We start from the raw sequence: 72089 nt of genomic DNA, 5'->3' as shown, positions 1-72089 counted from the left end.
CTTGCTTCGCCGAAGCAGTAATGTCGGCCAAGGAAGCCGCGGAGAGGGAGCGGGAGGTAAATGCTCTAGCCGCTTCCATCCGGCGTAGACGTACGGGTCGGAGGAGACGGGTGAACCCGTAAACGCCTTTCTTCGACGACCTGGAGGTTCGACCAGCCTGCGTCAAATGGCACTGACGCAGGCATTGCACTTGGTCACCACGTTTGGGGATTATCTCGGCTTTCCCGGGTAGTTCCCCATCGGCGCGGTAGTCCGGCACAGTAGCCGGGCGGCCCGGGGGTGAATTGGTGAATTGCTACAGCAGGTCCCAAATCACCCTAAATACGGGCAGGAAGGGAAGCCGGGGAGTTTTAGTGGGTATTCCCAGTGCCAATACCATCAGGCGCTGGGCGACCCCCACACAAAACTCACTGTCGAGCCAGGGCAGTGAGCAGTCTGTAAGAGGATTTCTCCCCGAAAAAAAAAAAAAAAAAAAAAAAAAAAAAAAAGGTGATATTGTAAAGTGTATATAATTTTTTTATTCATCGTGTTATTATTTAATTTTTAGCGTATAATGAAGCTGTATTCGTATATTTATTAATTATAAATCTCTTACACAAAGAAACCTTTATATCATTAGATTTTGTTAATATGAACATGTTTGTTACTACATTACTTACAAGAACAAATAAAAGCGTAATATATAATTAAGAGATGGCAAAACACGGTTCAATCCAGCGTAAATTGTACGCTATAGCAGTTTTTTTTACTTATTTTCCCCTAGAGTTTAACCCTAGAGATTTTCAGAAACTGTAATTAATTATCTTATTGTTTACCGTTTGGTTATAATTTTTATTTTTCTATATATGTATATTATAGAGAAAATTAAACTTCATAAAAATATAACCTTACAATAATTGGCATTAGTACAATGTATTTTTAGGTTCATGAAAGAAAATTGTGTATTTTTTTTGTATCAGAATATTTTTTTCAAAAAATACTGGATTCATTTATATCATTTTACAGTCTTGAATAAAAAGTCGAAAGTAACAATATATTTAATTACTTCTTCGTATAATATATAAATAATACTGGTGAATTAAATACTATCCGTATTGTTTCTAAAACTTTTAAACGGTTATTTTCTTGAACCGTCCTGAAACAGCTTTAGGTACTTTAAAAGAGTTCTACATTACATTTTCTATTTTTTACATAAAGTAAGAGATAATATGTTTTTTTTATTTTTATTTTAAAAGCTAATAGTAGCGTTTTTTATAACTCGTTAGTAATAGATATCGCATAGGTTTCTTCTCTCGCTTATCTATTCAATCATTGCATTTCCTGTTCTATCGCAGAGCGGCAGAGGAATGTATCTCTGTATGCGTGGAGCTATATGTGGACAACATATGTGGTAACATATATGTGAACGAATACTGATAAACAAAAACTCAAATCGGTGGCACAATAACCGTACATTTCAATTTGGTAATTTTATAGTAATTAATGATTGACAGAATCCAAAAAGTTAAATGACAGCGACAATGTAATTAATGAATTGGAGTTTGGAAACACTTTGGAATTGGCAAGAGAATAAACTTAATAAATATTTTTTATGAAATTCTTAGAAAATAAAGACTTGTAAGGAGTCAGTCTAGCTAGAGAACAAAAAGTCGAAAAGTGTAGAGTCATACACGACGTAGTCAAAAACAAAACGGAAAGATCGTTGGGTTTTAATAGTGTATATTTTTATACAAGTTCTTTTAAGTCCGATTAGAAAAGTATTTTAACTCAAAATAAAGCAACCTAAAACAAAACTTCAGAAGTAAAATAAATAAATGAAAATGAAAATTTATCGTAATTATATTATACGAGGTAAAAATTAAAATCAAAATGATAACAATTTCAGATAACCTTAATGATTTACTGTAAAAATTATTTTACTTTTTTTGGAAACACGTTATATTTGCAATTTAAAATATTCAGAAACGATTGATTGATTACTCTCCATAATTGCAATCAACATAAATATAGACAACGTTTATATTTTATTTATTGACTAAATTTTATCTGCTTATTATTAGAAATATAAAAATATCTTAGGCAACTAAAGTAAATTGTAGTATATAGTGAAAATTATGTTACATGTTATTAAAATATGATCTTTTTGATCATTATATTTAATCGCTGGTATAATAACAAAACTTTTATAATGATTATTCCAAGCTTTTGTTACATCACGTAAATATTTACGGAGCGATGTTTTAATGGAGCTTAAATCTTGTAACTTCAAACGGGAGTGTACCATAAAATGTCAAAGTGCAAACACATTCCGCAACATTAAGTTAAAACTCAATTTCAGCGGTGTCATTAAATCGCATAGAAAGATTTTACTTATAGTTAAACATTACTTTAATAACTGTAGTGTTTTTTCTATAATATGTTTAAAGCTTAATATATAACTTTGATAAAACAATATCTCCATGGCTAAAACAACCTTACATATTTTTATACATTATGGAGTTTTGTTTCAAGTGAAATCAATTTTAGAATTTAGAAATAAAATTGATAGAGAGATTTTATATCCATCTAAAGAAGAGAATATTACTCGCAAAAACAAACATTTAGAATAAAAAAAATTGACTACTGACGATGACAAAGGTTTACTTGGGAATGTAAGTTTTTGTTTTTAGGTAATACAGTACAGTAATCACAGAACTTAATAAAACGACTTCAAATAGGAAAGAGTTTGACATACCTGCTGGTTAAGATTGAGCCATCATCCTTACGTATGATCATCACATCTAAGAAGGCAATTGATTATTTTTTTCATTTTCTATGGAACATTGTATCTTCTTGTTGATGCTATTAAAAAAGTTCAACACTGTGTTCATTTTTATTCTTTGGTATTGCCGTGATCGTATTATCAACATACACCTTCAGAAAAGGCACTGGAAATGGTAGAACTTCCATTATTCTTTTCAATATGTGGTTCGTCACTATGTTTTCTAATATGGGGCCCGGTGGATATCCCATATTTGAGCCATTAAAGTTGTTGATAAAATGACCCATTAAACTTAAAGTAGGATACAAAGCAAAATTGTATTACCTCCAACAAAATGTTCTTCGGAATTTTTATTAATCTTGAAAGATGATGCCAGTCATCAATAATTATACCCCGTACAAGTACCTTTGGTATGTTGGTAAACAACAATACCACATCCAGGGATACTAAGATATAATCACCTTTTATTTTTATTTTATTAATGAACTTCACAAACTCAAAAGAGTTTGTATAGAGAACATAAATCTTGCTGATAACCATGTCATCAATACATGATGTAAAAACTTCGCTAGTTTGTAACACGGAGATTGAATAGAGTTAACGACTGGTCTCAAAACACAACCAGGTCTGTGTGTTGTTCTTAGCCCATACAGTGTTGGAGAAACAGTATTATAGCATTTGAAATCTTGCTCTTGATCTTCTGAGATGATTAAATTAGTTTTTAACTTTTTAATTAGATCATTAGTAATTTTTCATACTTACTTGTCGGATCTTTATCTCGTTGCAAATATGTGTTTTTATCATTCACTAATTTATACATTTCCATTAGGTATTCATCTTTATATATTATCACTGTATTACCACCTACATCAGACTTTGTTACAATGAGATCCTGGTGTTCTTTTAAGAAATGCTTTGTGGCCCTGAAATCAGCCTTGATACCTGTTTTTAATGGTTTATGGTTCTTCCTATAAAAAATTGAGACAAGATATACCGCTTTCGATCCTATATTTAAATTTTTTCGATATTTATTTCTAATTTTCGCAGATCATTGGTTTAAAAGAAACATTAGTGAAATGATTCATATAAAAAGAAATAATTCGATTAACATGGAATAGATACAAATAATTTAAGTAACATTTATAATGACGTTTTAAAAATGACAGTTAGAATTTAAAGGACAAATAGTAATTAGATATCCTAGATGGCGCGGTGGTAGTACTATATCATGGCCATTACGCACCAACTGGGTGGTTAGTATTGCAGCTGATGTCATTGTGGATGTACTTTACTATTCTGTGATAATTTGTAGAAAGTTAAATCGTTATAAATATTTTTTTGTTAATTTCATAATATGTGTACTAATAATTAGTAAAATCGGGCAAAAGTACCGAAAAAATTTGCTATATTTGTGGAAAGGCAATTGGAACTCTTAATTGGAACTGCTAAGAACTGCTAATTGGAACTGCTAATTTTCTGGTGGAATGTAAGGTATTTCTGAATAGCAGTTAATACTCCCATCGTCACGATAGGGTTCTAGAAATCATACGTGAAGCGGTTAGATTCTCGATAGCTAGAGCGCAAAGGGAAATAATCACAAACGAGCGATCAGTAGGTTTTGTGAGAGAAGGCACTAGGGTTATAAAATCAAACGTCAAGCCTTATCTATCCTTAAAGCAGCTTCGGATTGGATTATAATGATGGATACGTATGAGAAACAATACAAGATCTCAGTGGATATTTGTGCGTCTTCCTCCAGACCAGATATTCTTATGTATTTGCGAATTTTAAAGCCCGTTGTGTTAATAGAGCTTACGGTTCCTTGGGAAACCAACATCCCCAAAGACCATACCATCAAGATCAATAAACATTACAAGCAAACTAATAAACTCACTAGAAATAGGTTCGTCGTGGATTTGGATTCGGTAGAAGTGGGAGCCAGAGGTATAACGGCTAAATCTCTCTACAACCTACTAAAAGACTTGGGCCTGTCCAGAATTAATACCAATTCATTCTTGGAACGTACTTCGAAGGCAGCCCTAGTAGGATCTTTTCAAATTTGGTTAGGTAGAGAGAGGAGCTTGGACTTTGGAGGTGAGCGTTTAACGTGCGTAAACCTACACCTGGGTCGCAAGTCCATGGCTTTGTTGATGCTCCTCTCCCTACAACGCGATGTATCCGGTATTTGCACGGTGAATCCATTGAATGCTAAGAGGTTTCGTCTTTATGTTTCAAACATATATTTTAAACTGTGAACTAGTATGATTGAGGTATGATTGTACTATTTTTTTTGACATATATTGTTATATACAAAGGTTATAATTATTATGTTTATTTGTAGTTGCTGAGGAAGTCCTAATAAAAGGACGAAACTTTGAACTTAAATCAACACGTAGTTTGAAATTATTTGTCCTGAATTTCTGTGATCAATTTTAGTTGTTTATTATTAAACTGAACGTGAGCAAGAAATTAAAATATAATTATTAATTTAAATGAAACTAATATTCTTCGGATTGCTACGCATATTTTATTATTTTAAAAACTACATACTCCCGAAGTTTCGGTCACTTTGCAGCAACCGTGATCATGGGTAAAAATATTAGTTTCGTTTAAATGAATACTTGCGAAAGTCTTAGATCTCATGATTCATGAGATCTAAGACTTTCATACTTATTCAATTATTAATGTTCACGCAATATTATTAGATAAGTCAAAACGGTTACCAACTAATTTCAGTATTATATAAATATAAAAAATATAACCTAGTGCTGTCAATATTAACAAAACCTTGAATAAATTAATAATTGCGCTAATGTTTTGCAGATGAAACATGTGGTATTTGTAATAATTTTATTTATTTACAACAAGATATTAATGTACCTACGGCAGAACATCACTTAAATTTACCTGTAAAATTTGTCATAGTTAATAAGAAAGTGATTTTATCAATGCTCAAATACTAATAAAAAATCATTTCAAACCTCTCAGGTCTATACAAGGTAAAAATTTAATTAAATTAAAAAATCGTTACTACCAGCGGGACCCGAATGTGCAATATCCGCAACATCATTAATAGTTGCTTTTCCGTAGTTTGCAGAACTGAATCGTGGTTGTGTCGATGACTTTTTCATTCTATGTTTTCTATTTTAAAACTTATATAATAGAAAAAAAATATTGCGAAATATTAGATTTACATTGCTGTTATTCAATCTCAAAAACTTGCAAGGCCCTGTCTGGGTACAATATTAAAAAATATTAGCTAGACCAAATACGAAAGAAGCTTCTTAGAAATAATAAAATGACGAAATTTAGACATAAATTTTAATTTCCTAAAAGGTATTTGAATAGAAATCCACGATTCCTGAGTGTAAAAAAGTAACAATGGAAGGTATACCTTCCTGCATGTATTTGTAAAATTTCAAACACATTATTTTGGTTTAACTATTTAGTTAGTTTAATTAAACTGTCAAAAAGGCAATTTATTATTTCGACTTGTACACATATAAATACTGTTAGGACATATGTCACGGGAACATAAATAAAAAATGAAGGCGGAGATTGAGACCATAAAGTGACCTTCTATTGACCACACAGCAGGACGCCATTCGTTGGTTAGCCAAAAAACAAAATTCTTGTACAAATGTTTACCTACATAAATTACTTACAACGAGAAACAACTACAAGTTCATTGACGATGTAATGAATTAACAGCTAACGGGAAGTAAAATTATTATTTTTCACATTTAAATGAGGCAGAAATGGATTTTGTAAATTAACCTACAATATATATATTTATCAGAGACTGAAACCATTCATAGCAGTATTAAACTTTGAACCCTTATCGGGTGAGTTAACAAGAATTGTGGCTACTGAAATTATGACTGTTTAACATTAACATTTTAACCACCTATTTGATCTTCGATGTATGTCTAATTTACTACAATAAAGATTATAATATCTCGAGAACACTGTTCAATACACATTCTCTCAAGCAAACTAAACGTAAATCTAACTTGCTAATTGAGTCACTGACATGTCCTTTGTTTTATCTTATGATTCTAACAAAGGAAAGATACCAAGCAATTATAGAACTTAATAATCAAATTTATATGTATGTCACGTCATGTAATATATATGAATGTGTATATATATATATATATATATAAAGTAAGAGAAACATGTCCAATCTTGTCCATAAAAAGAAAGTTCCGTCTAAGTGAGAACCTCCTCCTCTCTTGAAGTCGGTAAATAACAAGATGACAAAATCTGTCTTCCGAAGGTCTCACTTAATACACGTTAAGTAATAACTTAATGTGTATAATGTATGCCTACACATTTTAAGCATTTTCATCAATTTTCTCAGGGTTTTAAAAACAGGTCTTATTGTAATCCTCATGAGACCAGTTGTGAATTCGACCCTCATAAATAAAAAAAATCGAAATCAGTTGGCATTTAAGTTACTCGTTCATTTATCGCACACATACTTAATGCAAATTTTAGACTTCTATAGTTTTGTCATAGTTATTACTGTCAGAACTAGGCCAAATTGATATAGAACTACACGGAAAGCACCAGCTTTCAAATAAAAAAAATCATTAAAATCGCTTCACCCTGTCCAGTACTTAGATACTAAACTAAAGTTAGTTAGATAACGATCGAGTTATTAGATAACGAACAAAAAAAATTGAGAAAGTCTTCCTTTTTTGGAGTAGTTTGATAAATAAATGACATTGTCTTTTACTTTCTGTTTTATAAAGGAATAAATATATTACAACTTATACAAGTAAAATTTTAAAAATTTAAATTGTGAGGTAGAAGCGTCAATGGCTGATGCGCGATAAGTCAGAAAACCATGCGTCAGATTTAATCATTCAAAATAACGGTAGCTAAAATCGGCGCATAAAAGAGGTAGAGGCTATGAACGTCATTTTTTATATTCATTATACAGGAACCACATGGAGAATATAACAAATTTGATGCACCACAAATAACTAATATATGAAATTTATTGTCTATTGCCACTAATACCCCTCTTTAATTCTTTTCTTTAACAAAAAACAAGTATGTTTTGGATCATAATACTGAGGTTAAATTTATTTAACTACATATACAAGTATTTATTTATATGTGTGGATATATTTATGTATACATACATAAGTTACATTTATTCATTTTGGTATTTAAATTAATTGAGAGTACTGCAATCAACTTTTAAATATTTTGTATGAGTAATAAGCTTTGACTGAAAAAGAGAAAGAAAATGGGCACTGCTCTCTTCCCCTTATAGTTATATATATATATATATGTATATTATACAAATTAATTAATACATAGCTCCATATATATTAAAGAACTGTATGAATTTAAAAAAAAATAAATGACAAAATTTACAAATTGATATTTATAATACTGAACTTAATATGCAAATTCTTCAAATTAAATGGAGTATAGATTAATATTATTAAATGAATGCTTGAGCTTATTACTAGAATTTAATTTGCGAGTAATTTATGAGTATATATGAAATGATATTATCTTCTTCGGATATATCCAAGATATTCTGATTATTTTATTTTAAAATTTTCGTAACGTTTTGATAACTTTACAGAAATCGTGATTCGTGACCACAGGCATACGATATGAAAGTGTTACTTTAATCTTGTAAATGTAAAAATGATATAATAAAAATCGCGTAGTTTTATATCCGAAAAATATTACACTATCGTCAATATTTTAAGTACTAACATATGAAACAGGCGCTTTGAAGGGGGGGGGGGGGGGGTAGCCTAAAGTCTTTTTTTTCAAAATATAATATATTGTTTAATCAAAGTATACCATTGCTATTTATATAGTTTTGCCATCTCATAAGTTGTTAATTGTTTCCTTTACTAAGAAAACTATTCAGACGGGAATCAATAAAATCTTTGAAGGTGCTGTAGACCCTCCGTCGGAATTTAATTTTTTCCCTTGCAAGAAGTTATCCAAATTTCGAAAAAAATGATAACTTCTTGGAGCAAAGTTCGGGGAGTGCGGTTAATATCACCAAGGTAGCCATTTAGCCAGGTAGCCATTTAGCTTGTACGCCAGGGTTCAACCAATGAGATGAGCATGTCCGACTATCGTACAAGATCCACTTTTTATCACAGATGATGATTCAATTTAAAATCACTTCATTATTATGCCCGTTGAGTAATATAACGAAGCAGTTTAAGTGCGCTTGTCGATTTTCCCCACTCAATTAATGAAGGCCCCCCTTTCAAGCTCTTTTACCTTCTTAATTTGCTTCATTTGGATTAAAACATTTTTTTCACTAACACCGTAGACTGCAGCTAACTCGGACGTAGTTCACGAAGGATCAGCTTCCACAATAGCCTTCAATTCTTCATTAGCAATTCCGAACTCCGGCCGCACAAGCGGCTTTTTTTTGCAGGTCAAAAACCTACTTTGTTTGTTTTGCAACACCGCCGCCACATATCATTAATCCTTCGAGCCTTTTCTGCAACAGTGGTGCCCAGACTTGTACTCGTAAATAACACGATATTTTAAGTTTTTCATGTTGTAAACAGAGTGATGCAAAGAAAAAACCAATGCTGGAAAAAAGATATGGATTACAGTTTCCTCACAAAAATGCATGACTAAATAGCTGTATAAATTTTAAATTAGGATCTCTTACCAAAAACAGTTATTTGAGAACAAAGTGGCCTACCAGTATTTTTTTTATAGCATGTAATACCAATATTATTTTTATAACAGGTTCTCATATATCGTACTCTAGACAAACGTACGTAAATATATCGGTCCAATAAACACTTTCGAAGATCATTAGGAGAGGTAGACATGACTTAGTTGGATCTATATATTTCTCGCTGATGAAATATACTGAACTTCCAGACCCTACTAGAATACTAATGTTCGATATCTTGATATTTATGTTGGTAAATTGGAGCAGTTGGGTTTCAAACGTGCGAATTGATTTCATAAATCATAACACTAAGTTTTTTTGATACTATAAGGTTATAGATGTTATTTTCAACATGTAAAGAATTTAGGATGCAGCCTTATAAATCATTGCAAGAAAAAATATTTTGCTATCTTAAAATGATGTCTAGCCAGAGTTTACTGTTTATAATTTGATTTACTATTTAATTACTTATTTTAACAGGTATATAGAAAAATAATGTACATATAATAGTTCTGTTTTCAGAAAACATTTGTTTCTTAACTTATTATGTTTATACATTTTAACTATGAATTATAAATATTAAGAAAGTATGGTTCATTTCGCCTGGAATATAAGTGCAGTTTCTAGAATTAATCACTAATAAATTTCGATATTTTGAATAATATTATTAGCTATTGAAAAAAAAAAATATATAAAAAATTCTAAAATATAGGTGTGTGAAGTATTCATTTGAAATTGCTTACAATATTTCCTAAAACATAAGGAAAAGAACAGGCCTCAGAATATAAGTAAAGTGAGTACAATTTTTACTTAACTGTAGCACCTGAGGATTGGCCTTCGCTATAAGCTAGCAAGTATGTTTACCTTTACTGTAGATACTAATACTAACCTGTAATATATGTTTGTCTATCAGAAAATAAGGAAGGTCTGGCGACCCTGGGATCTTGGACTATAGAATTGCAAAACATAGCCGGAAATTGTCTAGTTACTTACACATAACAAATATATCTGTGACTGCTTTAAAATGATAAGTGTTTGAAATACTTTATTAACAGGCACTGTCAAATGTCCCTTAAAACATTTAATATATAAGAGACTAAAGTTCGGCTACAGAACTGATAACATACTCATAATAGTAGATTAATTACTACAGTTTAAAAAGTTGTCCTGTAAACATTAAATATTTAGCAAATATTGCTTTATGTAGGCAACGGTTAAAATTGCCAACGACACTGAACGCAATTTATTATTTATATTCAAGATTAAGAAATATATTTTTTTTGTTCCTTTTTTTTCTTTTATATCGGTAATGGCAGTGTTCCGATTCACAACAGCAGTTCCCTCATTTACGATCCTAACGACCAAAGTTTTAAGTATAAATATTAATGGTCTTTACACGAGTAATATAATATAAGCATTTTATTACCAGAAGAGAGTTTGTTAAAACGACCGCAAGATTATTGTCAATAAAATATTCAATATTATATTCATGATACGGCAATATCAATAGAAATAATATGTAATATATATATTGTTTTATACATATTAAAATCAATTATAAATGTGTTAATACACATAAAAATATTAAGTTTGTTTCCTTTTTCTTGTTATTTTTTAATATCGTCTTATTATATAGTAAGTAGGTCTACAACACAGATTAGCTAAGTACAAGGATGCTATGCTTGACCATACTGCCACAGATTACTACATCCCGTAAGATCTTAAAATAATAACAAATTTCTGACAAAATATATGAAATAATACTACAGTATATTCCTTCATATTTAAAATATACATTTTAAATTTTATTTTGTGTCATGACAGACTCACGAACAATTTATTACTTCAAACTTCTCTTCATTTATCTGGATTTTTATACGACTCGTTTGTTGTAGCTATTCGGCTCTTGAACGATTTACTAAGATCTATACGTAAAGTTTGTAAAGCTTTGAAATACAAAGTAAAGCAGCAATTACTTTTGAAACTTTAATCTTAAATTTTATTATCTACTACTTATCTCAGTCATTTCATATAGTAATATAAATACTATCATTTATTACGTAGCCCCATAAATTTTCTTATCTTCCATACCTCTCTTCTCTACTTCCTTAATAAGTATTCTGCCAGTAGGACCTAGTTCTTTCTCTGTAAAGCCAACTTGCTCAAACTACTACGAAATAACATTACTTACTTAGTATTTTTGAATCTATTTGTAACAAAGGCATAATTTACTTTCAAACAAATTAACCGACTTGAGGTCATTATATGGGTAAAAATAATTTATATTTTATGGTGATAGAGCCTAGCTATGGTCAAGTTACTACAGCTCGAACAATCGCTGGTTTGACCTGGGTAGTACCACCCTCTCACAGAAGATCGCCGTGAAGTAGTCTTTAATAGCTGCCTTTCGTCGTATCATTGAGAGAGCTGGTTGCCCTTTCCCTATTCCCACCATTGCTTTTTATGCTTCCTCAAAAGTCAAGTTTGACAACGCATTGGCAACACCTATTATGTTGCAGATGTCCAGGTGCGACGATGACTACTGCCCATCTAGTAAGGCCATCTGCTTGTTTGCCACCTTTTTCATATAAAAAAATATGTATATCGTCTAACGTCCTTAGCTTTTATAAAAATGTTAAAGTTGAGACTATAAACTGATATGAATAAATATACCCTAAATGTTTTTTTTGATAACCAAAAAAGTCTAAATTTCATGGTAAATATTCGGAAAAAAAATCTAATTACAATATATGGTATGGTCTTTGGGGATGTTACGGTTCCTTGGGAAACCAACATCCCCAAAGACCATACCATCAAGGTCAACAAATATTACGAGCTCACAAACGAACTCACTCGAAATAGGTTCGTCGTGGATTTGTATGCGGTAGAAGTAGGAGCGAGAGGTATAACGGCTAAATCTCTCTACAACCTACTAAAAGACTTGGGCCTGTCCAGAACTTACATCAATTCGTTCTTGGAACGTACTTCGAAGGCAGCCCTAGTAGGTTCTTTTCAAATATGGTTGGGTAGGGAGAGGAGCTTGGACAGTGGAGGTGAGCGTTTAACGCGCGTTAGTTAGGGGCCCCTTAAACCTACACCTGGGTCGCAAGTCCCAGGCACTGTTGAAGCTCCACTCCCTGCAACGCAATGGACACGGCACCCGCACGGTGAATCCACTGAATGCTAAGAGGTTTCGTCTCGTCTGTCTTTTTATATATATAATTTAAATATATTGCCAAAATCCAACAATTGGTCTTATAAAAAATTTAAACGTGTTAAAAAATAAGAACAAAAAAATATTTAAAAAACCAGTTTTGTTTAATTTTCCTTCATAATTTTAAAGAAACGTAAATTTAAAATATTCATCGAAAGCATAACATATTTATTAAATGGTCAATCATTATCAAACAATCTATAGCTTTCCACTGTTCGAACGCTGAATGTATTTTTAGTTTGCTTCACCTAATTTAACCGAAGTCGGATGCGGAAGTTGCTTTTGTTATATTTGCAAGTAGTATTATTAGAAACTTTCTGTGTATTTTATAAGGTTAGCTGGTTTGTTTTGTTTATATTGAATATTTTCAAGCTGTAGCTTGTTAACCAACAACAACCATTATCATGATTTTTGATGTTTGAAAAATAAATAAGTATTTTATATTAGAAAATTTAGAATCAAAATTGCATGGACAACGGCAGGATTGAAACTTGTAACCTCTGGAATATCGCTTTCCAATTAAGTTGCCTTGCCCTGACTTTAGCATTATTTAAGTGCTAGCTCAATGTTGTTAAAATGAAAGTAACGCAACAATAATATGCACTTTATATATGCAACAGATTATGCATTGCTCAAATTCAATTCAATTACTCGGTTGGGTTTAAATAATTACTCACTCTGGGTTGCGATATAATAAATCTAGTATATATATATAAACTCTACTTAGTTCTATGCAACCATTATGTTAGAATCTAAAACAAAGGATATAAAAGATTAGAATAATACAGTAATAAGCGTATATTTTTACAATAATTAAGAAAAAAATACAATTTTAACTACTCGAAGTACAATTTCATTAAATTGACCAAAAGAAAGTCGATTTTTGGAAACATTTTTTCAATTTGCCACTTAAAAATTACAGCTCAATAATGTTAACATCTTATGCTATCGACAAACTTTCAACCATTATTTACGGAATCAATTCGCACGTTCACAACTCCAGGGTACAAAGTTAATAATATACCGAGCCAATTATGTTACGTTAGTATTCAGTGGGTGTTTGAGATTTGGATATATTTCAATAGTAACAAGAAAGAATCAACCTAAATAATACCCAATTCACAATAACATATTGGGAATTGGGTATATTTTGTAAGTAATAGCAATAAATCAAATGAAATAACTTCCAATCCACAATAACATGTTGTGGTATTTTTTGGACATTGGCACAACACTATTTGCTTCTGAAAATTATCACTTTGCTAACATTTTACTTCAAGACTTGACACATGGGTATGTGAATTTTGAAAGCGTCATATTTGACACATAAAATTATATTAACATACGGTTTAGTTAAATGAAGCGGTAGCATAAAAAAACATAAGATTATTTAGAATTTTTTTTAGATATATTTAGTAGAAGTTGTCAATTACTTTTTTTATATCTTGACATAATACTATGGACACGTGTATGTTTCATCTAACAGTGGCAATCATACTAATTGTGTAATGTATGGAATGTTTTACGTAAAAGATGATTATTATAAAAATATATATAACGGAGGTAATTATGTACCTATATTTAATCGCAATTAGAAACTCATGCATTACTTGTCAAAAACTTAGTTAAAGAGCAGGAAATTTAAAATAAAAATGTAAAAGTCGTTCCTATGCTTATTACCTAACAGAGTTTAGAATGTTCGCGAAATTTTCTCACTTCATTGAAAATTATAACAGTTAACACTTCGAACTCGCAGTAAACTTTGTAATATAATCACCATATAAGAGCAAACCTTTTAACGTTAAAATTGAATTATAGCTTAAATAATAACCTTGTGTTGTAATGGGCGACTAAATTGATATTGTAGATGGTAGAAATATTTAATATTGTGTACATTTTCATAAATTATAGGTAATATTGACCGTATGACACGTGTATATAATACGGTTATGTGAAAGGAAGTTCCATGACACGATTTGTACAAGCTAAGGCAGCATTGTTGCGATTAAAAAACAGACGTTTATTTTCGAGCCACGCTGGTAGCTAGTATGACTCTGTCGTGAACTGAGATATATTGTATTTTAGAGGCTATATTCATACGGAAATGAGGTGTTCTTACATATTATTGCAATGATTATCTTACTATTCGATCACATGATATCGAAAAAAACCCCATATACTAATAATAAACAAAAAACATTGAATTTTGAAATTTCAAAGATATTATACATTTAAATGGTCAAAAAATGAAAACCATAACAGGTTTCATATAATTATTATAATAACAGCACTTGAAAGACGCAAATTGTTATTGAATTTCGCAAACACCGGCACTTGCCAATTTTAAAAACCCTCTCAGCACACACAGCACACTGACAGCTAAGCAAACAGAAGTATTCCGACATTAAACTAACAATAAATTCCTTACTAATTCCACTTTAGTTATTCGGTTTTTATATTTATAGCATAAGATTTACAATAATTGTAATTTATTTCAACGGTGAAAATAAATAACCATGTTTATAAGGATAGTTATAATGTCTACTATTCCTACAGAAAATAAGTAATAGACATAGTTTTATTTCCTTTATAAATTTAAGCGACATAATTAAGAAATTTCACTAGGACTTTAAAATATTTATATTAATTATCTTTTTATTTTTTTGTTTTCTTAAACTCGAGTTCATTTTAACGACTTGTGGTGAGATCAGCTTTGCATACCATTTCTTTATCCTTTAATATATGTTTACGAGTACATTCTTGTATCAAATAAAGTTGTAATAAATTAATAAAATTCATTTTTTCCATTAGAAAAAATAAACCATAGACATTATTGAATTATATTCTAAAATACACTGAATTTCATAAATTGAATAAATGATTAAAATAAATTATATCTAGCAATCATATATGTATTTATTTAAAAAACTAAAAGAAAATAATAAGCCACGAATTCAACCTCAATAGTGTATTTATAAATTTCAATTCAATTTCATAATTGCAGTCCTATATATACCTACCTACTGGTATGTATATTTTATTAAATTATGTAAGTAAAATGATTTAGCTAAGATCGGAAAAGACTGTCGTGAGAAATGATAAAATCATACCCATAACCTTCAAATATCGTAAATTCTATTATTATAATACTAAACATTATTGCTACATAATGATATTGCCTTTATATATAGCCAGTATATACAAGAAATTGCCTTTTTCAATAGAAGTTCGTTTGAAAATAGATTTATTCGATTGTCAAAAGAATCAAGATCCAAATTCAATCGTGAAGTTTTGTATTTGAAGCGGTTCTATAAATAATCAAGTATTCAAAGTCCACTTAGTTTTCTTGCTATCTTTGAATTTCCATTATTATAATAATATGAAAGGTACATTTCTGGAATTTTAATTCAAGTCATTTTTTTATTAAGGCTTCGCCGTATAAAAGTAAGAGAGGTCAAGCAATTATACCAATGACAAGATTAGTATGATTTGAGACAAACTCTACGCACACACGTATGAATTAATTTTAGTCTACATGGCACTCGTAGTTAAACGTACGTGATCAGAAAAGAAATTGGAAATCTCAGCAATTCTGTGGATTTCAAATTAAGTATTCATGAAATAAAAATAAGGCCAGCTGGTTGAATAGGCTTAATCACACCAAACCAAACGCTTCACAGTTACATCGTTATGTCTGTTTCTTCAATTGTGTATAAATACTTTGTTTAAAAAAAATATATGTCCACGGTAGATGTGGTCCTCAGTTTTTGCTTCTTTCATGAGGAAAAAAACGGTTGGCTAACAAATTTCAAGTCTTATCGTTTTCTTGTCTTTAAACCTTTCCATTGAAGTAACTGTATAACGTTTTATATAAATTTATATTTTAAGTGAAATACGGTTTTTTACATGAAGCCTTTGTTTAATTATAAACAATTAACGAAGAAAATCTAAAGACTTATCTTAAAGAAATAGCTGTGAAACTTAACATCTTGCGGAGCTAATGCAGTAGGCTAAATTTGCAGATAAGCGTTTGGATCAATAAATTTACATCTGTCAAATTTTTTGAACAATATTTAATAGTTATTATTATCAATTAGTAAAGAGCAACCACAACTAAAAAATCTGCTAACATCTGGCCTACTTATAATATGCCGCAATGCTTCATTTTTCCTGAGGGGCACTGCAAAGCATTGAAAGAAAATGCCGGCATCTGTGTTAAGTAGAAACTTGCAATTTGGATGTCTTCAAGGCAGAAGACAAGTGGCATCTAATATTTTTGAGAGAACACATTTAATTAAAACTATTTTTTTGGGATTTATCATGTTCTTTTTATGAAAAAGGTGGAAAACGTCATAGACATCGTCGCCCATGGATATCCGCAACACCTCTGTTGCGGATGCCTTGTCAACCTTGGTTTTTTAGGAATAGGGAAGGGTAGGAATAAGGGAATGACAGGAAAAGGTGGACTAGGGAAAGGGCAACTGGCTCACTCACTCATAGGACGACACGCAGCCATTAAAGGCTACTTCGCGATCTTCTGTAAGAGGGTGGTACTTCCCCGGTTAAGCCAGCCCATGTTCGATCTGTATTTACATAACTACAGCTAGGCTCTATCACCTACAGAATTGATGATTGAATGATTTATCATAGGACACTTTATGCGACGTTTCGAATACTTTGTAGGAACCATAATCACAGACAGATGAGATGAATGTGTTTATCTGTCAGTGTTTTATTTAAAAAGCGAATAAGATAGGTTTTCCTTCTGCGTTCACTGCCTAAGTATTTCTTAATTTATTCCTTCAAACAGATCAAATAATACACAATTCTGTTCCTTCTGTAATATCAAAATAAATAACAATAATCATAGTCCATGTGGGTATGTTCTATATATATATATATATATATATATTCTTGTATATATATTTTATTGTATAAAAGTAAAAACTTCACACATTTCTACAACGGACTGGTTGAAAATATATAAAATGTCATATTCATATTGTAAAACGTTCAATATTCCATAAAATTTAAACTAACAGGAACTGGAAAATAGCTCGAAAGAATAATTTTCCTGAAAAAATTATCCTAAATATTAAATGTTTGTGAACTATTCTACTTCAAATCTACCAATCTTATTGTGGTCGTTTTGAGACCACAGGAACTGTTTTACCGATTTTTTTTAGGTTTCAAGAAATGTTCAAAATTCATAGTTCAATGTATTAAAAGTTTACTAGAGTTAAGTAACAATAATATTTTGATTTGAGTGGACTCGCGTCGGGATCGGTAGAAATCAAACAATAAAAGTATTTAAAAGCAGACATTTGCACTAACGTAATTGTGAAAAGAATTAGTAACGTCAAACTTTTTAGTTTTGTTACGGCGTTTTGAACGTGGTCATTACTCGAACAACTGTAACATTCTTAAATTGTTTTCGGCTATTTTAAAACTAATTATAAAAAAAAATGCTTCTTTAAAATAATAAGTAGGTACTCCATGAATATATAATTTAAAAAATCCCCATATTTATTGTATTTGATTGTATGGGACAAAAGATGATCGGGAGTTAGTTTTCTTTTATTAAAATTGGTATCTTATAATGAGAATATCGTTTTATTAGTAAACTTATTATTATAAAATTTATTATTTTATATTTATTTATTGAAAGCTTCAGAAGATTTGCTCCTGAAATATTGCTAAAATTAAAACAATAATTTTCCACAATGATTACTCTCTCTTCGGACACTCATCAACTATTCAAACACTGAATCTGTTTCTTAGTGTTTGTTTAAGTTAATTACACCGAAGAGATTGAGATTGCATTTCACTTCACTTGTAGTTTTAACTAAAAATTTGAAATGAGCTTTTATTCAGTTTGTATTATTTCATGCATAAATATTCGAACGAAAACTGTTTTAAGTTCAGTTACAGTAGCAAAAAGCTAAGTTGTTAGTATAAATTTAAGTGGAATGAAGTAATAACAAGATAAAGAACAGTTTGAAATGAATAAAATTTAAAATTATTCCGAATAAACTTTTAATAAATGATAAATATCTTAGAAGCTTTTATTTCAAAGCAAAAATAACAATAATTGTAATGCAAACACATATCATATAAAAGGGATTGTGTTTAGAGGTGAATTTATTAGAAAAAAATTGAAGTCTTTAATCTTTCAGTATTCATTGCATAAATAATAATATTCATTCATTCATTCAGTATTCATTGCTTTATAATATTCTCGACTACAAGCCAGTACTTAATTTTTTGGCTGCAATATATGCATACCAAGATATTGCCACTGGACACTGAAAAATTATATGTTGATTAAAACGAGCGCCAATTTGTTGCGATTAAAAGACTCCTTTAACTTTAATTTTAAATTAAACTATCTCATTATATATTTTCCTGATTACTCAAAACCGTATTCATACTTTGGTTTATTGAGTGATGCACAAAATAACTTAATAATTGTCAAATTAATTACTCAGATCATTTCGCATACTTTTCTACTTTCGTATCCTTGTTAGATAAAAACGATATTTTTACCATTAATTTTTTAACTCTTAAATATCCCCCGTAATTTAATTTATTCCTAATGAAAGTAAAAGTAAATCAACCCGCTAGAAGTGTCACTAAATAACTGTTTTAAAAATGTTACCTCACTTGATTCTTAGTATTTTATCATTAGAGAGTAGGAAGAATAACTATTTCTATAAAATCAATTTTAGTTTTGTTACAGTTCTCTCTATATTATTAATAACTGCTCTTCAGGAGAATATTTTATATCAAATTATTTTACGTGCCAATAAGATCATTAAATTTAAGCATATTTTTTTTTAAACGTTTTTCACCTTCTTTCAACTTCACACACTTCTTAGTTTTGCTATTGTTTTTAGCTTTGAACATTTTTGCAGGCAAGATAAGAGTTGTAAAAGGGATTTTGCTTTTCAAGATTTAATATAACTATCATAGAAATTGAAATTCTCAAAACCAAATAAAAATTATTTAGCCCCCTAAATTTTATTAGATTTGGATAGTTTGAAAAAGATGCAGCACTTAAAAATAGATTGGTCTATTATATGTAAGTTAAATAATTGATTAGCAAGTATTTATATTTAACGTAACTTACGTTTGTTAAAATTATGCATTAATTCCTATTTTGTCTATTCACGCGATAGCTTTTTAACGGTTTTAATAATTTCATTTTTTTACACGAAAAAGGACCAAGATGAAAGCACTGTAGTGAACCATAGTTTGAAAGGACAAAAGTAGAGGTATATCTTTAAATCGCAGATGCTTGCGTTCTATCACGGAGTTATAATGTTATCTAAGTGAATAAGTCGGCGTTTATATTGATATATTACTCTAAATAAGCCATTATATAGTAAGTTATATATTACACATGAACGTTACGTTATGGGTAATCAGTATATTCAACAGCAGCCCTATTCGTTCACCCATCCCTTACTTTTAAATATTAATTTTATTAAAACCTAGGATGAATATTTTTTCATTTAGTTTTGCTGTGATAAATAATTTATTAATTTCACGAAAATTTTCACCCTTCTTAAAAATAGGAAACACTAAATAATAAAAAAATATATTTGTATGGGTACAAATACAGCATTAATAATTAATAGGTAGTAATTTTACAGAAAAGACGAAGCCTGTCAAGCCATAGGTTATTATCATGGTATAAATTTGCATAACTTCCCACCTTAAATTATATATGTTATTTTAAAGGACTACCAATCGTCCTATTCAAATTTCTACCAGGCCATACTGGCGTTGTGCCATGTGGTCAGTGGAGAGACAAGGCTACGTCTAGTACGTCGATTGACAGCAGAGAAGCGCTCTTGAATGTGCTTAACCACTATGCTCTCTTTCCGGAGGCAGTGAAAGCCGAAACTGTGATATATCGCCGCTTGGTGTGAAAATATATCTGTTCTGAGTAAGCCACACTTGATGAGTGGACTAAACGGTACAGAGAGCGAGACCGCAGAAACCACCAACTTTTATTTATCGTGCTTGGCTGATTCGCACAAGATCGTTTACAAAACAGATTTCTAGTATTACGTCCCTTCTACTAAGCGGGCATGATGGATTTAGCGTATAGCTAACACTTTTTAAATGTCAGAGGAATCCATCTTTCATCTACAAACTTACGAGATCTCTAGGGACGAGCGGTTTTATTCATAAAATAAACAAACAGGACCTAGATGACAATACAATATCAAAGTTATTTTACAAAATCCGCCTATGCTCCTTCAGTGGCGCGGAAACTAATATCTTGCTATATTGCTCATGAAATTATTAACATTCATATATACAGCTGTTAATTTTATAACCGATTTCTACAGCATCTCCGATGATAGTAAGCATTATTTTATGTTATCACAGGATTTCATTAGGTATCAGAAATATTATAAAAATAATATGGAATAATTAATATGGGAGGAGTGTGGAATTGGTACTGGAGTGTAAATATAATGTAATAGACACGTTAATTTACGCTCATCGTTGGTATTAAAAATATATTGTCAGTTATGGATAAATGTGAAAACTGAGGAACAAGGATGAAAATATTAAGGAGACATATGGTTTTTATACCACAGATAATATATAAAGCAATATCAAGCAAAAGCAAGTTAGAATAAAAAAGTTAGTTGCGTTATGTAAGTAAGCTATTGTAAAACTTCTATTTAAATATTTATTCCGTTGTGCCTATTTTTTTAAAGGATTTTTATATAAACAAGTCGTGGTGACCTGGAGGTTAAAGGCCCGCCTCTCATACGCGAGGACGCGGGTTCGAAACCTGGACGAAACCTGGCAAGTACCAATGTGATATTTTCCGAGTCATATGTACTTTCTAAGAGTATTTAGACACCTCTGACGGACGGTGAAGGAAAACATCGTGAGGAAACCTGGTCTTATAATTTCAAATTAAAAGATTGAAATCGCCAACCCGTCTTGAGCAACCGTGGTGATTAATTCTCTAACCTTCTCCGTGTGAGAAGAGGCCTTTGCTCAGCAGTAGGCTCCGATAGGATGATGATGATGACGCTGATGATGATGATGATGATATATAAATACCCTATTTCAAATCTCGTGCATTCGTTTTCTGTTTAGTCTAAGAAGACATAACCATATGAAAACGTTTACTTCCGCAGAATTTCCTACATTTTTGTTTTCTTTATTCTCTTTAATTGTAAAATTAATAAATTTCTTGGTCTCTCTCTATAAAAAGCCCCTTCGTTTCTTCCAAGAAAATTCTTGTCATTCTTCGTTATATCGTAAAAACCTCTTTACCATTGAAAGTTTTAAATATAAAACTAACTAAATACTTTTGTTTCATATCTCCAGAATTTTTCGTAAACAAGTTTTTTCTTAAGTATAAACACTCGTCTCTAAAATTCAAAGTAAAAGAATAACAAGTTTTATAAATTGAAGAAAAAACTGTGTTTATAGTAAATAAATATAAATTTAAGTCGGTTGTATTTTTTTGTATTATATTTTATGAGAAAAAATTTAAATAACTAGTTATAACAAGTAAAGAATTTAAAAAGTTATATTTTTAATATACATATAAGTATAAAGGAAGCACTACATACTCTTAATAGAAGCTCAGCAAATTATATAATATATATGAATTATTAATTACAGGAAGTCCGTTATTAAGTTCTGTAATCCCAAAACTGTTTATTATACACGTGGGATTAATCCAATCTTCATGTTATTATTCCTTAAAATATTCCAAACATAAGTTATGGAAAGGATAGCAATTAAGACCAGACATTACAATTATCAATAGAAAAATCTTATCACATTTATGAACTACTGCGTAAATATACGATCATCGTTTAACACTTTTATTATACGCCATACTTGCAATGATAACAATTCAATTGCTTACTCTCATTAATTTGCATCAATTTTTGTTACAAGAATATTGAATATTAATTTCATTATTATATATTGATGATTGACATGTTATTATTTTATCGATATCCTGGAAACGAATAAATGCCTTACCAGCAACTAAAGGAAATACACGTGTTAATAAGATCTGAAATCTCATGACTAATTTAGTGCTCACTGGACGTAAGCCAGTGAGCTTGAGATTTGAAATGATTCATAAGTGACATGTTCTATGTGCCTTATCTTGTGATGCTCAACACTCGTAATACGTATAGGATTTATTACTTATTCTGATTTATGAATTGCTTGTTAAATTTTAATTAGTTATGTCATTACATAGATTATTATAGGCAAACACATGTTCGTTTATAACTATATTTTTCTCTCTTTTTAGCATTCATATCCATAAATATTAATATATATTTTCTAATATCGATTAAATTTTTATAAAATGCATACACTTTTGTAAAAATCGTGTAATTTATATACGAGTATGTTGTTGAATGACCAGTTCAAGAAACAAAACACTAGTTTCTCCCCATACGTACATTTATTAATAGTTCTTAAAGATCTCATTCGTTCGGTTTTCACCTTGTAGAACTTATTTCAGTGTGACTGAAAGTTCCGAATCTTTTACTATTACTCCACTAGTTACTCTTCTGAAGGACCGTAGTCACAAATATTGATCACTGTCGCCACCGCCTTTTTGTTACCGTATGTTGACGCAACGAGGAGGCAGTCGGCCGGAAATTATTATAAACAACAGACTTAGTTTATACTTTTTCAAAAATGATGCACTTTTATAAATATATTATAATAATCAATTCTTTTTAATTAAATTTTATCACCATTAATCATATTAAGTCTCAATTAAAATTGCAATAAAATTTCGTCTCAACTATTAAAGACAACAATGTTTCTTGAAGCTACCATCGTCGAATATTTCTCATTCAAACAAAATCAATACAATAGATCTCATTCAATCAAGATACATACAATATATAAATACATGTTAAATACGTATAACAGTTCTGGCTCTGATGCTAGTCATCTAGAGAGATAAGTGAGCGGTGAAACGGGGAAGGAAGTGACTTGTCAGTGACTTGACACACATGGGATATTTGACGACAAACAATATAACCTATCTTAATAAATTTAAAAGCTGGATTAATTATTAAACTACCCCAGTTTACATACAGTTACAGTATACAGTATACAGTTTACATTTTTACATACCCATGTAACAAAAAATATTGACTCTATTATTAACTTTATACGACAGGATAAAAAATACTTTATTAAAACTACTTAAATACAAAATGCATTGTTTCTTAACTCTTGATATTGAAATATAAAACAGTTCAGAGATAAAAGAATGTTCGATTAAAGAGCGAAAAATAAGAAGGAATGTAAAAAACACTAACTATTTTGTATCGCTATGAAGTCTTTGAATAAAATAGTAAGTATGTTTTATAAAAATATGGTTCGATTATATATTTGAAATAATTTTCAGTCTTTTGATCTCTACTATTCTATTGTCATAATATATGTGTGTTTCATATGGTTTGTGGACCAGAGTACAATACAATATTTGTATTATGAAAATTATTATTAATTTATCACATAAATTTTTGTTTATCGTGGTGTTGTCGGTGTTATGTTTTAGGAACAATCTATCAGTAACAGTTGAAGTATGTAATCATTGTGATGGTTGAAGGTAGCTGAGTTAGATTGACTTATGTTTACCCGTCCTGCCGCTAACATACCTCATGAGGAGACTAGCATTCATTCAAACAAAGTAGGTGTTCCAACCATAACTTATACACTTAACGCTATTGTTGTATATATCACTAATTGTTAGCTAACCTGTAAAGTTTTATAACACAAATATAACTGTAAACTTAATCAGCTAAGTTCCAGTTTGAAGTTTACTTAAGTCCCCTGATGATATAACCATCTCCAATACTATTACAATAGTTACTTAAAATATTTTAGATTAGTTCTGCAAACATAAAAAATATTATATACATATTTTCTATAAATAAAAATTCAAGTTACGATTACAGTTTGAATCAAACCGTTATTATAATCATTATTAAAGTTTTTTAATGGCGTTGTAATGAAAGAATATTGAATATATGTTTTTTGAATTAGGATTAAACACAGCTTTCATGTGTTTAAAAAAATAAAACCAAAAATGTATAAATAAAATTCTGTAAATAAAAAAAGTAAATGGCTCGTTTCAAATTTTATATTTACACACAAAAACAACAAATTATTATTATTTCTAATATTTTATAAACTTATAATAAACATATTATATCTGAAAGACCATTTTAGTTCCCTTTCCATTTTCCAATATTCCGAGAGCTTAAAGACCTCCTTGTCCTAATTTAAATATTTAAGGGTACTATTTAACTGTACTGGTTTTCGGACAAATTGGTGCAATCGGTGCTAGAAATCGGCAACAGAATTAATTTTCTCGAAACAGTTTTGGGCACAATTGATGTGGGTCGCTTAGAATGTCCGGAAAGGGTTGATAAGAATATGGTTGGTTTTATGTAATTTCACTGTATATGTATCACCATGAATATTATAAGATTCGACGAACCAACGTTGCTAATAAACCAGTGACATATTTCTAAATGGCTTAAAACAAACTATGTTTAGTTTAATGGACTGTAAATAATGTCTAGCTCCATATTGTATTTTAAAAGTATTTTTCAATTTGTTTTTAAAAATAAATACTGTAAGTTATTTAATAAAAGTGCCCTGAAAATATTTAAGTTTTTAAAGTTAAAGTTCATTGTAATAGTTGATTTTTAACAAAAAAAAAAAGTGTATTTCTTCATCAATATGTTTCCAAAATATGATGCATCTTGCAGATACCATTTAAATTACAATACTTACTTTACGTAGAATTAGAAAGAGGTCTTAATATTGCTTGTTATGCCTGTTGTAAATTAAAACCAAACAAGTGTTTTTGTTATTTTACACTAATGTACGTATAAATGTAACAGAAACAAATTGAAATATATATATGTACATTATTATTTAAGAACAAAATCAAAGAGTTCAGGCGTAGAAAGAAAATGAGTCATTTAAATATAACTGGCAAAAAAGACAAACTACCCACACATGCATATCATTTCTTGTTAATACAACCGATATTTATGTGGGTAAGTTTGACAAGCTTTTTCCGGAATTTGGATCGGAACGTGCTGATTACTGTCGTAAATCACGTTGAAAACTTTTGGCTCATATAGAGCTGGAAAAAGGGGTAAGATTAGATTAAATACATTTTGTATTATTTGGACTCTATCCTGACCTATATCATATAATAGTTTAATTAATATATTTTTTATAATGTTAATGAAAAAAGTCTTTTAACTTTTTTATATTAAATGAGACAAAATCTAAATAGAGAGTAATGTTTTAACCTAATTAAAAGCTATTGATAGTAAGTAAATATTATGAAACTTTTATATTCTCTTAAATATACTTCATTCCAGTTCAAATCATCTAATATAAGGTTATCAGACTCACTTACAAAGGTTATATTTTAAAATGTATGCAATAGATTTCATAAAAATGCTTGATGTTAAATAAAACAAAAACTATAATATCCGAACCGAAGTATCTAAATTTTAAAGTTTTTCGTTTAAATCATTGAAAAATCCAAATGCACTGGTAATTTTTTTTTTTAAATATATACATATATTTTAACGTTATAATAATTTCTGTATATTATAAAATTATATAAACATCGGATTAAATGTTGCTTTCGTTTATTCGTTAAACGGAAAACTTCGCTACTTTCGTATGAAGTAAAAAGTTTCAATAATTCCTGAAAGAAAATGAAAAGTATTCTCATCTCAAGTAAAAACTTACTGCTAATGAGGCTAACGAGGCAGCTTATGGCTAACGATGTAAATTTCAACAAAGTTAATCTGATTTCGATGGTATCGCTACGTTATATTACAAATTATAAATTGTCTGTATATAAGTGATCTATCTTTATAATTGAAACTAGCTTTATGTTCCAAATATTACGTAAACAAAAAATTTCCCAACTCATTACAGCAGTTCTTAAATTCAAGAGGTTAACTTTCGTAACATATATCATGATTGGATAGCCAAGATTTCCGCATGTATACATTTAAATAAAACCAAGATTTTCGGATATATTACGTGTTTTTTTTTTATTATTCTAAAACAACATACTCCCGACGTTTCGGTTCCTTTGCAGCAACCGTGATCATGGACAGACGAGTGTGTAGTTTAGTAATAATCAAAAATGCGTAATATATCCGAAAATCTTAGTTTTATATTTAATGATCCTAGTTAATTTGAATTGCAATAGATAAAATGAATTTGCATATTATATTGACTTAAAAAGAAAAGTAAATCTTCGTTTTTTTCTATTCCTATGACTTAACCCAGAAAGTTGCAAATATTTTTTATCATCGTGTACCTTATCATATATTTTTTATATATCTGTGTAAATTACAAAAAGCACCTAATGACAATATGTAAACGAAATAGTTTATATGTTTATAAAGCATATTATATAATATATATAGTTTAAAATTACGTGTTAAAAAATCATATTGAAGAATTACAGTGACCGTTTCATTTATAACGCTAAATTCAAACAAGTGTGAAATTAAATATTAAATGTTATGTAAATCAAAGTAAAAATAAATATTAAATGTATCTGATGTGTATATTTTGTCATTACATTTTTCCATTTGAATGCTCTTTATAATTATGGCCCTGTAAATAGTACTTTTGGTAATTAAGGCACAGATAGAAAGTTTTAGTTATAAGGAACACACTTAGGTAATAATATATATATATATTTTTTAAGCAGGCTTTTTAAATAAATATGCTTGACTTGTTATTCCACTCAACTCCTAAAAAGTGTGATAACAGATGTTTAGTAGTTGCTATTTTTTATACTGTAGTCGACGTACGAATTAAAAATGATGAAAATTTTGATATTTCAGAAGAGTATGTACACTTGCACTAGGAAAAAAAGCACTACAGCAATGTGATGAAATTCTAGTTTCAAAGCGTTTTTCTTAAGTTATTAATGCAACACCCTTAAGTTCATCCTAATATTTATTTTTATACTAATAATGTTATAAAAAATAAATTAAAATTACTTATTTTTTACTGTAATGTAATATTTTAAAAAGGCTAAAATTATGTGAACGTGTGATTAGTCTTACACATATATATATATATATTTGTTTTCTTTATCAAATTAATTGTTCAAAAATTATTTAAACTCCTAAGTTTTAACAGTATAATGTTTTTATTTTTAACCCAGCGTCATTGGGGTGGAAAAGTGTTACGTTACCTGTACATTTATTTTCAAATTATTTCTATAGTATATAAATATATACTATAGGTATATATGATATGATATGATATGATATGATATATTATTTAATTATTGGGGTTATATTTATTTGTGTTTAGGCTTTTGAGTATTATGTTATATTATGTAATAATTAAATTCAATAGAACTTTGAAAAAGTACTAAATATTTCATACACATAAAAGCTTTTAATTCTATGGAAAATCCATTACCGCAATTTTTTGTAGTATGTGAACTATTAAAAATCAAAAATGACGTAATAATTAAGTTTAATTTTTTTTTATTCTTTTTTATTACAATACATATAAAGAATCCTTCTTGTTTATGGAAAATTTATTTAAATCTGTGATAGAAATCTAAAACGAAATAAATTAATTTCACTCATAAAGTTTTGTATAAAATGGATCATTTTAACATTTTTAAATTAATTATTTATTTTTGTAATTGTAATTATAACTTATGCTCTGTGGTTCTTTTCTTTTGTACTAATGTTTGCAGACTATTTTTACAACATTGCCTACATTAAAAATCGTGAATATATGATAACTTTTAAATTTAAAGTATTCCTCTTAATAGGATAAATCTATATTACTTAACAGCCGACACACAATTTCGTTTTTTTTTAGCTATTTTGTATATCAATTGAATAAATATCAATGCATTAGTAATTATAAACTTTTTTAAGACTTAAATTATTTTGATGTCGTACCTGAAGTATAAAGTTCTTTTTGTAACCAGAACTGAAAGTAAAAGCTTCCACTTTCAATTATCAATTTTACAACTACCTTAGCTTTTTTTAGTTGCAGTTTTTAATTAAAGTGACATAAATATTTACAGTAAATTAATTTATGTAACACATGGAAAATATAGGCCAACGATAAAAAAAAATCACCCTAAGACAATGATTAATAATATTAACATTATTAATCATTGTTTTCATAATATATTGGAAAATTGGAAACTAAGTTATGAGAAAGATTTTATATTTTAATTATAATATAACATACAAATAACATTGTTGTTGATAAACAAATTATATTGTTGTATGAATATATATATTTATACATAACTTCTGTATTATAGCTTAGAAAAAGGATGTAAATGAAACCATAATAATTTGTTTACTCTACTAATTAGTAGTGAAACCAAATAGCACATGCTACTTTTAATAAAATCGTGAGTATTTTTGGTCCTGATAAATGGTAACACGATAAATTGTATTCCGAGCAACAACGATGGTAAGTTTTCAAGAATGGTAATGAATTGCCTCTTTAACTTGATATGTTAAAATAAAGGCTCCCGTTTTCAGGCAGGTATTCAGCCGTTAATAGGTTCACTCCAAAGAACAAATTAAACACTTTTAAGCAAACAATAAATTATGGTGATTTATAAACTAAGAAAAACCCTGTCCCAACATTAATACCGTTTTAAGGATTTTTTTTTTAAGTTTTCCATTCTTATTTTTCAAAATTACTTTAATGGGATGGATTTCCCGGAAATACAATCCTGGAATATTGTATTTTTGTTAATATCTATAAATAATAGAATATTTCTGAGACAGTATAAGGTATGTACCAAAACTAAACCAATGATTTTGAAATGCGATAGAAAGTCTTAGATAAGCCACAATTTAAATGGCAATATTTTAAAATACCTTATAATACTAAATTCAGAGTCGGTGATTCTATTGAGCTATGATAGTACAAACTTATCCCAATCTTGTGAAACGTTGTACAATATTATGTAATATTTTGATATTTATAGTTATCTCCGTTTCGCAAAATTCCATTAGCAATATACGTAAAAAAAGTTAAGGACCTGTTTCAACCTTCAATTTCCTTAAGCATAGAAAATTTCGTTTGTTGGCTCTCTGACAAACCATTTTTTTGGTTTACGAGGACCTTCATACTATACATCATAACAATTGTGTTGTTTAATCTAAAGGATTTCATTTATTACAGATTGGCAATGCAAATATACTCAATATGCAAATATTTTGTATTTGTAGATTTGTGGTAATCAATTTTTTTTCTATGGATATGAATTATGATGTAGACATAGGAAAAGCAAAGATCACGTGCCGCATAATGGGCCAACATCTACTTTTGTTAACAGAAGGTCAGATAAGAGTTGCGAAAACTGTTTACCTTCTACTGGAGCATAAATTTTATGCGGCATAATGTTATAGGACTTAATTTGGTTCTCAACTAGAAAAAGAAAAGAATGCCTACTATTTTTTCATCTATGATATTAGATTATTTATAAATGAGCAAGGTCAAAAATAAAGTCAGACAAATTAAAACCATTATTTTATTTGTAATACATCGAAGAGCATAGCAATATTCTTATATAATATTAAAAATGTCAATAGTTTAATGTATATTATTCTAGTCTATATTAACAATATGATTTATTTATGTTAAAAATAATCACAGATGCACTTTTCGGGGATTCCATCACCTATGAAATAAATTATTTCCGAGTTTTTTATTTCAATGAACTGATTACATTTTATAAATAACTTAAATATACAATTTATAACAGCAATTTTATTAAAATATAAATATATACAAATAATTTTATGAAAATGTTTCAGTTTCACAATCTTCTCACTTATGAAATCAATATGTTTTGCATTTTATACATACACAAATAGGATATAAAAGAAAATGATAGCTCGCTTTGCTCAGAAATAGAACAAAGTCATATTTAATTTTATTGAAACAATTAATTACAGAATAATTATGACGACACATTAATGTCTACATAAATTTTATAGTTATTACTATCAATTACATGAGATTTTTATTGATTGTTTTTATAAAAGCATATAAATTATTTAACAAGTCAATTATTATGTTGACATTTGAATTACATGGATATTGGAAAACAAATAGAAAATGATTTCTCATTGTGTGACAACGTTTAGTTTGGAACGGGAAAAATATTTCGCGACACATAATCTGATTTGTTATATTTTGGTCAAAGAGCTTTTATATGGATGTTCCTTTCTATCAGTAATTTAGTTGTATCGAAGATTGTGATAAGGATATTATCTTAAATATTTTTTATCCTCTTCGTACATCATCCCACGTAATTGGATTGTGATTTATCGGTTTTCGTTTATCTCTGTTCGTTAACGCGTTTTCCCTTTGGCCATTTATTATCAGTGAGCTGACGATGTTAAGATGTTGCCTAAATTTCGTTACAGTTTTAGAGAAACCCCGTCTTTATAGGTCTTTGTTTAAATTTGATATTGTTTTGGGGATTGTGTATCAAACTTTCAACATAAATTTGTTTTAATCCTGGTCTTTGTAAACGTTTATTTATAACAAACTTAATAATAACAAAGCGAAAATTAATTAATGATATATGATAGCATAAGAATAATTTTAGTTATTTACAGTTTTATATTAATATCTATTAAAATAATACAGTACTTCTAAATGTGAATGATTAAGATTAATTTGGACAAAAAATGTCCTTACGGTTCCATGGTCACAAGTTATTCAATAACATTGAATCATTTGTGTGAGTATTTAATTAAGATTTTTCTAAATATCGTATTTACAAGTAAAAATTATTCACACGGATTTTCAACAACTTTAATTGACTGTTGCATGCAATTGATATAAATCCTTACTGAGATTAAGAACCTACAATTTATATTAATCTCATGTACCGTAATGGAAAAAGTCCAAAAAGCAAATATATGTAAATAATAAACACAAAGAAACGGAAATGTCTAAATTTGATTTGGAACAGCCCTGCTGCATTGCTGCTGGATGTTCACCTAAAAAAAGTTACAACAGAATAATGTAAATTAAAAATGTTTTTTATATAATATATATAAACATATGAATACGTGCATAGTTAAGTGTGTTTTAATATAAATGCGAAAAATATAATATAATCACGGAATATAAAACAATTCAAACTCCAGAATTTAAACAATTAATAATTTATTTATATAAGTCATCTTACCAGACAGCACGTGTACTCTAATGGCAGCCAAGGGCGCGTTATTAGGACCACAGGTATACAGCCCTGCATCTGATCCCCTGGCTCGCTGTATTAAAAGACGACTTGTACTTTTGAGGCCTTTCTCTGTTACAAGAGAAATGCCTCCTCTAGCTGAATCAAAATTGATAATCTGCAATAAATTATATAATATATGAAATATTTACAAGCTCAAACATGTTACGTTTACCTCATTATTGGTGGCAATCAATTGGGCCATAATAATAAGTTGTTTCAGTTTCATAGTCCCATATAAATTCAATAATATCATGCAATATGATTCCATTAAATTTAATTAAATATAACATATTCTAATTTGTGCAATGAACTGATAGCCAACCAGAAATACCAGTTACCCGCAATGTTTAATGGGTATTGCAATATTACCTTCATAAACATTATAAAAGACATATTATAGGCATAAAATATATACAATGCTTTAACAAATAGCAACAAATATGTACGTAACGTAGTTTTCAATTATAAGAAAATCTCTCTCTTCTCTCTTCGGAAAAATCGGTTTTTGTATACCTGATCTCTATGTGTCCATGTGATAGATGTAGGTGGTTCGGGGGTATGTTTGACCGTACAAGTAAGATTGATGGTAGAACCGGCTTGTATAAATAATTCTGAACCACTCGATATCTTCGTTTCAGGTTCTAGAAAATAAATTGAATCATATTTATAAAAACTAGAGACTTTAAAAAATTATACGGCATAAATTTTCTCATTTAAGTTGAAATATTTCAGAGTACTAGAGCTGTTTATTTAAAATCTATAATTAGGAGATCAACAGATCAGCCTCTCAAAACATGTATATTTGAACAGAAAAATTTGCGAAATATATGTATTTACAACATATATTCCTACATATAGTAGAAATGTCATAAGTCCCAAGCTGATTTATTTTAGGGGAAGGATTGCATTAAGACATTAGGAAAAGGAAAGCTTAATGGTTCCAACCCTTTTATTTATTTAACACAACACAAGCTGTTTTACTTCGGTATATAGGTGTTGAGTATATAGTAGTTGACTCTATTGAATTCCTTATCGGTTTAGATGAAGTCCTTTAAATTTAGTAAGTTGTGTCACTAAAATTAGGCCTACTTTATTACTGCTCTATAAGATTCTTACCGACAATATTTAAGAAAACAGCATGACCTATTGGAGGTGTTGTAGATATCTGACACTCATATTGACCAGAATCTCGCCGCTGAGGACTCCTTATTCTCAAAGCCCATTCTTCAGACCTCGGTTTATGTTGTGCTTCGAATCTTTGATCCGATGTATAGGTGTACCGTCCGACAGTCAACAGATGGATGTCCCTATGACGTACCCAAGATACCTAAGGAAAGTGAGTAATTATAATATTATGTTATTAAATATGTATATTTTAAATTAACACTTATTGCTATCATAATGTAATTTATAATGTTATGGATAACAGTATTTATTTAGCTGTTGTAAAATATTTGAAGCTTAAGCATTTAAAATTACTAATTGCTTTAAAAACATTAAGATCTTAAGCAGGTACTGTCAGAGAAATTACTGTCCCAGAAAGATCCCATAACCAACGAGACGTAGATTTATATCCTTAGGTCTACGTAAAATTTCATTTAAACGTTAAAATGCTCTTAACAAAACTAATTACTTCATCGTTTTAATTATAAAACAGGGGTTGAGTAAAGTAACAGCAGAATTATCCTTAAAATTTTTCTTATTTTCATATTAAAATTGTTACAGTTACACTTTTATGTTTTAGCAACTAATTTCTTACATTATTACTAAATTTCCTAAAATTTTATGCTTGGTTAGAATATCCAGCGATTCAGATTTTGATTTCGGATCGGTTCTCGCCTGAGTTTCATTCAATGTAGTAAAGTTAATGTGAATAAATTTATGGAAAATGAAATTAGGATAATAAAGAATGCTGAATTTGAAATCAAAATTATATATTATAACTCATACATTTTAAATTCAATGATACATATTCTTTGATATAATGAGATACAAAAGTTAAACCGTACCAATATAAACTTTATAAGTCAAGCTTCCGAAAAAACTTTATGAAATGATATTAACTTTTGTATAAATTATAATAACTTAGTAAACTTCTACAATCGATGGGAGAAATGTGGATAATATGCAAAACACAATTTTATTAGTGAAATTCATCAAAATTTCCATTATCTTTCTTGGCGTACTGGGAATACTTAAGTATACAATAAATTAGTGTTATCAGTATGATATTGTATTGCGACTCACTGATATGAAAATAATTTGTATATACTCCGATGGTCCTATCAGGAATTGTTTAAAATGTGGATCCTACGATAACTTTTAACCTATAAATTTAATAATATTTTTTTTCAATTGAATGAAAAAGAAAAAGTGTAAAATCATCTTCCTGTTATCTATTTGTAGAAAGAATAAAGCTTTAACGCTGACGAACATATAGTGGAAATCCTTCGATGTAAATCCTAATGAGACTTCCTTCTTAACTTTCTTTTCCGTCACTTTTGGAAATTCATTGTAAAGAGAGTTCTTCTCTTTATGGTTATTGGTGTATACCATAACTTTTTTCACCTTAATATTTACAGTTATTTATTAAGTTTATTGACTTTCATGTGGATAAAATGATATGTTTGTAGTCTTCGCGTTATCAATAGGGTAACTTAAGTGAGTACTTTAGAACCAAAACGATCGCTTGCGCGAAAGCTAATAATAAATATAAAACCTCTTGAGCCATAACACTGAACATTTTATGTTCCCATTGAATAAACATGGCTCCGGCGTATTAAATACTGATTGCGAGTGAAGAAAAGAATAGCTTTCGTTCAATAAATGGTACGCTTATAATATATTGTTTGCGCAGTCTTAAAAATAAATATAGATGGAAAATAAATTGATTGTATTCTCGAGACCGTACATATTCTTTCTATTAAATTTAAGTCTCTGCCTCTGATATTATCGATGTTAGCAACGTAAACAAAAGATGTAATAAGCAAAATCAAAATCATAAATTTTTATCGAAATCTATAATCCAATATCTAACTTATAAAAAAAACGTTTATTGAATTTGTCATCTTTCCTTATAGTATCTTGTACTATATTGATTAAATCATTAACAATAATTTTATTCATTTTAAAACAACACCGAGACTAAAAAATATAGGTATAACGTTACAATATTAAACGTATTTTCCTATTTATAAGTACTCACTCTCAAAGCCTTAAATTTTTTAAAGTACATACTTGAAACATAGAAAATCCAAGTAATTGTAAAATGGATAATGAGGTACTTCAGCTTATTTAAGGTTCAAGTTTATTATGATGAAATTTTTAAAAGTAAAAATAGTTTTCAAATACTTATTACATTAGTATTATATAGATGTAGCTGAAGATTTAAGAAATTTGTGAAAAATATAATTTTTCAATTGGCTATTTAGGCATGTAAATTATAGAAGTACTTCTCAAATTTTACTCTACATCTACAAGTCAATAGTGATAAAATCAACTGAGTGTGGAGAGTTTTTAAGCACGTAACAAAATTATATATGTTAACCCAAATGTGCCAAGTATATAAGTATATTAATCGAATATATTGCATACATTCTCAATTGTAGTTTTTACGTAGAAAAATGGGAAAAAATATCTTTTTCTTCTCCTATTTATTATGCTACTTCATAGTAGTCATACAGTCCTCACCAATCTTTTCTCGCAAAAAAAATATTGATATTATTTTGTTTATAATTAGAACTTTCAGTGCTATATCGTAAAATAACACTACCAAATAGGTAAAATAAACGGGTCGAGCTCCAGTTTCGTTCGCTAATTGTCTTACTTTCTAAACTGCCCCTGCGGTACGATCGAATTTACTTGCAAAAGTCGATCGATGAATAAAATTCAAAGATTTTAAGCCACACTTAATATAAAAACTAAATTAATCTGATCTAATTATTCGCAATAAAGAAAGTGATAATTGCACAATGAATTTAAACTTGAGGAACACTAATAGTATTAAATCTAAATGTTGGTGTTTTTTTATGAGAAAGGTGGCAATCAATAGGATGGTCTACATGACAGGCAGTAGTCACCGTCGCCCACTGATATTTGCAACATGAGAGATGTTGTGGATGTGTAGCTGACCTCGATTATTGGGAAGGAGAAAAATTTGGGAAAAGGGAAAGGACAACCGGCTCTTTCACTCATCGGACGAAACGCAGCCATTAAAAACTACTTCACGCCAATCTTCTGTGAGAGGGTGGTACTTCCCCGGACGAGCCAGCCTATGTTCGAGCTGTAGTAACTTGACCACAGCTAGGCTCTACCACCTTAACAAACATGACAAAAATTTTAATACTTACAGTCCTGTTTTGAAGATTTTTAACCCTGCAGAGCAATCTTACTGGATGACCAACTAACCCAGTAATATTTCTTGGAGTACTGGCATCAAAATATGGGGCATCTGGTGAAGCATGCCATTCTTGAAGCAATTCTGATCTGAATTTTTGGGAGGACATTTCCAATGTTGGATTATGCGTAGGAGCTTCTGTACCGGTACCAGCTAAAAGTAAGATGATTTTATAAAATATATTCTTTCTTCTTTTTATCTTCTTTATATTATATTTTTATTATTATTACTTGTTTTTGTTGATAAAATTCAGATAAGGAAAGAGAGAAGTCTGCTAAGCTATCATAAGACCTTTATTCAGAAAGCATCCCAATCTAAGACTCTTATAATTCCAAAGATATGGATTAAGTTGGTTGGAAGATTATCCTGCTTAAATTACATGAATTACCAGCCATTTAACCGAGTTGCGAATTTAATTTGAATTAAAGCTACCATATTATTTTATATTAAACCATTTAAATGAATTAACATGCTTATAAAACAATACAATTACAATCAAAGTGGGATATTTTTTTCAATATCCCTAATTAGTACAAGCTCATTGTTATTTTTTTTTGCATTGCTTTGCATTTTCATCAAACAATAGAAATACGAATAAGAAATTCTATTTAAAAAAGTAAATAAAAAAAATCCGAAGATTGTTTTTGATTTATAGTATAATATTATCATTGTTTGGTGTTATATATATTTTTAGTATTATAACTCTGTGAATATATAAAATGTATTAAGTAGATGTTTATCTCTTTTTAAGCTAAAGTTATTTGGGGATAAAAATGAAGTTATAGATTTGAAGTTAATATTTACTATCGTACAAAGTGTGAAGCCGTACCCCTTGAATTTAAATATTTGAACAAAGATATGTTTAAAATAAATTCTTCAATATTTTTTAATTAAAAATATATATATTTTTTTATGACATTGTACGTTATATATATATTTTTTCATTTTAAGGTTGATTGCTAAAATAATTTATAAAAATACATACATACATAAATTACGTTAAAGAAAATAAGCTAGTAAAAGTTATTTAAGTTTCATAAGTCGTTAGAGTGAGACATGTCCTATGAGAAACCTCTCACCGACTCATAATGTCGAGAAGAGCAGAAAAATCTACCATTTACGTTATTTTAAAATACGTGATATTAAGAAAAAATAACATTTTATGGACTAGGTAGCAACATGGAAAAATATTTACATTTTTTCATAATAAAGTTTAAATATAAAGGTAGTATTTTTTCGGCCATAAGAGGTAATAATCATATGTATTCTCTTTCTACAATTTCAGATTTTAATAATAAGTAAACGCAAAGTGTTTCTGAGATCACGATATAATGCGCTAAGACATATGGGTTTGTTTAGTGATTTGTATTTATATTTTACTATAATCAACATATTCATTACATGTAAATATTTGGAGTAAATACTAGACTCAACCAAAATCAGTAGATTGCACACTTTGGTAGGTTTACTACCTCCACGTCAGTCACTCATGCGTATGTTCTGATAAAAAGTAAAATAAACGCATAAACTTGCTTTTAGATTAACGTAGTTTAATATTAACAAATGATCAAACCTTTTTATATACGTTACTAGGTAAGTAATTCTCACTAGCAAGAATACATCAGCTAGCGACCTTTTCCAACTATTATTATAAAATCCGTAATAGATGAACCTACTAGGTACTACTTACCAATGAGGAAAAGGCAGCCATGTAAAAGAGATATCCATAGTGTAGACTTGCAGATCGCTGTGCTGACCATAATGTTTTACTCTGGATTTTCTGTGAATTAAAAGAAAAAATAAAGCAGTTTTTTATTTAGATTTTTTATAACTCTTATTATGTTATGATACTTATTGTTGCCATGTTGAATTTAATCCTAAAATGATTACATTTAAAATTATAGAAATTTTAAAACACCTTTTTTTATTTCATTGCCACTAATAGCTTATCTTAAATATTGTATACGATTTTTATGATTCGATCTCCGTCAGAGAAATATTTCATTAAGTAAGTCCTTAGGGAGCGTGTCTATTTTATTAAATTCGAAGAGAACAATCGGATAGATGTAACAATGGGCCTGAAGACCGGAATTCCAATTTAGGCAATTATTACTTAATTTGTTCGATATCACCCTAAAACTTTTGTTACATTTGTTCCGTGACCCAAAAAAATATTGATTAAACTTTGTTTGTTAGTGTTGTATGTTAAAAGAATTTTTCTAGAAAGCATTTCCGTAATGATGTGATCGTTATAAAACTTACATTATATTTGTCTGTGTGCGTGAATGAAGCTGTTACCCAACTGGGACAAAGACAAAAAGTGGGTTATGTTTTAACACAGTACATTACGATAATACAAAAAAAGGGAAAATTGTTTTAATTAACATACAATAAGCAATTTTTTTTTATTAAGGTATTTTTGTTTTGTTAATTTTCCACCATTTATAAATAAATAATTCATTAAACATCTATACCTTGAGAGGTTGTCTCATATTCTATCAAAATGTTGAATTTATTACAAAATTACAAGCTAAACTAAAGCTTACACAGGACTCAACTTAGCTCGCAAGATACTAATTGAAAGCAATTAACAACAAATTAAAATTTTAATACATATTAAGTACATTATTTTCTGAGATATGTTTATGTTTGGAGAAATGTCGGCTTATAACATAAACTAAATTTTAACAAATTATAAATTAATTTCGATACTTAAATATCTGTATAAATTTCAAATAATATGTAGATATACATCAAGCGACTTCAATTAACGTACAAATCATGGTAATAACTTTTTTTTGTGTTTACTATTTATAAACGCTATTATGTGGCATGTTATAAAAGAAGTTATTAAAATATATGAAAACAAACAAGAATATTAAAAAATAAAACAAATACAGTTTTTTTCCGAAAAGTAGAAGAATATTTTTATTCACACATTACATATATATACAGTTCAAATCAATAATAAAAAAATATTGAAAATATAATGTTAGCATATTGTAATTTTCGGAGACAAAAGTAAAACCTTAGGCAAATTGTATCCTTATTTTCATTTGCTTTATTTGTTGTATATTTTATAAAACTGGTTCAATAAGACTTTTACCAGATTATAATAGAAGGAATCAGATTAGGCACCAAATATATTTTACAAACCAACCAACTCTTGTTAGAGTCCAACATCACGAGAGGTTTAGTGTTCTAAAACCTCTCGTGATGTTTATGGTTATAAGTAGAACAAGTGAAGTAACTCAAAAATTTAACTGCACTTGCTTGATCGCCACAAATTATTGATAAATATAAGGACTTGTGGTATATTTTATTTCATCTTTGTGAAAACTCATATAAGGAAAATATTTTGAAACTTAGTAATGATATTGTAAACGTCTTTGAAAAAAAAAAGGAATTCGAATTTAATTATGTGATTGCTGAAATTGAGTGAAAATAAAAGAGAAATATATTTTATGAACGTTAACGACACAAGTAATTGAACATTAATGTATTGAAAGTTGGCACTTTATTAATAAGGTCACCAAGTAGGTTTTCGGATATTTATTTTAAATAAGTTAGTATTAATTTCAATATAAGAAAGGTTGTGAAATACTAAATAACGATATTTAAAGAAAAAATGATTATCTATTCTATATAAATAATGTAAAATATGAGAAAAATTTTCGCCTCCGTTGACTTGTTTTTGTAAATTACTTTCATAATTAATTTGTTCAAAAAAGCAAGTCACGTCTGCCTTCAGCTTGAACCAGATTAAAGAAATAATGATTGCCTGACACTTCTAACAAACAACTATTTTCAAATACACTTTTAACTTTGTTGAATTCTTTTAGTAATTCGATTAAAATAATGTATAGTTTCTTGATGATGTTTAGGTTTCATTTTTTTGAAACCTGTTGGAATGTAATTCTTGTGTAGCATTTATCTTAAAAATCAGAACCAGGTAATAATAGTGTCATAAAAAATGTAGTTTTAAACCGTTTGATTTAGTCCGCTTAATTATATCAAATAAATAATCTTAATTTCTATATTTACTTTGTGGTATTAAAAAAGATTTTTTTTTAACAAAAAATGATTTGCTTTTGTTTATTATTGATTCTTTAAATATATTCTTCCTGAAAACATAGAAAACCCTTTTAATAATACATTCTAACATTTTAGTCCTAAATAAACTTCTTTGTTTTAACTTCGTCAAGTACTTTCTTGCTACGCTTCATTGGAATGTGGCAAGTTTTATTTAACCAAATATTGGTGAGTGATTTCTATTCGATTACACAAACAATTTATCATTTCAAAGGTCATAAGAGAAGTTTATCGTTTCTTGCGCGTGAATGAATATGATTGAGTGGAATGAGGCAAGCAAAACTTTTCTACGTTTCTTTAGACAAAGAGTTTATTGGTGATTGTTTTTTGTTAAAATTATCCGTGCAATATTCAAAATACTAAATAGTTTTAAAGTTTAGTGTGATTTTCCGTTTGAAAATATATAGACTATATCTATAAGTTTCGGTTTTCAAATACCGTGTTTTCAATAAAAACCACTTTTGGTTTTATTGTAAATTTATTTAAAAAAGGTTTTATTTTCGCTGAAATCTCGATAGAATAGTCTGACTGGAAATTTTATAGTGATTGGGTATACACTTATTGTTAAGCACTAAAAGATTTTCGGAGACAATAACGACGAAGCTGTCGCAGTTTCATACACCGTCTTGTGTATAATATAATTAGTGATTGTTTTTCTTAGCCTATGGCAGTCAATGTAGACATTTCTCCGGGGCTCTGAAACTCTAATTTGGATGCAAATTAACAATCTACTATTACTGGTCGTCCTTAGTTAAGCAGATGATATCACATTTATAGAGAAATATCAATCTAGCTATATTTCTACCCGAGATCAAATAGCGTCCGAAAGAGAGGCCATGGTAAAGCATATTAATTTAATACTTTAGGCAGTCACTAATTGTGGTGATATCAATATTTCGAAATTTAAAGATAATCTTATATAATAGCTCTTTTTACGGCAAACAGAACTCCACTCACCTTCATTCTAAATTTTCAGAATGTATTCTCGAAATATACCGACCGTTCGCTTTTAGCCATTAGGTACTCTGGCGTCTTCAAATCTGTCTTATGTGCCCTATATGGAGTTTATAGATTAGATAGCTGCAAGAAAACTCTTTATTATTGTATAGTATTGCACTACTTTACACCCGGATAGACCCAAAGGTCCAGTGTTATATGGAATACTGCTTTCACATTTGGGCAGGTGAAGCTAAATGTCACCTCAGAGCTTTAGACACCTTGGGAAACGTAAAAAAATCTTTGTCACCAATAAAGATTTGTTTAAAATTTTTCTCACAAACTCGAAACAAAGGCGTTAAGTAGCCAAACCCTAGATAATTAATTGGGTACATTTTTGATAATATGCACAAACATTACAGATTTCATTTTTGAACCTCCTTTTTGGAATTAAACTATCACACGCTAGGCTGAACTCCAAACCATCGTTGTTGACCTTTAATGAATAAATGACCTTCATCTTATTTAGTTCAAATCTATCCAGTTATAATTTAAAAAAAGGTTGAAGTGAATTTAAACAGAATTACTTTAGTTGCCAATGACTGGTTTATTAGGTAACATTAATTTCTTAAAATAAAAAGGAATTTAAGCAGATATCATTTTTTTTTATTTTAAATACATTGGCTTGGTTTTTATAACAAAACATTATCTAGTGATCACAAAAATAGAAAAAATATTATAAATATAAATTGATTGATCAAGAAACTTCTTAGAAAAAACCTTTTAAACATAAACATCATGATTATTATCTCAAATATTAAAACATATTTCAAAGTTGAGTAAAAATATGTCACATCGGTCATAAGTCGTAGACCTCCATTTGCACTGAGTTAGAACATTACCACAAATATATCTTAGGTATGAACCACCGATATTTTATGGACTAAAGTAGCATCGTCGGTCAAACTTAGTCATATAATAAAGGTTGTATCTATTATAACGAGTGTCTATTATTGCCATGACAAGTGCGTCAGTTGATCTTGTAAGACTACATTTTCCAATTGTAATCATTAGTTTTTTTACTTGTTTGTCCTTTCAAATAGTCGGTTTTATGTTAATCTGGAGACCCATACAATTACATTAAAAATATTTTTACATTTCAATAGAAACAAAAATGTTACATTTTCTCCCAGTTTTAAGGTCTCAGTGTAATAAAATATTCTGTCGTACAATCTATAATAAGGAGAGACAAGAATTTGGTGAAAGTAATGACTTCGATATTTTAATTATTATTATTTTTTGTTTAATATTAACCAATAAAAAGTTTTTAAAATAAATTTTGATTTGTGTAATTCGTCATCAAATTGGAATAAACTATGTTATAGTACAAATAAATGGAGATTTTTTTTTTATATTGTTTTTATTTTTAGTGCATTTTCTACTGCATTTCGTAACACTCTGTATACCTTATTTTTTATGAACATTTATGTCGTATCCAAACATTAAGATAAATAACGAGAATTCTAACCACTTCTATTAATTTCGACCGGGATCTTAGTATGATTTTGTTATATTTTGTCTGAAGTGATATGGTGTTATAATATAAATAACATCACAGTTCCGTTACACTCGAAGTCCATTTTCAGTAATTTAAGAGATAAGCCAGCTCGTATCCGCCTTTTATTCAATTTGCTAGAGAATAATAATGGTACAATGAAATCCTCGCTCGCGTGATCGCCTCATTCGTTTCCATTGTGTAACGGATCAAAGTTACGTGTGTAATGTCGTCAAGGTCAGTTGAAGAGGCAATTGCTGGCACTGGCTATTCAATTGTGAGAAATTTTTAGCAATGATATTAAAGATAAATTATTACCTTTGAAATAATCTCGAGGAAATATTTACAGTGCCCTTTACAACCAACTTTTGGTCTTTGAGTTTATATAAAATAATCATCATTAATATTCCTTTCTTTCACGACCTAAATTCCCCTGCTATGGATTAAAAATTTTACTTTTATCATTTAAATTCATTGTAATTTTATATTATTACATCTATTACTATCAACATACCTAACTATACTTCATATCTCTAGAATCTCCCCGTTTTTTTTCTTAATTATCTTCATACGAATATTCTATTATTAGATTAAAATAACTGTGTAATAAAAAAAAAAAACAAAAAAACATTTATAGGTTACACCTACTTTACTTACTTTAACATTTTACCGTTGCACGACAGTTATCAGTGTATATATGTATCTAGTCCATATATCATTTCATTTTATATTAAAAGTAGAAGTAAAAACAACTGCTCTGCATAGCTATATTTTCAACATTAACTCTACGTTGAGCTAATACTTGAAATTGGAACGCAATATTACGGAGGTTGAAGGTTCGATTCCAACACACATCGATGAATTTGATTTTCTACCTGAATTTTAATTAAAATTTAACCTAACATTTCTTTAATATCGTTGTATATATATTCATAATCTTTATTTTATATTGCAATAAAAAAAAAACATTGATTAGGACTTCCAACAGAGAGCCTCCTGGCACCTCCGACCCGAAATAACTTTTAAATAAATGGAGTAGAACGCTTTATTCACATACTCGAGTCTCACGATTGATAAAATGGTAAAGGAACTGCTACCAGATATCCTTGAGGTTGCTGGTTCTGCATCTACTTGTGTCGAAAAATATTTAATTCAAAATGTCCCATTTGAACATTAATTTGAAACTGCTCAGTTTTTATACAACAGATAATGAATTTATAAAAATCTTTATATGTAATTATTCATAAGCCGTAACTATAACTATCAAAGTTGTTATTTGTTAAAGCTAAAATATAAAAGTAAAAAAACAAATCTTGTTAGCCCGTAAGAGTCTCAACTCAAAGTTTAATTTCGCTATAACGCAAAAAATTATATTAATTTGTAAAACATTTCTTTCCCAAATCGAAATTCAAACTTTCCAACCTAATTTTCTACTGGTGACTTGTCGAATATTTCTGACTTATAATGCCAGCGTAGAAAAAAAAACGCAATGGAGATTGTAATAATGTCACGACTAAACTGAAACGTTTTTAAAGTAAATTGAGTCACACCTAAATGAGCAGGTAATATTAAAAGAAGGTAATTTCATTCGGTTAATGGAATAAAACCACGACAATCTGGTCGAAGCGATATTTAATTAAGACCAGCCCGTGTCATTTTTGTGAGCATTCTTATGCGGAATATTTATTTAGGTCCCTATGCCAAGAGAAGTGAATGTTTAATCGGTACGTAATATAAAAAGGGATTACAAACAAGTACATTACATATGCCATTCTTGTTTACTGGATCCTGGAACGTGTCAATAAAAAAGGGGACCGGTCGTGGCTTAAGTGGTTTATAAATCGATTAAGCCATTGTCACGTTGTGAATCCAATGGAAAGTACTTGATTTATTTTTATATCGACTGTTATAAAAACATAGTATATTGATAAAAAAAGTAAACGGTCGTCAGGTTTATGAATAACAATACTTGTCTCTGTAATAACTTGGCTCGAATTCTCGTGACATCGGTTCAGGTAAATGGAAATAGGGTGCAAACAAAGATCACCATACTAAGTTATTTTCAATTGTAAACGGTTTTTATCAATTTTTTTTTCTACTTTTCTAATCACCAATTTCATTGAAACCTTTTTATTCAAGTAATAATGAAATTTACATATTTGTTATTGATGGCAAGTGACATTTATTTTATGCACTCAAATTCAAACCTAAATACAATTTTGGATCTTCTTATTACTTTCTAAATAAAATTATTTTAATTTTATGAATGATTAAGATACTATTGAACATTGTTTTAAGAATACAAAGATGAAACTAAGAAAGGTATTGTTTAAAAATAAAGCCGAACGCAAGTAAACATGTAAATGATATGTCAAAAATTTTATAGCGCCATATCAAATCAGGATTTGAATAATTCAAACCGAGCCGTGCTACAGTCTTGTTGACTCGCGCTGTGTTTTTACATTCACCTCGGCTGTTTCTATTTACTTTTATTTTTAAGGTAAGCCTACAATTAAATTATGTTTGTTTTGGTAAGGTATGTTTTTATTCGTACAAAGCAGGCCATTGAAGTGACTGCCAAATAAAGGCGTCTTAAATTTGTTTTGGAATAAAGCTGGCTGTATGTATTTTAATGAATACATTAATGTTTTTTTTTTTGATATTTAATACTTATTTGAGATATGATTATAAAAATTTATCCCTATATTATAGAAAATATTGATAACGTTATGGAGGAACATTTATTTTAATAAGTCATCTGAATTATATTAAGGTTAATAATTCAAAGAGATTGTCATACAATGTACAATTGAAGCAGAGTACCATTTTCTGAATTAAAAATTTTATTTGTTATTAGTAACAATATAGCAAAAAACCTTGAAAATCTGCACGGGGAGGACTAAACATTAGGATTTTTATTTATATATCGCTGTGTGTTCTGTGATAAGGGTTATTATCTTGGATCTATCATTTTAATGATCACTTAAAAATATATCACTAAAACATAAAAATTGTAATATCTGTCTCAAAGGTGTCGATTTATAATAATAGTGTGAGAAAAAATAAGGATTTGTGCTCTAAAAATTATCACTTCTTCTTCAATGTCAATATTTATCGCTCCTATTATATATTTTAACTTTATATTTTAAAATAAGAAGCAGATTTAATATTAGTAATATATATTTTTTAATCATGTTATCATTATTTGAATAACATCGAAATGTAATAGGACACACGTATGTAAAACAAATATATCGGACTGCGATTCAAGCGAACATACTTTCGCAGCACTCTTAGCTGATAATAAACACTTTGTTATTATTAATAATACCGGGAGGCTATTCATAAACATTATTTCTACACCTAAAACAGCAAATTATCTTAATGGCTGCCTCTAGAGATGGAGATAGGTATAAAGCATCTTTGTCTAATTTATATATGATTAAACCTTTTTATTAAATATAATAATAACTTTAATAATATTGCTATATAATTTTTCAATATAAATTCTCTTCTTTTTTGTAACGATAGATTGAAAATGTATGCTTAAATACAACCAATTCCGAAATATTCGCAGTAAAGGATCGAAATCTGTATTTCAAACAATATCTTAAATCAAATGCTATGACATGTATTGTTATGGTATCGGTTTCTTTTTTTTAATAAATTCCTACAAAACCATAAATTAATATATTATGTATGATATATTTTTCATCGATCAAATCTATATAATATGTACGTTCTTTTATAAAGATAAAGATTTTTAAGATCCATATTTACAGTATATGAAGAGAATCCATTAGGAGCACACCAGTCACTCTGACTCAGCGTTAAACAAGAAACGCAAAGGCCGCTAATATTTACGATCATTCATCTCATGCCACTAAAATGACAGATTGCTATGAGTTAACAATAAATAAAATGTTACCTACCTCTGCACATCACTTCCCTCTAAGCTCAAAGTTTGTTAAAGTTTACTTTCGTTGAACCAATTACTTATTTTGACGTGCGGGGGAACCGGGGAGGTAAGGGTCGCGGCACGTAGAAACGCGGGTAATTCGCAACACAGGCGGTTTGAACTGCGGGGTTCGAGAAGGCGCGAGACGCAACATCTATGCGCATGCGTGTCAAATTCCTTCCCCGATGTTAGCAACCGCAAATTTTTCTGTATGCCAGTTCTAACTAAATTGCAAAACCGCAGCTAAAAGTAACGCTTGGGGATTTCTCCTTAATGTAATCACCAGCTTGTAACGAGATTTTTTCGTACTAGCATTCTGACTCCGAAAGAGCAAATACGCCTATACAAGATTTGTGGTACAATTTGGGTTAAGCTCAGTTATAATTGGCTAATTGACCCAAATGGTCTTCTTGAATTTGAAGTTAACCAATTTAAGCTTTAATAGCTAGACACTTTCGCTTTTAATGATGGAGGACCTTAAATTTTCTACTTACCAAATTTATATTCACTTTTTATACTTTAACCTTGATGAATCTAACTGATACATTATTTTTAATTAAAGCGAACATCCATCATTCATTACAGATATATGAAAATATATAGGTTAGGTATTTTATGCGTCTACACTCAAAAAAAATTGTATACTCCCAAAGTTTTTCAACTATCGCACCTTTTGCAATTCCAACTTCCGCATCAAAAAATTAATCATCAGCGCAAGTGTTACAAATATGCGGGGAAAAAAGCATGAAAAAGCGAGTCCGCATTGCGAGCATTTTAATGGCCCTTAGACGATGAATAGTAAAAATATTTTAACACTGAAAGCGCGTCACGTAGGGACTCTAGGGAGGTTAGGGAAATGCCAACACGTGCTTCAAGACAATATGAAATGTTTAGGACACGAAATATTTTTCTGGAACTGCCACGATGAAGCAGTTATTTTTTATAGCAATGTTCTACACTTATTTTTGAAGATCTGTTTTGATTTTCGTTATAAGTCGATTTATAAGAAAACGTAACTTACCAAATATATTGCCATTGACTTGTGTCTTTTCGATATAAGTGTAAGCATATTTATACATTTCGTACCCGTCATTTAACTTTAACAAGCTTATCTAGCAAATAGTAAAACATCAATATGCTGGCAGTCAGATATTTCCTCTGAATGTCACGAAATACATTCGTATCGTTCGATTCTAATCGACTCATCTCACTCACAGTACCAGTAGAATTTATATGTTTTAATATTCATTATACTTTCCAAAATAAGGATAAGGAATTAATTACAGTCTGAAAATTAACTTAAAACTATTCAAATAATTACATGAAATCGTAAATTTTATAATGTAAGACTTGACATTATAAAATTTTATATTTTATGGGGATTTTGTTAGCCCTTAAATTAAATATCTTAAATATTTTAAACAGTGATAACGTTTTAAATTAAACAGTGATTGAAATATGTCACTAAATATTTTTTTTAGATACTAGATTTCATAGTCTTTGTATTTGTTTTATTAATAAGTATTTTACAAAAACTGTCTCTCAAATTAAGATCTAATTGATAACTTAATAGAATAATAGAATTGTTGAATTTTGATTATGATTGGATAAATTATCTGAAACAATAAATATCGGGTTGTAGCACGCCAAACATACTTCGACAAAAAAAATGTGTTATCATACACTATTTCGCAAATATGTATTGGGCTTATAGCGGATAGAAGAATTTTCTTACTTAAAAATTATATAAAGTTTCTAAATCTTAAATTTAAAAAATACAAAAGATGTGCTAGTTATTGAACATACTTTAAGGATTTTTATATTTTGAGATTTTGAAACCAGATGTTAAGAAACAAATTGTAAGTAGCAGTGTTGGATTCTCAAATGGCATGCTAAAAGCACTCTCTTTTGCCTCACTCGTATAAATAATAAATCTGGGCTTTTGAATAATAAGTTTATATTTAGTTGTATTTCTGATGGTTTTAAGTTCAAAACTTTAATTTTAGGCATATGTATATTCTATCTCGTTATTTATATTTGTGAGATTTATAATATTTTTTCGTTGTTTATAAATTATCACCGTGCAAACCTGACAGAGTTTGAAATATATTTTCTCAGAAATACGTTTTGCTTTAAATAAGCATAAAATTCAATGTACATGGTACAAAATGCAATAACTCTTTAAATGAAAGCACTATGATTAACTAATGTGAATTATATATACAACTTTTTTAATATCTAAGCCACAGGCGAATTTTGTTTTTTAATAACAATGTTAAAAGATTAGGAAAGCAATAAGGTAATCTTAATTCTATGTATTTTCAAATAGTTTGAATATAAATGAAAAATGACTTAAGTAGTAACGCATACAACGAATATAAATAAGGATTTGTAATGTCTATAAACAACATTTGTTGTACAATGATAGAACTGTTTTGATAACAAGGCAACCTCTGGCTATAGGATGCCTTATCAAAATAGCTTTCAATTGAGTTTCACAGATTAAAATAAGCAATCTATATCAACAATATATATTCTATAAATATATTCTCGTTCTCATTTTAAGCAATTCACCAGAATCCCTAGGTTCCCAATTCATCTAAAACTAAATGTCACTTTTAGCGACACTTTACCTTGAAGCATGTCCCTTTCTTATTCATCACTTGATAGAAGATACTTATTAAAGGACATGAAATTCAGTAGAAATAAATAGCTTAAGTCCCAAAACATATTATTCATTTTCTGATAATATCTAAAAGGCAAGATCATTTTACTTTTATTTTAAAATAAACATATGATCTTCTGTTTTTGTTTGTGCATGATACAAAATTATGAATTCAGCAGCTTAAATGATCTTTGTTTTGAACCAACGTGACTTTATCGTTGCTACCGGTTTCCTGACATCTGACGGGTTTAGCGTGACGATAGAGATTATTGCTTCTCTAAATCAACGGGAATGTACACCTTCATTGACCGATATATCACTTGTTAGGGATATTTTCTTGATACTTCATTTATTAGTAAGCCATAAGGGTATTGAAACAAATATTTTATAAATGTTTACAATTTGTTAACAATGTAGTAAAAATATGAGTATTAGATATCACAATTTCATTTTATCTGAGAGAAATATTTACTTTAACCGCAGGGGTTCTAATAAAAACATAAAGACTGTCACATGATATATTCAAAAGGTTTCCGCAGCTGTCGGTTCCATATATTTAACTAGCTTGGGATGACGTCAATGTAAGAAATTAAGAAAAACTTCTCTATGAATTTGTTTTACGAAAAACTTCGTATTTTTTATCATTATTTTTAATCTATTGATTTATTTTTATTTTATTTTGTTATATCATTTACGTTTTGGTTTTCATTGAGGTTTTCATTTGGACTTGTGACCCAGGAATACCCCTTAAGCATGAGGGTAAAATGCAAGGAGGTCATAAGACCTGTCGTATTGTATGGATTTAAGTGCTGAGTCACCAAAACTTCTGATGAAAGGATATTTCATATGGCCTAGATTCGAATTTAAAGATGGATGTAGAGTTATGATAAGAGTGAATAAAATCAACAATGAGTCTATGTATGGGAAACTTGCGCAAGTGATAGTAAAAATAAATGGTTAGTGTCTATTATGGTCTATTACGCTCTAGTCGACAAGTTGAAAATGGTACAAAATAGTGATCTGAAAATTATGTGCGATAGCTTATTGGATCTAGAATGACGTATATGACAAAATATGCTAAGCGAGTATTAGCAAATAAAAAATTACAAAAGTTATAAACAATTAAAGATGAAAAATAAATGGCATTTCTTTTTTTGCTAATATTTCATAAACTATAAATATTAAGAAATTGCAAAAAAAGATTCTAAAAGAGGAGGAAATTTCCAATATAAAACTCAAAACTTCCAGAACTCTATCTCCATTATTTATAATTTTAATTTAACTCTGAAAATAGATCTGCACCCGACATTTTTAGGTTGCGCGCACGGCGTCAAAAGCGAGTACGGCACATTGATTAATTAATTTAAGATATTGAATATATATTTTTTTATATGAATAAATGATGGTGTGTTTTGGACAGTATAGATAATTTATTCCAACTCGAAATTTAACTTAAAGTTAATTTTTCAACAATTATTTACTAACAGAATTTTCTCCAACTTTCGTCTTAATTATACATAAAAAAAAAATAATAATTGTCGTTAAAATTTTTCGCTTCGTCGAGCTTTTCATTCATATATTCTTAACAATATTCATAACAGTTAAAAAATATATTTATTCTTTGCTTATAATATTTTTTTTAGCCAAAAACTGAAAAACTCAAGTATTTTAAGACACAAGTTGAGGTAGTGATTTTTACCATACACTTAAATGAGTTTTCTTATAATTTATTCGATTTCCAGGTAGTATCCTTTCTTCATATTCTAACTTGGTGACTATGGAACTACCACCGGATCAATGCTTATTCGTTTAATAATAATTTTGAAAGCAAGTCTTTAATTAAGACAGTAATGGCGTAAAAAATATATCATAGAATCAAGTACTTCACTCTCTTCAAATTGATTAAAAGTGGTAGCTTAAGTTACTCCTAATGACATTACTTACCTGAGAAATATTTTTTCGTCAAATTGATCAAGATCTAAAGATTTTAATATAAGTAAAGAGATAGACATATAAAATTTAAAAACAAATCCATTTTCGATGTAAGCATTGTATTGTATATTCATGTGTTTAGTAAAAAAGTATGATTTGAAATTACATACACAAAAATAGACAATCATAGTATTATCTTTTAAATTATACTTGAAGACATTGTTGAACAAATTTCAATATATATCATTAATTAAAATAAATATTTATTAATTATTTGCAAATATTTCTGTACATATTTCGACCATTAGCATATATAATTCGAGTTTGTAAAACGTTTATAAATTGTATAATTCTGTCATATTAACCATCAAATAAAGGTCACCAAAAATGATTTTTTTATTATAGTTAAACAGCTGAATGAATAAAATATATATTAAACAAAAAAGTTCATAGTAGAAAACTAAAATTAACAAAATATTAAAATGTTATTGAAAGTTGTAAGCTCTGAAAACGCTTATTGTAAAGTACTTTGTGCACAACGTCAGTAATGGTGCAAGTTTGCGATCTAACGTCCAAAATAATTATGTCCACGTCTGTAGCATTTCTTGCTCCACTAATTTTATTACAAACTAGTTTGCGTCACCCCATTTCTTTTCATGCTAGAAAGAACAAATTTTATAAGTTATTGTTTTAATATACAACATGTACAGATATAACTTCGATTACTAGGTATAGCTAATGTATCTTGGCTAGAAACAAAATATTTATTTATTTGCAAGTATTTAAATGTTTATTATTTGGCTCGGACCGATTAAATTACCTATGTCAGTTTTATTTCACTATCCTATGGGGTAATTGCTTCAACAGTTTTTTTAAGTCTCTTGATTATTTTAATCTATACATAAAATATGCATATGAATAAATAACTTGTCATTTAAAATGAAATATGCGTACGAAATAAGACATACTTATAAGGTTTATCCTTTACATGAAACTATGATTTTGGATACGCTTTTTTATGACAAAGGGGGTAGACGACCTGACGGCCTACCTGATGGGGGTGGTACGATGCCAGTGGACATCCATAACATAGTTTCGCGGATGCGTTGCTACCCTTGATTGGGCAATAGGGAGAGGGAAGGGTGGGTAAAAAAAGACGACAGGAAAGGGTAGGAAAGGGAAAGGGCAAACGGCTCTCTCTCTCATCGGACGAAATGCAGTCATTTAAGACTGCTTCACACCGATCTTCTCTGAGAGGGTGGTACTTCTTCGGTCGAACTAGCATTGGTTCGAGCTGCAGTAATTTGACCATAGCTGGGCTCTACCACCTAGTTCATTTATTCTGTTATATTATTTTATATTAGTTTATAGCAACCGCGGTCACGAGTAACATAATGACATCTGTTGTTACCATGTAGTAATGCATGTCCTATTTAATTTTATACCAACAAGGTCTTCCTCTCTGAAACCATGCAAATGTTCAATATAGAATTAAATAATAACCAAGTCTATTGCAGTTCTGAAATTTCATAACAGTATACTCTTAAAATTACTAACATTAACGGGAAAGTTATGCAAGTGTCTTCTTGAATTATTTTTCATTATAGATAGATGAAGTTAGTTAAAGGACACTAAGATCTCATGTTCACAAACTTAATATTTTCAATGTTAAAACTGGAAATAATTAAAACCCGACTCAATGATAAGGACCCATTTTAATTGAAAAGTCTGACTGTTCATCAGAGTTAATTAATTATATTAAATAAAAATATATAAAAAATAATAATATTAAATGAATACTCGCGAAAGTCTTAGAAATCATTAAATGAAATATGTTAGGTAATAAAAATTATAAGATTTAGTTCCTTTTATATTATAATGTTCATAAGCTACTATTATATTTGCAACTCTTATTTGTAAGTATGTAGAGGTACGTACGTGTGTATTTCGGTTGAATACGTCATCTGAGCTTTTAAGGCGTCAAACTATTAAAAGAACATTCCCATACCCACTTCGTTGGTGTGTCAATACAATGCTAACTAAACGCCACCTAATAAATATAATATCAGACTTGGGAGTATTTTGATATTATATTAGATCGATGCAACCACTTTAAATACAATAACCATCATCATTTTCGTCATCAGCATGTATGAAATTATTCAATCTTGAATTTATTAACCATAGATTTTCAAATTTTTACTTATAATACTTAATGCAATAAAAAGCTCAAACACGACATATCAGTCTGCAATGCCGATGACACTCTTACTATAGCCAGAGAGTGTCGAACTTCGCTGAAGTTATTAAGTTTGATAAGAAGGAAAATATCCTAGCTGTCTGGGATAAAGTAGACGAGAGCTCTGGATTTATCTTCAGATATACGCTATACATTACTGTTGAGTAGGCGTGATGTTCACACCGGCTGGTAAGGACAACATAATCTGCCCAATCTCCCCGGTGAAGGTGAAGATGTTGTTGTGTGGGGTGTTTGGTCATCGAGGTCAGTGGGATCTCAAGATAGGCGTTTTGCTGGTTTTCTGCAATCAGTAGGGCCACGGCTAGCCAAGGTGACTATATTTTGCTGATTGGTGATATGATGGGATGACCCCATTACAATTTCTGGGAGTGTTAATGCGTACGATGTGAAGGCCTCTCTAGCACGACGAGTTTGATGTGTCATAATTTCCAATTCTTCAAATACATCAAAAAAATAGTAAAAGTCTAAATAAACAATAAGTTCTCTTAGCTGTTGTTTTCTTCTAACGTAAAGTCCACCTTAAAATTCGTTCAAAGCTTAGCACTCTAATCTCTTTTCAGTCTAGAGTCTCCTAGAGACTATTATGCTGTACTTTCCTTTTTTAAACTCAGGTTACATTTTAAGTATCATTATGTTCTTACAACACGCCGAGGTGTATTTCTATCCATAATGACATCTGCTGTTACCGTCTCAGTTTCCTTCAAAAACTCAAATACAAATACCCTCTGGATGTTGGTGTGGACAAAATAGTCTATTCTAGTGTCAACTAATCGTATTGTGCTAATTTGTTAATAGCTTGTCATTTTTTAGCGCAGCTAGTCTTCTTTAGTAGATTTTAATGAACCTCATCAAGGCTGGCTGTTTCTCTTGTAAGTTTATTCTGCTCTAAAAATACACACACACACACACACATACACATTATGTTTCCACTACTTACGGAAGGATTAATACAATTAAAATAAAATCTTATAAAGCATTCTCAACAATCTTAAAAATTAATGAGATCAATATCTTACAACTAATTTATATATATTTACAATTGAATGTATTAGTTTTCACAAATTTATTAATATAATTTGTAATTAAAGTTATCTTTATAATTTGTTTATAAATATGTAAATACATATAAAATGATCAACAAGATATAATGAGATAGTTGATATCAATAAATCCATAGCAATACGATGTACACCTTCAGTCTTTAGGCATTGAGGTACCTTAGAAACATAAATTATGGTGGTTCCTTGAGTCCAAAGATTACACTAGGAAGCTAGGTCATAAGCTAGGTCATAAGCCAGAAAACTCAAAGTACTGCTGCCCTAAAAAAAGCACGGTAGTACTTCATAGTACCTTAATAGCAGAACAACGTTATTGTCTATAAAAAGAACAGATAAGGTCATGCTTGGAATACTGTTGTCACATTTGGGCAGGCCCTCCAAAATGTGGCCTCACTACTTTAGAATCTGTGAGGAGGCGTGAAAAAAAGGTTTATTGGTGAATATAACTTCATTACAACGAATCTAATGACACTTGAGTAGAGACGAGAAGAAGCCAGGCTTTCAATATTTTATAGCACACACTTTTGAGTGTGCACGAAAATGGGGTGCATAATGTCTTCTAATTTTGTTCCAGAATAAGTCGGCTGCTTTTGCCACACTTACCGTATATTTACGCATATAATGTCCTAAACGGGAAGGCAATGAGGATGTACCCAAGTATCACGATTTGGATTTGTACCCGCCCGGGTAGGTCAAAGAATAGAGGCTTAAATCTTTAGTCTCTAATATCCCCCCGGGAAACGTGTCAAGTGATACTCTGAATGCATATTCAGAGGCAACCGTGGATATTTTCAACATACTGTTAAGCTCAACATAATTCGCAGTAGATATTGTATACGCAATTTATAATGCGTACAATTATCCAATTACTCAAAAAAAAACCATATGCCTGCCAGTTGATCGGGGAAGTCTTATATAATTTGTTCGATGTCGTCAGCTGGTAATATGAGATAAGTACGTCTTCATTGAATAAATTGAAAATTATAATACTTTTTGCTGCTATTTCTTAAGGTTTCATCGTTATAAAATATTCTAATGTTATAAAAAATGTTTTTAGAAGAAGACTTAAAAACAACCTCATAAACAAAGGTCGAAACAGTCAACATTTTTAACTGTCCGTTATCCAGGCTAATGAGAGGTCCGTGTTGTGGTAGAATGGGATTATGCGTGATGAATGAGTTTCGTTTATTTCAGTACTAACAATAATCCTACTCTAATAAAGCATCTCTTACGTTTAATGAAAAGATTGGTTCAAAGAAATGATTGAAATGTCAGTGAAAGTAAAAATGTATTACGAAAAAGTATTATTTAGTATTTCCATGAACTATTTTATGAAAACAATTTAATAAAATAGTTTTGTGGAAATATATGTTTATACTTAATTTAAATGAAACTAATATTTTTCGGATAAACTACGCGTGATTTATTTTTGTAAAAATCTACATACTCCCGACGTTTTGGTTACGTTTTAGCAACCGTGATCACGGGCAGACGAGATGTGAGTGTCTGTCAGTTGGTCCTGTTATTTACCATCTACCGCCATCGATTTCTTAATTATCTGGCGTACCGCTCTGGATGCCGGCAGAATGCGCTTACGGTGTCTTGAGGTCCTGCGGTGTGGTTACGGACATGGAACTTTATATTTTTAAGAAGGGGCTCCCAGGTGTTTGATAGATTTCAGCCATCTTCTCTTTTGAAATTGGGATGTTTTTAAATTTCAATAGCCTCGCGAATTAACCTCGGTATATAATTGTCTTCACGAGTGAGAATTTGTGGTTTATCAAACCGAATGTACGGGTTTGTCCATTGTGTGTTCACACACTGCTGACTTCGACACGCGCCTATTTTTGATATCGGAGATGTGTTCTTTAACCCTTGTACCGATGCTCCTCTTTGTCTGTCCAATGTATGACAAGCCACACTCACAATCAAGTTTTTATACACCCGCTTGTTGCAAAGGAATGTTACTCTTGATTGGTCTCAAGAATTGACTCACTTTCTTATGTGGTTTTTAAATAGTTTTGATGGAAATCTTCTTCAAAATATTGTCTATTCTGTCAGTAACTCCCTTCACATATGGTAGTATCGCAGGTTGTCGTTCAACTGTGGGTGGCTTCAAGTGGTTCTTGCGATGCTGGCGAGGCACGGACAGGTTGATGGTGGTGAGAGCATGTTTTATATGCTACAGCTCGGCCTCTAGGTGGTCAGCATCACAAAGGTGTTGGGCTCTCTGTAACAAAGATTTGCCAACGGTAGCTAACTGGATAGGGTGGTGGTGTGAGTTAGCATTAAGATACCTATTCGTGTGTGTAGGTTTCCTATAAACAGCATGTTCCAAAGTATTGTCAGGATTCCTAACGACAAGTATATCAAGGAAAGCTAAAGAATTATTTGCCTATAATTCTATAGTTAACTGAATCTTACTATTGATAGAATTAAGATGGTTCAGAAAAGCAGATGTTTTATTTTTATTTAAATTTATGTAGTTTTTTACAAAAATAAATCACGCGTAGTTTATCCGAAAAATATTATTTTAATTTAAATGAATAAAACTCGTGAAAATCTTAGATCTCATTATACTTAATTTTTTTTTGTTTTGTAGCTGGTCATCCTCGCAAAATATCCTTCCACCGGCGATTCTTAGTCCGCACAAAATAAATCTCGAAAGGTAAGGTTGAAGAATGAAATAACAAGTTAAGGGTTGGAACATTAATCATTTGGTTAACACCACATAAATAATGTACTTGAACCCTCCCTGCGGTTCTAGGCTCAGAAGTTAGGAAGATAAGTAGGAATCTTTAATGTTTATGCGACCGCTTTATTTCACAGCTTTGTAATGGCATTTCTGACCCACAGAAATTAAGAAGCTTTTACTCCACCGTTTTAGAATAATCCACATTTAAGGAACATAATCGAGAATTCATGAAACTTGGGAGCAGTATAAGTTTCGAAATAAATAAATAGTTAAACTATAAATTTTTCAACGAGGAGACATTTTGAGGTGTCAAGGTTCTTATTGTAAGTAAAGTAATGTTAATAAAATTGAAGAAAGTTGTTTAATTTTCACGTGACAACACAGATTCTGCGATTAAAATTAACATACGAGTCGTTCAATTTATGAATAAAATTTATTTAAAATTAAGTAGGCTTTTTTATAAATAGTTGTGTTAAAACCAGTTTTGATTCTAATCACAATTGTTGTTTTTTTATATTATAAATAGAAAGAGTGTAGTAAATTATAATTTGTATAAAATAAGAACTACAAACTGAGACATATAATTATGTTCTTTCGTAGTCAATATCAATAGTCAGCACTGAATGTTTGAAATCTGGCAAGTATTTTTTAAAACCATATTAGTGTTGTGTAACTCTTCAATATTTTATATTATTAAGTTATTTGTTTTTTAAAATGTTTTAGTGGTAAAGGCAATATGTTAAGGACAAAATAGAATTTCATCACTATTTGTTCAATGTTATTGTTTTGGCAATAGGATTGAATAGAATTGAATATTACTAAGACCAATCATGTGTATAACTGAGCACAACTAGTTCTCTAGAATTCCCTCAGGCCGTTTTCATGAATACTATGCTTGGATCTAGAGGCAAATATTTTTACATAAATACATATAAATTAAAAATATATAGTTCTATTATTGAATCCCCAATCTTCCTTTAACTTAAATACTTATTTTGATAAAATTAATATACTTTATTTATTTATTTTTAATTTTTAAATATTTTACTCTATTGTACATTTTTCTTTGACAAGTTATACACGCTTTAAAGTTTTCCATAAACAAAGGGTAAAAATGGAAATGTTTTTGGAGAGTTTATATTGTAATTAGTAATAATTTCTATATATTATTTCTGCACTATACATTTTGTAAAATTGTAACTGATTCCTATTTGGCCATTCAAGGTATTGAAGAAGTAATATTGGAAAAATTGACCAAAGTAAATGAACCCAAATTAATTGTTTTTAATTTTTTTTTAAACATAATTTAATTTTTTTAAACAAATAGTATTAATTTGTATAGTTTTGTGCACTTCATATTTAAGATTAGAAATACGTTAGGACTGGAAATACTTTAGGTAAATGTAGATCTAATATTATGGAGTGTCAAATTGTGATAAACTAAAGTTTTTATAAGTTAAAAATTAACAATTCCGATTTATTTAATTTTCAATTAACATTTTCGAAATCTTTCTTTAAATGCTTATATAAATTTATTTCTATTGATTAGGTCGCTTCTTTAAACCATTTTTGGAAATCTTAGACACTGGAGCCCAAATACCAGAAAAATGGTGCGTAACTATAAAATTTAAACTATGCGAATCGTTTTAGAACTTGTGAATCCCTACTCTAAAATGTACAGACAAAGTTTTTAACTTTCAATTTATGAGGAGACCTCCTAATCGGGGGAAAAACCTATTTAAAGATAAAAGAAAAAACAAAATATCTGAGACTTAAATAAAACCATAAGGCTCATTGCCACATGGTCCATCATATTAAGTCCTTATCTGGTATTAAACATATCCTACAAAATACGAAAATAGGTTTTATATTATTGACAAATAGAAACATAAAATATTACTACAAAAACGTCACCATTGTAACAGGTCCTTCATAGGTAGTTCAGTAACTGATACGCGATGAATTCATAAAGTGGAAAGCATCAATTATAAGCCTGTAAGTGTCAGATGTCTGGACATGAGAGGAGAGGTCAAAGTGATAATGTCGCTGTAACAAATGATGCATTTGGACAGATGGTCTTTATGTTGACATTATCGGAAAACATTCATATAGTTTATGACGATTCTGTTACAATATATATAATACATACACATATGAATCATATATATGAACGAATAGTACTTTATATAAATGTTACTGTTTCATAAAATAGTATGACTTTATAAAATTAAACCAAATAACTCAAAGAAAACAAATTTCTCTAACACTTTTAATTAAAGTTAAAATAGAAAAAGCCGTTGCGTTTTTATTCCATTTTCTCCTTTTTTACATATCTTTCGACAGAATGTGACCAAAAACCAAGCAAAAACTTTTTAGTATCGCTGGTATAGTGACCGATACACTAAAATACACTTGACTAAAATAAGTATGTCCAATGTGACTTTGTACGTTCCAACGTAATAAGTAGAGATATATTGACATAAATTGGATATATACTGACTATTTTTATTTTCTGTGTAGTTCTAAAAATTCTTAAGACTTACAATATAACATCGTCTATTCTCATTTATTCTACTATGACACGAAGTAAATAAATGCGTGAAAACATGGCTTGCTTTTTTTTACAGTTGGCTTTTTTTTTTTAATTCAATTTCACCTTCCGTTATTTTATCGATGTCACATAAATTAAAACAAGAGCGAGACATTTTCTTTAAAATTCATTAAAAATTAATTAAACAAAAAACAAGATCCAAAAAAAAATTATGATAAAATTCCGTGTTTTATAAGAGGTGTTTATCCAAACTTGGAACCTTCCCTAAAGCATATTAGAATAATTAATTTAGACACGATATTAATATTTTTTTTTTATATATATATTTTAGTTTTTCTGTAGTTTCTGTTATGAATAATAGAGAATGCGTATTCTAAGTATTAAAAGGACTTTGTGTAATATTTTATTTGATTTGTAAATAATTACATGTAGTCTGAACATATTTTTTTTATTTCGTTATACTTATAGGTCATCGATATATTGTTAAACTTCATAATATTAAACTTGTTAACATTACCCCAAATTGTAAATCATATTCGGATTCTGTTGTACAAAATATTTTCTCTTTTCTTCTTTTAATATTCCTGATGCGGTTGGACATCAATCAAATATAACTGTAAATCAGGTGAAATTGCTATCCGATGACATTATGAATAGGTAGTTCAATACAAATGTTTCGATGTTACATAAATTATTTGTGCTAACAAAATGTGTTTGCTGCTCGTGATTTACAATGATGGAAGTCGTCATTATGGAGTAAGTAATTGGTATAGACGACTGTTTACAGTATTTTGTGTGTGAATTTAATTTATTTAAAATTTTTATACTAACAATATATTCAAAATGTAATATACAAATATAGAATATTTGTATATTCCATTTTGAATTGATGAAGGTATAGAGTGGGTCATAGTTAATATTAAAAAATGTACATGTAAACATAATAATTAAACCCATAAAAATAAACCCAAATATATGTACATACATATACATTAAGTACATTAAGTACTATTTGCAAAATATCAAATAGAAACAATTCATCAAATCTTACTTAAAGTTAAATGACCCAAATTCTTATAAAAACAATGAAGTATTCAGTATTACTGAACAAAGGTGTTTTGTAAATGGTAGTAGAGCGTTAGATTATAAAATCTATAAATAACGTTAATTGTCCGTTCACATGAAAAGTGTAAGCAGCATTTTACACGAAATTGCTTGAAGGAAAATAGTTACAGGCATAAATTGTTTTTAAGTTTTAAAACGTCTAAATAATTGTTTCAGTAGATTTTTTGAGCGATGCCTGACTTAAGTTGGCTATTATTTTTATTTAAACATGCTCCTTTCAACCAATAATACAATACCTGCAAAATTTCTTGAACAATATATGATAGTTGAATACGTCAGAAGCCTTGTCTCTCTGTAAAAATGCAGTACGTTTACTCAGAATCATTTATTGTTATTGATATAATATACCCGAATTTAACATAGCTGTTATTTTTTCTATAAAACCGTGTTAATTTGCTTGCCATTATCAATATCATGTTAAAGTGCTAATTAGACAAGCTAACTTTCCCCATACCCTTATTTTCGTTAAAATATTTAAGTGTTTTAACAACATAGCTTTCCAACATTTATATGAAAGTGTTAGAACAGATTTCAATACATATTTAGAAAAGTTTTTAACGAGTATGTTGGTGAGTTGCTTGAAGAGTAGACATTTAAAATAATGTGTCGCGAATTGATAACAAACGTTAGATCGAGTTATGAAAGAACTTCTATTCGGAGTCAAAATATTTTCTAATTATATTGACAGTACTCTCTTCATCATCCAAGTATCTATCAGCGATTCCGCTAACTTCAAGATTCCAACTTTTCTATCATCTAGATGTTAGCGGACCCAGGTGTGGGCAAATAGTTTATACCGGTATCTATCCATCACACAGAAATTAACAAAATACCATACGCTTGTCTGAACATCAATTGTTTTCCCTTCAGTACAGCTAGTTTTTCAGGAGACTTTAATGCCCAACATCAACACTGGCTATTCCCTTATAAGATGACTGATCACGCTGAGAGAGAAGTTCAGAATTTCACTTTACCACAAAATTTCCCGAAGTGGTAAAGAGAGCTACAAAGGTGTCAGATGTGGATGATCATGTGTGGATGTCCATTGACAGATATTATTCTTGTTAAGAATTCAGACTGATACACCATCGAAGTTTTATTTCCATTGGGATCCTCATTCCACTGTCTGGTTGGTCTGAGTCGAAATATCACGAGCTTCATGTAAAAAGTATGAGGGTTCGGATAACCTGTGACATTTGGTTTGCATGTTATTCTTTGCGGGTTTTCTTCACTATTGTAGATCCGTTGAGATGTTTTGAGATGTGTTGAGAACACTATTACTGATGTGGTACTTTAGGCCATTTAAATCTTCATTCCTTTTACCGAAGTAAGTACCTCAGTACCTGTTGGTGGTAAAACTGGCCCAGAGTATCAACCGAATATGGTCAAGCTGAAAAGCACAAGCATTCGGAGTATCTTTCATGGATAGATAATATAAAACCGCTTAGCTCCGACGACGAATAAAGCAGGTCTCGATCGCATCAACTATTATGGCCTAAAACTCTCTGCTCAACCTATTGCTAGTAGAGTTTTCTAATCGCTGGCTAAAGTTGTCGAGACAAATTTTTGTAAGTCTTCAAATTCCCCTCTATCTAAATCTAATGTTATCTCATGCGGCAAGGTATCAAGTAAAATTGCCTGTTTCTCCAAATATTGGTTGAAACTTCATATTTCGTCTATTTCCTACTCTATTCCGGGCTTAGCATGGTTCCTTGTAACAATATAGGATATATATCGCAACAAAATATTCTTTCTAATATTCCTTTTCCTATTTTGCAGCCTTGCTCTGGTAGAGCGTTGTATCTTTTTATTGATATTGATCTCTTTCACAGAAAATTTCAACTGTATTTATTTTATACCTTTGATGTTTAGATAAAATAAACTGCAACAATATGTAGTCAAACAATATTAAAGTAAGTCTTCAATAAATGCTTGCCCATAAACAATTACTGGGTGGTTCGACTCGTGTCCTCCCCTCTCTTGCTACCCACTCATTTCTATCACGATGTTGCTTTTCTTTTCAAGGGGATCATTGTAACTTCAACAGACTACTTTGTTACGGCCAATGTGTATATAATAAAATATAATATAATAATAATACCCTGCAAACGTATTATCCTTTCCAGATCTCATCTTATTATCCGATAAAATTAAACCCTCCAAAGCGAAATCGAGAATCCTTCTTCAACCCAAGGTTAGTGTCATGGAACTGGAGTTTTTAAAATGAAATGAAGAAAATCTAGATTACTAAGTTTTTTTTTCCATTGTACTAAGAACTACCAAGTATAATAAACAAAATTAATGCACTTAATACAAAGTATTTTCCCTTAAAGGGTGTTGTTCCTAGAAGCAGTACAGTACAGTACCTAATGTATAGAATATTAACGATTTGTTCAAATTAGTATCATCAAATCATTTCTGTTCATTGTAATATGACTTTAATGTTGTATCATTTAAATTAAACAAAGTCATCGACAATTTTCATTCATCTATAATGCTTTTTGTCTGAATTTATAACTTTTGAAGAAATTTAATTAGAACCTACCAAATAGATGACCAAAGAGTTAAAGAGTGATACTAATTAACAGATATGTCGGCAACAAACACAGTTCTTTATATTCTTTAAGGAAATTGGTTTGCTCACAAAAACTTTGTAATTATTAAGCGTAGATTGAAATTTTCATTACTAAGTTATAAGCAACATCTACTACTAAGTTATAAGCAACATCCTAAATTATTTAAATAGTAAGAAGATCGTATAGATCTAAAACGCCAGTAACAATTACTAAAAACACATACGTAATACCAAAAAGTTTCATTTACTTTCAAGAATCAATTAAGTATTTTTTACTGGTTTAATAAAAATCTTTTTAAAAAATTCAATAAAAAAAAATTAGGGCAATGGCAGTATAACAAAAGATCTTTAAAAGAAATATGGTATACGATAAAGATAGAACTTAAAATCTGGAGGAAATGATCACTTCCTGAATGATTTAAATGGAAGAACTACCAATATTGCTCGTACAAAAAGTTATTATCTTGAGGAAATTCTCACTATAACAAAGGATTTATTTTGCCAGTTCTTATCTAAATTGTTACTTTTTTTTTACCAAAAATGTTAAATTTTTCAAGCAGCTTACACGTTTACATTATTTACGACGTCATTTATAAAAATACCTTATGTACTTTTTGGTTTTCATTAGAATTGAGTATATTCTAAAGCCTCAATTTTGTAACTCTTCAAGTATTCCTAAGAGCGGTCACGTATTTGTGCCTCGATATCATCAGTCAAGCTTACCTCCCGCATCTCTTTGGGATATCAAGTCATCTCTCCTGTGTCAAAATTTATTATTTTTGCTCTTGTTGAAGAAATGACCATATAACCTTATAATAAAATATTTCTTATCACAACTTTAGTTTCTTCAATAATAAATTTATGAAATTATAACATTAAGACACTTGTTATTGAAAGAAAAAAATCCAATTCCTCGTTCCAATTTCGTTCATGTTTTAGAGAGGGACGGTATCATGTACTTTATTTTTTAATTAAGTAATTCAATTTAAAAATATTCACACTTTGGTATACTTATATATATTACTTAAAAAATTGATACATACAAGAAAAAAAAATTATACTTTATTGATTTTTTTAATGTCTAAATGGCATTTTCATGTCTTTTTACATATTTTATAACGATTTAATATTTCAAACATGTTTATATTACTAAAAACTGATACAATATTGTCACAGGTGTTCCAGGCTTTTTGAAAGACAATTGTTTCTTTTTGCGGTAATTTTTTCTATAACAACATTTTAACATTTAAGCCTTGATGAGATAAATATTCGAAATAAAAAAATAGAATGAAAAGTAAATGAATGAAAATTTGCCGTCGCGTCCTGTGTCTATCTAAATTATATTTTAAGTACTCAAAATTGAGTACTTAAAATATAATTGTGTGTATAATTGAGTGGGATTTTAACATATTCATTGATAACGAGATTAATTCAAATATGCGATTTATTTAAAAAGAGGAGATATTATAAAAATAGTATAAACTTTAAAGTGGTTATAAAAACAGTCGCTTTCATTCATGGTCGAAGAACCAAAAACAACATATTCTGTTCACATTGTCATAAGTTGGTTATCCTAGTTAATTATGAGCCAGTTATACCACAATTAAACTAGCAATACACAGTTTACTTGATTTAGAAAACTTACAAAGTATAAATTTTTTATGGAAATGGGTTTTATAAAAATTTTATTATTCAAAAATTTTATATGTTTTATTTGGGCTTTCATCTTTTACGTAACCAATTTTTTGTTTGAATTGTGGTATGCTTTTAAGCCTAACAAACATATATGTTTTAAAAGTTCTATTAATATCACGTCATTTTCAAACGCTATTAAGTATAACTAGAAAAATCTTGTTATTTTATAATTTTAACTAAATTCCGTTGAAAAGAAAATGTCGATCTCTCTATACAGCGTTGAGGACCTAACATATTACAATATTTAATATAATGTATAAAGTGGTTTATAGTCCACAAGTTGATGATAGTATGTGAGCTGTAAGATGGAAGAGGACGCGTTTGACTCTACGCACACGAGACATTTGAGGACAAATCCATATCCAGATAACCATATTACAATGTGCTTTAAAAAGTGTAATATACATATTGGTAAATTATATATTTAAATTCTTCGTGATGAACAAAAAATGCCATATTGTCACCTATTTGACTGATTTTAATACTAATTCCAAGAGTTCATCCTCCATATTCCCTTGATACGCCAATATAATTATTCAAATGAAAACAGTCGTTCACCAAGTGCATAACTTTGTAAACAGGGTCACAGATATATCAATTCAGAAAAAACAGGAAAAAAGATTTAAAAAAAAATATTTTGTACTCTACAAATAATGAATATGATTTTTTAAAAATTTAAAATTTAAAATGATTTAAATATTATGTTTTTTTTTAATATATTTGTTAATAATTCATATCTTTGTACTATATTTACTTATTTTCATAAGACTCGATACCAGACTACAGATCTTTTTATCTTTTTAAGAATAATTAAATTAGTGGCCAGTGAGTACTTTAACAAATCAAAGAGGAGGGCTGCTTATAATATATAAACATGTACATAATGTTATGTGTTGCACATTCTTCTGGGCGCCTTTTTTCGGAGGAATAAGTGGTAGTTTTTGAATAATATCATGTAACTGTCGGAGCATCTTCAGACCCGCATATATATATATATATATATAACATAAACGTAAGAAACTAGCTAGCCCGAACAATTGATTCAAAACAGACTGAATGAGATTGATTTGTGTGCCTCTTCCGTCCTTTTACTCACATATCTCAGGAGGCGACATATTCGACAGCGATATATTTATCTACGTGTGATAAATAGAGATTTAAAACATCAAATTGTCTTCGTATTCAAAATAAAAAGTACTCCTACAAATACTTGAAAATTATTGATTGAAGCGATGACAATAACATAACTCTACAAATATTATCCTTTATAGAGTCGTGTTCTGTTGTAAAAAACTCAAAACAAACATTTATTAACGAATAATACGGAAATATATCTCAGCCTGTTAATTTAGTCAGATTACATTAGTTTTGTCCGATTTTATTTATTTTACATTCTCACTAAAAATAAAAAAAATCTTATAATCTCTCGTCGGTGAAAAGTATGATTATCCTTAAATAACATAAACATGATCATTTTCCGATAAGCCAAGCTAACGAAGTCAGAATACTTTGATCGAAATATTTTTATATAAACAAAAGAACAAAAATTTAGGCAAATTTTGATTCATTGCATTTTTTAATCAAAATAGGGTTCCCATTTATATAAGTATAAAATGAAGAGTAAATATAAAACAACAAAAATAGCAAAACATTTTCAAATAAAAATGGTTTCACAAAAATTCGTGTTAGAATGTATAGAAGAAACACTAAACAATAAAATGCACTTAAAGTAAGCCATTACTTTGTTCTTATTATAAAAGAACTTAGAAAAAAAAAACTTGCCCATCCTTACTCTGAACATTTCATGCGTCAACGCTGATGCAATTAAATAACTAAAGCAGCGATAAAAATTCTCTTCCATCTTAGAAATTATTTATTTTAACCTCTTTTCCAAGAGTAGATAAGTGATAAAAATGAAACTGAATTTTTTTTTTTACTTTAGACTAATAGTTAAAATATGAATTATTTTTAGAAAATAAAGTACATATCACAGAATTTTTTTATATAAAAACGTAGAAAGGGCATAGCCGGATAAATATGGGAAATCTGCCCCCATGGCTTTTTTGACTCACACTCAGGGGATCGATTTGGTATCGAATAAAAATAATTCACCTAAATTTTTAGCCCTTTAACTCAAACGGCTTTCGAGATTTTCGAAAAAAACCTGTTTTTTCGATTTTAATTTTATTTTTATACTAAAATTCCGAGTTAATCAATGGTGATTTTTTTCTTATTCTTAGGAGTGTAAAACATGAAAAAATCGTATGATCATAGTTTCTTAACGAAAAGCCGATTTTTAAAGAAGGACAGAAAATTACAATCTTTTTTTTTTAGCATTTTTGAAATATGTCAATCACCAAAACTCGTCAGAACATGTCTTTTATACCCCTCTAGATACAGGAATTTTTTCAGATTTTTTGAAGTGGTGGAACAATGTCAAAAAAATTTAAAACTCATTTTTTTCCTTAAATCCTGCGTTTTAACACATTTATTGTTTTTTTTTTGCTTGAAAAATACGTAAAAAAAAATTTCTTTACTCATAATTCATACAATTACATTCCTTTTCAAACATTTCTAATCATTTTACTAAACAACTATTACGTAAAGACTATAGTTCTAAAACGCTAACTTGGCGCGAATGATTGTAATTTTCTGTCCTTCGTTAAAAATCGGCTTTTCGTTAAGAAACTATGATCATACGATTTTTTCATGTTTTACACTCCTAAGAATAAGAAAAAAATCACCATTGATTAACTCTGAATTTTAGTATAAAAATAAAATTAAAATCGAAAAAACAGGTTTTTTCGAAAATCTCGAAAGCCGTTTGAGTTAAAGGGCTAAAAATTTAGGTGAATTATTTTTATTCGATACCAAATCGATCCCCTGAGTGTGAGTCAAAAAAGCCATGGGGGCAGATTTCCCATATTTATCCGGCTATGCCCTTTCTGCGAGTTCATCAGTACCTTATACTAAAATAGCCAACCTGATTTTAGAAAACCTAGTCTGGACTTCTGAAGTGCTGGAAACACATTAGTTAATTTTTCCCGATTTACGATGAAGGCAATTCCATGGCTGAAAACTTCTTAATTTTTTATTATATTACTATATTTGTCTCTTGATTTTTATTTTATTCTGGAATTGTTTATTTGTAAATATATAATTTATGAAGAATAAGAATAATTAATTATATTTAATCAGTTGTATTTAAATTGTTTGCACTTAGTTTACGCTGTTTATATGAATTTAAACGTTGTTTCGTTCACCAATCGGATGAATTGAAAATCATAAGTTTGGTTCACAACGATCATTCTTACATTAATCTTAAATAACGTATAATTAAATGAAAATGTTTTCAAGAGTTTTATTCGACTGAGAAAGTACGATAATTTCTTCACAGTCGCTGACCAGTCAAAATAATTTTATTTTTCTGAATATTTCTTTCAGGCACCTTTTTTTGAAGAATTCTTAGGTATAAAACAAAAACAATTAGAGATTTTTAATCTTCAGCAATTTGAGTGAAAACCTATAAGGTTAATGCTGCAAAAAGAAACAATTTTTTTTTTGAATTGGAATTAGTCCCAGCGAGCTTTCTTAAGGTTAGGTTATTTTTAAAAACAAAACAGAATAGTAAAGAAAATCTACTACTGAATTATAATTTAGTTTTATTGGTTAACATCAGTTTTAATGGTTATTTTTCGGGAATTATGTTATTTGTATTATATTAGGGAAAACTATAAGCATGAAAATATCGAGTCCCAAATGTATTCTATTAAAATTTGGGGAACAGATTTTCGTTCACAGAACTGAATTTGTGTCTATTACTATTTAGTTTCATCGTTTGAATATCTAATATAAAAAATGATTCATATTTTTTGTAACGTTTTTTAAATTGTATTAATAATATAAAAAAATATTTTTTTGTAACAATATGAATACATATTTACCAGATTGAACTTCAATGGTCTTACTATTTAACCCATCCAGTGTTTTCAAAGACAGTATCACTGTGCTGCAGAAAAGTAAACTGTCTAATTTGAAACTTATTTTGTACCCTTCAATAATTAATCAATATCCGAGACTTTCGCGTATACCAATATTTCTTTTAATATGTAAATATTTTGGATCAAAAATCTTACGTGATGCAAACTATTTCATATCGTCAAGTAAGTGTCACAAAAATATTTATATAAAATTCATATAAGAAACACTATAGTTTACAACGCTTAATTTCATTAGGTACATTTATAATAAATTCAAGTTTTTACGTTTTTTTTAACCTACAAAAGACTTAGGCCTGCTAAGAACTAACATCAGTTCATTCTTGGAACGTGTGTCGAAGGCAGCCCTAGCAGGTTCGTTACATATTTGGTTAGGTAGAGAGAGGAGCTTGGACAATGGAGGTAAGCGTTTAACACGCTTTAGATAGGGGCCCCTTAAGCCTACACCTGGGTCGCAAGTCCCAGGCACTGTTGAAGATCCTCTTCCTGCAATGCGATGGACCCGGCACCCGCACGGTGAATCCATGAATTGCTGAGAGGTTTCGTCTCTTGTATCAAAACCATATTATAAGAGAATTTGATCAATCAAATCAAATCAATCCAGAAACAGATAAAGTGGACTTAGTCGTAATTAAATACAAATACATATGAGCATGTCAAAAAAAAATACACTCAAAATAACTTATTTTAATAGATTTTATCATTGGATACACATTCAACGTTAACTGGCCTAAATGAAGACCCAAACATATTTGAGCTTAGTAGAAAATTATTAGTTGGTTGTTTATTTACGTCTTGCATGATTTACCTGTAATTGTGACTCCTAAACTTGAACAATTTACAAGACATTTTTCAAGTGATTTGGCATATGGATTGATTACTTTAAGAGACTGCTAGACATGAGGAAACACGATGATCTGAATCGGTCAGATGATTTTTTGAAATATATGCATACAAACTTACACTGAGTGGTTGTATTATCTGGTGTTATATATTTACATACATTTCATCGATTTCCACATTTATGTAGACTTGCATGTATCGACAATTGTGAGACCAATACATTATTAAAAAAAATTGTTTCAGTTTCTTGTAATCTTCGGATTGTGGTGTAGCGCTATCACCGATGGTTTTATTTTTGGTCAAATGTCTGGAATGATTGACTCATTACATCATGATAAGGAGTTGATGGGTTTAAGTGAAGATGATTTGTCATGGATAGGTAAGCCTAGTCTTATTGTTGAATATACCTATTTAAGTGATTTTCTACATAAAGCTTTTAACTTTTTTTTGAACTGTGGATTTCATAATTATTTACTGCTTACGTCATGTGCATACATTTGTTTTCATTATTTATTTGTGTAGGATATACTTAAGCTATTTAAGGGTTCAGATTTCCACTGCAACTTTTATTAAAATTATGTATTGTAATATATTGTAAACAAATATTAAGGGATAATAAAATAAATATTTTATTTTCAGCTTCGCTCCTGAACATAACGTGTTTTTGTGGAATTGCCATAGTAGGAATACTTGTTGAGACATTAGGAAGGAAAAGAACATTGAGTGCAGTTACATCACCGATCATATTATATTGGCTTATTGTCTCCTATGGCCAAAATAAATTTACATTACTTTCTTCTCGAATTTTAATAGGCTTTTTTTATGGTGGAATTTTATTACTAATTCATATTTCCATTGGAGAATACATGCCACCTGTATTAAGACCGATATTATCGAATATCATATCTTGTATAGGAATATCCACAGGCACTTTAATTGGACATATTCTTAGCATTTTATTGAATTGGAGAACTGTTGCCCTCATTGGAATATTACCAACAACCTTGTCAGCAATTTTACCATTTTTTTGGGTGGAAAGTCCCTCATGGTTGGCATCCAAAGGCCTATATGAAGAATGTGAAAATTCTTTCAAAACATTATATAAAAAAAACAATGTATCACAAGAAGTTAAAATGCTAGTTAATACAGAGAAACAAAAACAAAAAGGTCCAAATCGTACTTCAGAATATTTGAAAAATATTAAAATGGCTTGTAGACAAAAATATTTTTGGGAAGTAACGTTCCTAGGAATTGTAACGAACTTATATAGAGTTGCCAGTGGACGCATTTTATTTGGAACGTTAGCTATAACAATATTAAAAGAAATCACGAAAAGTACAGATATTTTATATTTCACATTTTTTGTTGACGGTTTTGTAATAATAGGCTATCTTATATCATGTGCTCTTTTGTGCAAATTCAAAATGAAAACTCTTTTACTTACGTTAGGAGTAGTTGCAAATTTATTTCTCATATCACTTGCATCTGTTCTTTATGGTTTTTCTGCAAGTAATGTTTATATGGCATGGATCAAAGTTTTTCTATTAGCTCTTTATTTTACCAGTGTAAGTGCAGGTCCGCTTCCTGTATTAGAAACGATTTTAACTGAAATATTCCCCTTGAAAATAAAAGCGTTTTGTATTACGATTCAAGGATTTATATGTGGTATTTTTCAGTTTCTAAGTGTCAAGATGTCTCCAAGTATGTTTTTGGAAATAGGTTATCACGGAGTTTTTATTACCCACTCGTTAGTAAT

General features: G+C 29.4%; 2 protein-coding genes and 1 long non-coding RNA gene across 3 annotated transcripts in view; 2 read left to right on the top strand and 1 right to left on the bottom strand.

The window, feature by feature from the left end:
* Positions 1-31380: 31380 nt before the first annotated feature.
* LOC116768522 (fibroblast growth factor receptor-like 1) lies at positions 31381-47047 on the bottom strand. Its single transcript, XM_032659262.2, has 7 exons — positions 46911-47047; positions 38086-38175; positions 36349-36548; positions 33116-33326; positions 32513-32640; positions 31946-32114; positions 31381-31754 (listed from the first exon to the last, which is right to left on the bottom strand). The coding sequence occupies exons 2-7, from the start codon at positions 38153-38155 to the stop codon at positions 31636-31638; spliced, it is 897 nt and encodes a 298-aa protein (XP_032515153.1). The 5' UTR covers positions 38156-38175; positions 46911-47047; the 3' UTR covers positions 31381-31635.
* LOC116768523 (uncharacterized) lies at positions 45391-58519 on the top strand. The gene is made up of 4 exons (XR_004353377.2): positions 45391-45478; positions 55426-55805; positions 55909-56121; positions 57454-58519. It is a non-coding gene; the product is annotated as an uncharacterized LOC116768523 (long non-coding RNA).
* A 10991-nt stretch (positions 58520-69510) lies between these two features.
* Positions 69511-72089, top strand: part of LOC116768521 (uncharacterized) — a 3017-nt gene continuing 438 nt past the window's right edge. Inside the window, exons 1-3 of the mRNA XM_061526906.1 lie at positions 69511-69655; positions 70577-70712; positions 70973-72089. The exon at positions 70973-72089 is cut by the window's right edge and continues 438 nt beyond it. Of these exons, the coding sequence (XP_061382890.1) occupies positions 69632-69655; positions 70577-70712; positions 70973-72089 (1277 nt within the window). The 5' untranslated portion in view covers positions 69511-69631. The remainder of the gene's footprint in view (positions 69656-70576; positions 70713-70972) is intronic.

The sequence above is a fragment of the Danaus plexippus genome, chromosome 4 (genome assembly GCF_018135715.1).
Source record: "Danaus plexippus chromosome 4, MEX_DaPlex, whole genome shotgun sequence".
Classification (NCBI taxonomy): domain Eukaryota; kingdom Metazoa; phylum Arthropoda; class Insecta; order Lepidoptera; family Nymphalidae; genus Danaus; species Danaus plexippus.
This window is presented reverse-complemented; position numbering and strand designations above follow the sequence as displayed.

Bases quoted from the DNA above. Each gene is read 5' to 3' on its own strand.
- LOC116768522 (XM_032659262.2), bottom strand. From the start codon at position 38,155: ATGGTCAGCACAGCGATCTGCAAGTCTACACTATGGATATCTCTTTTA. The intron at 33,327-36,348 runs GTAAGTATTAAA...CACTTTCCTTAG, and splicing joins AAAATCTTCAAAACAGGACT to GTATCTTGGGTACGTCATAG. The intron at 31,755-31,945 runs GTAAGATGACTT...AACTTTTTTTAG, and splicing joins TAGAGTACACGTGCTGTCTG to GTGAACATCCAGCAGCAATG.